The sequence below is a fragment of the Solanum verrucosum genome, unplaced genomic scaffold (assembly GCF_900185275.1).
Source record: "Solanum verrucosum unplaced genomic scaffold, falcon-dt-bn FXZP01000150.1, whole genome shotgun sequence".
Classification (NCBI taxonomy): domain Eukaryota; kingdom Viridiplantae; phylum Streptophyta; class Magnoliopsida; order Solanales; family Solanaceae; genus Solanum; species Solanum verrucosum.
Window position 1 is genome coordinate 822,152 of NW_026020371.1, and position 72,089 is coordinate 894,240.

Sequence of the window (72,089 nt, forward strand, 5' to 3'; positions counted from 1 at the left end):
CGAATGGGCACACACTCACATGTCAAAATTTTGGATTGAATGCCTGCGGGGAAACCAAGAACCACTGAGACCCTTCATCCATCCAAGAATGCTCTGCAAGATCCATCAGGCAATGAATAATGATTGTGGAACTGATGCTTAATGTACAAAAAAAAATGTTATCTCATGTTTACTGTGTCAATTTGCTGCCCCTGTACTTCCAGTTACCCGCCCACCCCCCTTATTACACTTTACATTCACATTGTTTTGGCAATGTGACTTTTGTCCGACTAGTTCACCGCCCATTTTATTTGTATTATGGTACAACTCGCTTTATAATGGTATATCCTTCTCTAGCTTTATTGCCCCTTCATTTACATGGTTTAAACACAACAAAGCTGGGCCAATGGTTATTAATCACTTGGTAGACAATCAAGCCTTCTGCATAGGAATAAGAACTAACGTTTTTCAATTGACCGTACTCGTGAAGGTTAATGAATTCATATGGGTTAAGGTGGTGTGATTGCTCTAATGGTAATATTATAGTCTCGGCTAGCCTCCACATTAACAATCTAAAACTGAAAATTATATAATGAAGTTCAACTTTCATGTTCTGTGAATTTTTCCTTCTTGACTCAATTGAGATGTATAGTCGAATTTCACGTCCAGTAAAAGTTCCCTTCTTGTCACGTAATGAATGGTGTTTCTACTTGATTATCTATACACTGTTTGGGAAGAAGTTCCCAAACGTAAAAAGACTCATGCTTTCGAGTCTAACATGCGGACAATGCAAAATGATAAGCCTTGATGGACTCAGATATTAGGTTGTGGCTGTTGGAATCTAATAATCATCATAACATCATTAGGAAGTGAAAAAGTAAATCGGTTAGTTAAGATATTTACATACATAAGAGTAAATCAGTTTCCAGCAAAATAACTTCAAAGATTATGAACATATAACAATCTGACGTATCTTAGCATTATGTGCATTACCACTTATAATGATAAGTGGAAAAAACATCTGCTAAAAAAAGTAAAAGATAATTGTATGGGCCTATTATCCACTCACAATCCTTCTCATCTAAAATCTAAATTCATCACATCCAAAACCCAAATTCATCATAAAAGAAATTTCAACAAGACCTCAGAAACAAGTATATTTCTCCAAGTAAACTCAAGAGGAAGTCGAAAATCATCATTTCATCATCATCTATACTAGTAAAGACAATACCAAAGCATTCATATGGAACTTCATTATATTTTTTTGATGACAAGGGAAACCCGCAGCCGCTATCCTTTGGGTGCGCACAGGGTAAAACCCCCGCTCATATGCAATAGCTCGCAAACCACATAGGAGAGGTAACCCGCACTAGGCAAGCCCAGTGCGACGAGCTCGACCCAGAAGGCAAACCCCTTACTTTCGCTGGCAAGGGGTTTCGAACTTGAGACCTCCAACATGGAAGTCCCAAGCCCAAACCACTAGGCCACCCCGAAGGGTCATATGGAACTTCATTATATAAAAGGATTTAAACTTTCCAACCAAAAAGATTGGCTGCCGGAAACTACCCATAGAAGAAGCAGGGAGAACAAATAGAGAACCAAGGCAAGGATGAGGGCGGAGGGAACAATTGGTGGTCACGACCAGTTTTATGAACCTTTAACCCAGCATAGAGAAGAGAAATAAAAATATTTTTATCTCTTAAGGCTTTTAGAATAGGGACTCATACCACCATGTGCATTAATATTTAATTTTAGTGGAAGCTCATATAGGATGATGGAGGGGAAAGCAACAGTTAACACAATTCTGAATGTCAATGGACTACACTTTGAGCAAAAACAATTAAGGCATGGTTTCACATGTATGCATCATTTCCCTCCAGAGGAAAGTGACATGAAGATAGACAAGCTTGTTTCGACTTTTGAGACAATAGTTTATTAAAATTATCTATTTATAAAAGCATTCTTTACCTCGTGATAATTTATGTTCTGGATCAAAAGATGTAAAGAAACAGCAGGAAAAGGGAAAATCTCCTTACCTCAAGTTCCATAATCTCACACACTAAGCTAAGATCTGCAATTGAAGGTTGGCCACTCCCAAGCAAAAACCGTCCTTTTCTCTGGAGCCAAACAGACTAGATATTTGCAAGAGATGCCAAAAGGACTTTCTCAGCTTCTGCTGCTGCTTGTGGATTCAAAGTCAACCCAAAAGCAGGAGCGAGAACAGTATCAAAGATATATCCAGCTGAAAACATAAGCACTGCTTCAGAAAACTGTTGGAAACAGCTAAAGAGCGGGATATCAAGTTATCAAGGACAAGTAGTAATTAGAGAACATTGGTGAAAAGACTACCTATCCTAGTGGTTTTAGTTACTGTCATTGTTGAAGAAAAAAAAAGTCACCATCATGCAGTAGCTAGACTCACAATTAGAGGTTTGAGAAAGGTCAGGTGTTTCAATTAGAGGAATCAAGTCCTAAAGATAGACTGAGAAACTTGTAGGCTTGCAGCAACTGTCTTGCATTAGGTTAGTAGCGAGTATCTTAGCAAAGAGCATCATGAAAAGCAGATGCTCTTTTTTTAAAACTGATCATACAAACAAATTTCCTTGATTAATCTCATTTGGGATAAAAAAAATATTCAGTCATTGCCTTAACTGTAGCCTGTAGGCATCTTTCTGCCCAAGTTCTCGCAAATCCCAGCATTCACCACTAAATTAACTCTCAAGTAAGGTCAAGGTAAAGTAATCATAATTCAACTGGAAACTGAAATAATCTCAATATCTGATATAAGCACCGGTACCCCGATGCAAGTTTGAGTGATGCCAATCCAACACAGAGTCTACCTTTGCTCTTTTGTATAAGTCAGCAGGGTACCTTCAATAGGACAGTGTAAGAAAGAGGAGTTAAAGCAAACACTAACCAGGATAAGCATTTATACAACCTAAGAGTGTGTACATTAGTCTATCACTAAGAATTAAGAGCAACACTGTTCATAGGCACCATAGATGTACTTTTTTTTCTTTTTCAGATAAGTTGGTACAGTACATAGATTCTGATTGACGACTTCTGTGTTTTCACATTCATCTCTTCTCAAATTTATATAGGGCTTGTTTATTATTCGGTGCTGTTGTTGAGCAGGTATTTTCCAATCTGCTAATGTGTTACTTGTTCTTCTTTTCTGTTGGAGTGCTTCTTTGGTTTGTTCGGGTAAAAACTTGCCCGCATCGATATTTACACCAAACAATGTACTTTACCATGGTGAAGTAACAAATGAGATGAAAATGCACATTAATTAACCATAGTTAGGTAATAAAAGAGTATGCAGAAGACATGTGTCATGTTTTTTTTTTATGAAGGAAGATGTATTAGAAAGGCATCAAGGAGATGCAAATACATACACAAAAATATGGTTAACTCCAGAGAACAAAAACACCTATTTAATCAGGGAGTTAACCACAAGCAAAAGAATGGTCGCTAAGCCATATTGAGAGAACTAATGAAATCTAAGAGGGGTAATGTATCATTTATAGGGGATAAGTTGCTCCAAGGAAGAGGTTAATAAGGCAAAAGGATTTCAAACTGCTAATTGGAGTTGAGATACCATCAAAACATCTGAGATTCCTTTCCTTCCAAATACACCAAAAAATAAATGATGGAATCATCTGCCAGGTCTTCTTGATGGGGCTATCAACTTCTCTAAGACTCCAACCAACTACTTCTTTGACACTTCGCCGGACAATCCAGTTGATACCAGCAATTGAAATAAACATATTCCAAAGAGCTGCTGCCACTGGACAGTGCAGAAACAAATGAACATGTTATTATTGGTTTGGTACAAATGACGGGTTTCTTAGCAAAACCAGATGTGTTTCTTAGCAAAACTCTACTACTCTACTCCCAGTTAGAAACACAACAAGCAATTAGCAACAAAATACCACGCACAAGTGGGATTAACATCACACAGATGCCAACTGCAGAATAGTTCCATTCGTAATGCCGATTTCCATGTTTAGAGGCAGATGCAATATGGGTTCCGCTAAACCCAACATTTTAACATGGAACTTAGATATATACATGATCATTAATTTTTTAATAACTATTAAATTCTTAACAATAATTTCAGAAGTGCAATGGGTCCAGCAGTGAGAATATATAAGTTGAACCCATCAAGTTTAAATCCCGAATCTGCCCTGGGTTGTATTCCATGTCAAGAAAGATTCAAAGAGTATTCATTTCCATGATACAAAGCATTTGACTAATACTCAAAATAAGTCGATGCACTTACCAATGATCTGCAATTCCTGGAAATGCACAAGCCAGATAGCTAAGAATTGCATGACTGGATTTCATCGTAAACAGTTCTGGAAATCAGACCTCTTTGCACCACATTACTCCAAAACATATCTAAAAGGGTATTCTCATCAGAGTAAGAAGCATTAAAACTTTTGTACATTTTTAGGGTTATCATTAGCCTTCTTTTGTACATGTCGTCTAACAAATATGACGCAGCATCAACCTTCCCTACCATAAAGTAAGCATATGCAAGAGTAGCATATATTAGACTGTCTCCAAGCACTCCATTTGTTTGCATAATGTGGAAAACTTTTTCAGCACCATCAATTTTACCTCTCCTGCACAACCTCCTTATAATTGCCCTATAAAAGGAAACATCAACAAGATGACCTCCTCTTGCAAACTCATCTGGCAATGAGACAACCGCTACCTCATTATTCAGATGGCAGTAAGCATCCACAAGCCACGAATATGAGCAGTAGCTAGGAAAAAGTCCAACCCTAACCATGTCAAATAATACTTCTTTGGCCCCATCTGTATCCTTTACTTTACAAAATCCATGAATCATAGCATTGTAAGTGAAGCGGTCAGGTTTTAGTCCACCTTCCAACATCTTATTTTTCACCTTAAGAGCAGATTTCATATCCCCGATCTTGCAGTAACCATTAATCAAAGTGTTGCAAGTCACATTATCAGGTATGACTTTCTTCTCATTCATTTCATTTAATAGTATATTTGCATCCTTCATCTGGCCTTGCTCACACAATTTCCGAAGAATTGAGTTGTAAGTAACAACCCCAGGATACAAACCCTTTGCCTCCATTGCGGCTTTCAATCTTAAAGCTTCAGCAACATTGTTGGCTCTGCAATATCCATCTATCAATGTGGTGTAAGTAACCAGGTTAGTGGTAGAACCTTTAATTTCCTTGAAAAGTCTCAAAGCCTCCCTCATCCTCCCTTCCCTGCAGTAACTGTAAATTAAGGAATTATAGGTTACAATATCAGGACATACTCCTGCTCTTTCCATCCTATCCTGCACGCACAAAGCTTCATAATGCATGCCTTTCTTGCAGTACAATGATATCAATGTGTTATAAGTGTAAAGGTCAGGCAGTGTAGCTTTAAACTCCATTTCTCTCAATAAATCATCAGCCCGCTCTACATCACTGGACTTACAACAGGCATGCATAAGCACGTTATAGATATAGATATTCGGAAGGACCCCTATTTTTTGCATCTTTTTGTAAATTTTCCACAAAGTATCAGTCAACCCATCCTTGACCAATGAATTCAGAAGGGTAGTACAAGCATGTGTATGGGGCATAAGCTTACAAACCCTCATATGCTCAAAAACTTGAATTGCATCATGGGGTAGTTTTGAATTAGCATAGAATATCACCAACCAACTTAAAAGATGTGAGTTCACATCATTATTCATATTAGATCTCACAAGCGCATTCAGAACTGTCGGTGATGATAAAAAGTTTTTGACCGCCACCTTCTGAAGCATGTCTTGTGCAGTTTTGAAGTGTTTTTGTTTGGTGAGTATGTAAATCATAGTCCAAGAGGATTGCAATGAATGCTTGTAATTGGGAACTGATTCAGCCCACTGAAAGAATGACCATGAGAGGGAGAAATAATATTGCGATATATGAAGAAGAGCTTGGCTAATAGTGGTGGAAGTCACAAATGAACCGATCTTAGGCTTCAAAAGATTGTCCCAGTGCCCCTTGAAGACAACTGCAGCAACAGCTTTGACCATTTCATTGTCCACATTTGCGCGAATCAGGTTGGCCATGGAAAAAGAAAGATAAGCAACCCACCCAAAGTTCAAACCACACTGGTTTTCAATATTTGTTGCAGCTTTTGCTCAAGTAGTTATGTGGTTCAAAGATATGGGGAAAAATTATTGAGAATCAGTTCTCGACTTTGGTGTATCTCATCAGTCATCAAACTCATCAATGCTGGCTGCAAAAGTAACACAAAGACCAAAGAGAAGATGATTTCAGAGTAAGAACTCAGATATAATAGAATAAATTTACTACCAACTACAAAAAAAGATAAAGAAAATGTAGAAATTATAATGAATTCAGTCCCTGCATCTACAGGCAGTTCATCCTTGGATGGATTGATGCAAAGTATAGTATTCTTGTACTTATTGATATTCTTTGTTATATAAAACTATTAATAGATAGAGCAGGAATCAGCAAGCTTTGATTGGGTAATCACCCAGATATGTATCCTAGAAGCTCAGCACAGCTATACTTGGCGGTGACAGGAAGCGAACTAGACACAAATCCGTCATAAGTACCTGCTATATTTCATCATCTTCTACTCTATCCATGTTTTGGTCAATTAATAACTTAAAGAAAAAATATCAGGTGTGCTATTTTAATATATAAGCAAGGGGCACATTTGAGAGTGTTCTACCAAACCTTACAACCACCCACCAACAAAACAAGGTTTCTTCTTTCTCATTTGGATATTTGACAAAAGATGAACTATCTTCAGAATTCTCTATTCACCATGACCAATCTCTCCCATTCTCAAGCAAAGCTCGGCGTCAGTATAATCACACAATCAGCATAAAACATGACTACTACAGCCCCCTCACCAATATCCCATTAATTCAATCGACAAAACATATTGTGAAACCAACATATAATAATTGTCCCTGGAACTCAGATAAAATTGTGAAAGGACTTTGGTTCCTTTTTATACATCATTTCAAGCAACAAAGACTGCAGGGCAGTGCATACTTGAGCAATTAATGGGCACAAATCTCTCACACTTTTTCTCATGTTCCACAAATTGATGTGAATACGAACGAAATACCACTCTTATCAAATGTAAAAGCACAAAAAAGAAAAGGGCAAAGTTCTCAAGCATAAGAATGAAAAGAAAGGCACAGTCCAAGGTTTTTGAATAATGATTAGTTAGAAGAAAACATATTAGTTATCTAAAACCAAACAATAGCTACTTTAGAATGGCTATCAACTTATGGCACATATGATAAAATCTTTTATCAAGTAAAATTTGTATCGGAAAAATTCAGGGAAGCTTTTCCGAAAAAGAAAAATTAGGGAAAGCTCACACAAGAATTAAGTTGTGTTAAAGGTATACAAAATTGCAATTGGAGTTGCCCACATAATCAAAGATGTAATAAAGAACTTATTAACAACTCCTGCCGTAGTTGCTGTCAACCTGTGAAATAATACTGAAAGAATGAAGTATAATCTGATAGAGGACAGACAAAAGAACCCAATTAGAATGAACCTGAATCATGCAAAAAAGGAAGTTCATAAGGTAAATCCTCTTTTTTTCCCTTCATACATCATTCTCATCATAGACATGGACAGAGTTTATGCAATAAGCATAATACAAATTTCTTTTGATTTATCATTCTGCTTTCAAGTTCATTGAAGATTCAATTTGAGCTCAACAAATGAACACTAAGCATATGAGAAATAAATTTCTGAAAATAAGGAGAAGGAATGAACCTCAGTGTCTATGGATTTGAAATTCAAAGCTAATGGACTGATGGAGTTGTGAACGGAAACTTAAGACAATCAGCAAAATTTCGCACAGTAACCGCCGCTAGTGCGACCAAACTCGGACCCAAAGAACAAAGGAACTTTTTAAACCTTAATGCCAGTTGAGAAATCATATGGGTTTTGGTAGATGACGAAAGCTGAGGTTTTATGGTGTATTCACTGTGTTCCAAGCAGTGGCGAAACATAAATTTTATGAAGTGGGTCCAAGAATTGCTTACAAAAAATTGACTAATGGATGGTAAAAAAAAAAAGTCAAACTACATAATATTTAGTTTTAATGTGTATATTAAGTTTAATATAACGTGATCGACACAAGAAAAAAAAAAAAGAGAAAAGAAAAAATTCAACTTAAAATTATATTATTTTTATGCTTTGAGCGAGGACAGCAACAACGAGACATGTAAAATAAGGAGTACAATCAAACAAGTTTTTTAAAAAGGAATTCTATATGGAGCATTTTTTGCTTTAAATTGTTTTATAAAAAAATCGAGGGTTGTTTATTAACTTAAATTAAATTTTAAGAAAATTAAGTTTTATTTTAAATTTTAATTTAAAAAAGAAAAAGTCAAAGTCAAATAAATTAAAATTCTGATTGGCTGCTAAATTTTTAATTTTTTTCTTAAATTTGTAAGTTGTATCTAATTAAGGATTATTTTATCAAATAATATTAATTTTGAATTATTTCTAACAATAGATTTATTAACTATTATTTAGATTTAGAAAGTAACTAAAAAAGCTCTTTTTTAGTAACGAAGAATTGTTAGTTGCGAATTATACAAATGTGGTGAATTATACAAACATGGCTAATTTACAAATTTGAAGTCAGCCCACATAATTAATGGTTTATGTTATTCGTGAGTGGTAATTATAGCAAAATGGCATGACTAATTAAGTAGTATAAGTTTGTTTAACCACGTAATTTTCCCATAATTATATTTATATCATTTGGTAGATAAAGTTCTTAACTTAGAGTTTAACTTCATACTTTTATTTGTGGCTCTCTCAAACTCTTGGTTATTTTACAATGTGAAGTGTTTGCTTTTGAGTCAGATGCAATCTGTCAACTCATGTGCATGATTCATTTAGTTTGTCACCTTATTTCTAAGTAATTTTCAATGATTATTTTTGTGTCAAATCTTAACGGTTTAATCAATAACCAAACCTATAACGATCAATAACTGATAAACCACTAATTGATAAGTCAATATCTTAATGGTATCATAACGGTTTAACATGTCTACAAATTGGTAACTGATAAGTCGAACCGATAAACTTCAAAATCAATTTGAATCAACCAATACACAGCCCTAGGTTTAGATATAGATAAAATCTCATTGAAGTATAATTAATTAAGTGATATTACAAAAATATACCCCAAAATTTTATATTATAAATCTTTAATTTAAATATAATTCGATATAAAATAAAATACTTTCAGTATATGACAATATCTAAAACTTTCATTTTTTTTATAAAAAATATTTAAAAACATGATATACAATACTCCCTCTGTTTACTTTTAATTGTCATGTTGTGTTTTTCAAAAGTCAATTTGACTATATATATATATATATATATATATATGCGGACCCACATATTGTTCTCCGGGTGCTCTAGCACCCATTAACCTAGTAGCAGATTATATATATCTCTATAGAAATTGAGAAGCATTGATATATATCTAACGTAGAGCATCCAGTAAACAAATGATTTATTGGTCCAACGGCTCATAATGGGTGCTTAAGATTGTTCTAGCCTATTGGGCTTGTGTTCGAATTTGACTCTCATCATGTTTTCTTTTTAATTTTCAAACCCATTTGTAATAGCCCTTTTGCAACTTTTCCTAAAGAGGGTATACAAAAAAATATTTTCCTTTCTTATTTATTCAAGATAATAAGTCCTACTCCCTAGTCCATTCAATCCTAAATAACTGTCTTGTTTTACTTTGCAAAAGTTCATTTATAATTTTCAAAGCTAAATTAGATTAAAATAGTTCAATATTTTAAAATTAAAATTTTGATATTCAAAAACTATACTAAAAGTTGAAATTCTCAAAGTTGAGAGTAAAGTATAAGTAAAATGTCAAAGATTGCCTCCTCTTCTAGGGTCACTCTCTTCATTTATTCAATGCCTTGGAAGAAGAGGAGCGGCTACTATAAGTTGTAATTTCTCTTATATCAATATGATAAAAATATATATCTTAGAATGTTGTTTAAAATTGATATTTTTTTACTCTAGAAAAAGGAGACTATATGACAAGTGAAAAGGAACAGAGTGAGTAGTTATTCTTATTGGTTGTTTTTGCTATTGATTTCCAATATGATCGCTCTTTTGTGACAAGAGTTAAATTTGTGCACTTATATTTTTGTGAATAGTAGCTAAGTGAGGGTGGGTCTAGGTAGGCACAAGGAGTTCATTTGAATCCTCAACGGCGAAAAATACACCATTTATACATAGTTAAAATTATATTTTGTGTATGTATAGTAAATGTTGGACACTCTTTGACTTCTTGTGTATTTATCTTTTTATATTTTGAATTCCCTTAGTGAAAATTTTGACTCCGTCACTACTAAGCTAAGAGAACACCCACAACCTTAAAATCCTAGATCCGCCACTATATATATAGAGTTACATAGAGAAGGTAATATGACACATCTCTATAAGACTCCAGTTGCATCTATCTTTTTTTCCTTTATTTGGTCTTTCTTTATATTTAAATTAATTATTAAAAAAAATTGCTTAATTTATTACAAATAAATATTTTATTAATGAACGAACATTCACAACAAAGACTCTTCATAATCCAATATTTACATTGAGTATTTATCCATAATTGACACCTCTTTAATTCAACTCTTAATAAGTTTCTTTTTTTTTCTTTGGTTAAAACACGACTTTACCGAATCACATGAAATTTTACCCAACTCCATATCTGGAATATATGAAATACGTATGAACGGAGGAAGAAAGAGAATTTTCTACTTAAATTGAATTGAAATTTTCACTGAAACATAATTAGAAGGGGCATTCCCCATATTAGAATGTTGGGCTGTGGTATGACCATTATTGATAAAATTACAAAAAGTGATGCTCCTAGTGAACGAAGTATTGTCGATGCTACATGTAGTGCTTCGATAGCACACATCGATGGAACTTCCAAAAAGGAAGGAGCATCAAGTTGTCCTTCTTTTGCAGCTTCTTTAGCTGACACATTTGTTACCTTGTTATGTTCCTTGTACATATGTATTGGTCTCTGACTCCTTAGCTATTTCATCAGTAATTTGCATTCAACAATGAGGTTAGAATAAGGTTAAATAATGACGGTGAAGTCAATATTAATCTCTAAAGGGGCTACCTTTTTATGCTACGCATGCAATTTTATTTGAGTCGTGTTTGTGTGAGAGCTACTTTTTTGTTGAATCACCATAGCTAATAATCTCCCTTATGGTCTCTTATTAATCCCCCTATGACCCCCATGCCTTTGAGTTGTACCAACATATCCATCTGTGTTCAGTTTGAAGGAACCTTGATTTAGGGGATTTTTATTTGACTTGGATGTTTGTCTTCTTCGATTCCTGACTTTCCGATTTCTGACTAACATATGGTACTCAGTGGCCATTACGATGACATAGTTTGCTTGAGTATGATATTTGTTTTTATTGAAAACATTGTCATTTCTATTGATTCAAATGTTTCAGAGGCCGAAAGGAATAAGGATTTTCCAGGGCAACCATTGATTAAAGTGTTTGTGGCTTAATGACTTTCAAGTTGTATGCCAGTTGTCGGCAGTCATGGAGGAGATATCAATGTTGACAATATGGTTGTTTTTCGAGGATAGCTGGTGCCAAAACATAATGGTCTTTTTGTTCCTTTTCTCGTCGTGCTTTAGGTGAAAATCGCGAAATATAGGCAAAAATTGTTTTGAGGATAGTTCTTTGATGAAAATTTCAAAGAAGAAGAAGAATAAAAAGAAGAAGATGAGGAAGAAAAAAATCACGAGTTTTGAGAAAAAAATGATAGATAAAAAGGGAAAGAGGTGACATATAAAGATAAAAACGAACCTTTTGAGATCACGGTGTAGACATTGAAATTTTGTGGGACCCTACAAGATGCGTTCAATTCGAGTTGGGGCTCTACAATGTGTGTTCAATTCATATTAGGATTTTTGTAGGCTACTCAACCCTAAACCCTAGTTTACTCCTATATAAAGGGTACAAAATTCCCTTAAAAGACATTTGAAAAAATCCCATAAACTCTAAGGTATTTTTAAAGATCAAGATCTCGAATATTCCACAAAGTCATGGAATATTCATAAATAGATCAAATTCAAATCATTTTAATTCGAGAAATACGCCACTAACGGCCCTCGAATTATGTAGATCAAGTCCAAATCATCCTAGTTTGAAAAATACGCCACTAACGATCCTCAAATTATGTAGATCAAGTCTAAATCATCCTAGGTCGAGAAATACGCCACAAACAACCCTCGAATTATGAATAAATATCTTATGAGAGAAGAATCAAGAATCAACAGAATTATACCCACATTGATTTATCAATAAAATATTCTTTTTTCTTCAGATTTTATATATGGTTGATTTATTTTCCATATGTTTAAAATTTATTGCGAACACACAATATAATTTTCAATTCTAAAAAATTACTATATTTAATTAGAAAAATTATATTGCCATAAATGGTGTAAATATGTTCTTAATATAGCATATTTAGATATTTTAACCCCCAAAATAAAAAAATTGAATGTAAACTTTGACCCGAAGTAGTCGGGCTGTAACGTCATTTCCCTCCATGTTAAACCCCTATTTCTCTTGCTCTTACAAAAAAGAAAAAAAAAAAGAAGCAAAAACCATCCAAAAGCCTTATCCCCTCATTCTCTCTCTCTTTTCCTCAATGAACTTTCACTTCTTACTATAATTTTTTTCAAATTTCACCTCCAATGGCTGGCCTTTCCATTCACCTGCCTTTCAATTCCAAATTCAATCTCCCAATTCCTTACACTTCAATTTCTCGGTCCATAGGCAGTGTAAAGGCGTCAGTTTCATCACAGCCGCGGAGAACCAGAAGGAAAAAACAGCAACAACATCAGCTGAAGACGGTCGACGATGACGGTTCTATGGCTTCTGGAACGGAAAAAGTGTTAAGGCTTGTTTTCATGGAGGAATTGATGGAGCGAGCTCGAAATGCTGATTCTGCAGGTGTATCTCAAGTCATTTATGATATGATTGCTGCGGGTCTCTCCCCTGGACCTCGTTCTTTCCATGGATTGGTTGTTTCTCATGTCCTTCACCGTGACAATGATGGCGCAGTAACTCCCCCACCCTCTCTTGTTTAAATGCTGAATGTCAACATCTGCCTACTTCCTACAAGCTTAATTTTGTTTAATTCTTAGGATATGTTATTTAGTTCTCTCATTCAACGCTATGCTACTATTAAGATACAATCCGATATCTGCTTGGTGAAACTTTTAGTGAAATACATATTGAATGCCTATGTTAAGTATAGGCCACTGGAATTACTCAGAATTGCGTCATCGTCATACTTAATAATTAGAGGCTTAGCGCAAGCAACTACTGATTGTTTCCTAGTGCTATGATTTAATTACAATTTTATTAGCGCCGTTGAGTACTTGATATTTTCAAGACAGACAAGCACACTGACATATGAGGACTAAATTTCACTGGTGATCATCCAACTTAGAGTTTATCACACAAAAGACATTTTTCATTACATAAAAAGTCATCTAACTTAAAGTTTATCATAGAAACATCATTTTTCTGTTTTTGTTTCATAAAAGTCATTCAAATTTGGCTTAGTTAACTAAACAGTAAATCATAGCTGAATTTTAATATTTTATATCAGAAAGATGGCACGAGATAGTCCAAAATAAGTTAAGTTACATCTAGGATAATTTTAGAAGCCTCCGTCCAAGTTTTGCTTTATAATTTTATCTCTGTTGTGGTTTACTATATTATGTTTACTTTCCTTATTTTAACTCATTATCATTAATTTAAACAGTACAATTTGACTATTTTTCTCTTTACTAATGTACTCATTTATATAGTGAATTTTATAAACACATTTTTAAAATTAAACAGAAGAGTCGTTGTTAGAGTATCTAACAATTCGATGACAAACACAATATCTTAGAGCTTGATATGTTTTGTGGCTTCAAATTGTTACAAAAATATCAATATAATGAGCTAAGTGTAATTTCAAAAACAACAAAGGGATTGGTGTTATGAAGAGAAACTTTGGAGAAGATCTCCGTAATTGGTCCATTACACTTAATATGTTTTATTAACTTGACTAGCTATTTGGATTGCCATGTCATATTTCCAGTACAAAATATAAAAGTTCCGGTGAGATTTACTTTATAATTAACTTGGCCAAAGATGGATGACTTTTATGACAAAAAATAGAAAAGTGATTTTGTGTTATAAGCTGTAAGTTAAATGATTTTCATGAGACAAAATAGAAGAGTGGATAAAGTTCCAGTACAAAATATAGTAATTCAGGTGATATTTACTTTATAATTAACTTGGCCAAAGTTGGATGACTTTTGTGACAAAAAAATAGAAAAGTGATTTTGTGTTATTAACGGTAAGTTAAATGATTATCATGAGACAAAAAATAGAAAAGTGACTTTTGTGTGATAAAGTTGTATGACCACCGGTGAAATTTACTATGTATATGAGCATGTTTTACTTTGTTTCCTTTTCTTCTGATTTTCCAATTAGAAAATTTGTCTTCTAATTAATTATTTAAGCTTGATTGCCACCCTTGTCTAGGAATTAAGCTCTCCTTTTTGGTATATCCTGTACGTGTAAACTCTTCTGCTAGTAAAGCTTCTTGTGTATTAATTTGTTTTATGCCAGCTGCATTTCATTTAAGCTAATATTACTGAATCTGACCATACAAATTTTAGTGAGACTAGAAAATGAATTTGGACACACTAAATGATAGGGTAACCATGGGATTGAACTCATCTGATATCCTGCAATGGCAGATGCATGCTCTTAGAAGGGAGTTGAGTGAAGGTCTTCGGCCTCTACACGAAACATTTTTGGCATTGGTTCGTTTGTTTGGTGCCAATGGTCTTGCTATGAGAGGCTTAGAGATTCTTGCAGCAATGGAGAAATTGAATTACGACATTCGCCAAGCTTGGCTAGTTCTTGTTGGTATAGTGAAAGCAAGCACCTAGCTTGATTTGTTGCATTAATTTTATTTACGTTCTCCATAAACCATTCTTTCGTTGAGTTTTAAGTTTGTATTATCCTTGGAGCAGAGGAGCTTGTACGGAGTAATCATCTAGAAGATGCCAACAAAGTGTTTCTCAAGGGTGCTGAGGGTGGACTCAGAGCAACTGATGAGATCTATGATCTCCTAATAGAAGAAGATTGCAAAGTAGGAGATCACTCAAATGCGTTAACTATTGCCTATGAAATGGAGGCTGCTGGCAGAATGGCTACTACCTCCCATTTCAATTGTCTTTTGAGTGTGCAGGTACTTCTAATACCACTGTATCTTAACTCAATGTATCTTTCTCTTTTACCGGATAAGAAGCTTAATTTTCAGTATATTGAAAAAAGAAAATCCCACTAGAAGTGTTATTGAGGAGAATATTCATTAATTGCAGAAAAAGGCTGCAGCATCTCTAAGATTTTTTTTTTTTAGATTTCTTTTTTTATGATGATAAAATCCTATTGCAACACATTCCGTACAATTATGATCTTCTATACAAACTCAAGTTGCACATCATATTGGGTGTGTTCGAGCTTGAAGCTTAAAAAGAGTATGGATCATGGGTTTTGATAAATTGGAATTTGGTCATTGGTAATTGCATTGGATTCTTTCATTACTAGAATAATATATTATAGTGCACATTTTCATGTTATATCAGCCTCTGAAAATGTAATTTTGCTAGCATTCTCATTGATGGAGAAACTTCTACTGAATGTTGGCTTTCAAAAGTCGCAAAGTGTGTAGGTATATTTGGAAATCTCTAGGTTTATAAATTTGAGTTAAGCAAGTTAATCGGGGGTGATTTGTTTAAGTTAGATGACAATAACTTACGACCCTTTTGCTCCTTCTTGTTTCAAGATTAGTGGAGCTTCTTTCTATTTAGGCGTTCTTGTTTAAATGATCTTCAATTTTTTCATGTTTTTTTTATCAACTATTGAAAGAATGTTAAAACCAAAAGAGGTAAACCGGCTGAACGTATGAAATCCTTGACTAATTTTAGTTACAGTAACAGTGGACTTGTTTATTTTATAGGTTTCTCTAATTCTTGTTTTTTATTTTCCAGGCTACCTGTGGGATACCTGAAGTTGCTTTTGCAACATTTGAGAACATGGAATATGGTGACGGTCTGTAGTTTCTTTCCCTTGTCAAGCTTGTAGTTGACCCACTTTGATTCCTTCATTTGTGCTTGAGCTAAATGCTTTCAGTATTTGCCTGGGTTGTGATTCTGGGCAGAAAATATGGCTTATTTGTTATATTTTGGATCAATAAGTGCATAAATGTTTTTAGGATGCATCTGAAGTTTAACCTTTAACTCATGTGAAGATTTTCATTATAGGTGACTAAAATGAGGTTGCTCTGAATTGGATCAAATAGGAGATTGAGTAATAATAATTCTGTTATTTCTGAACTATACAACAATGGGTTTGCCAGTTTTGGGTTGTAAAAAGAAGTGTGTATACATCGGCTAGGGAAGAGTCTTCAAGTTGTTAAAAGTGGACTGTTTGACTACAGAACTCCTTGTCTTCTCCCTTGTTGGCTTTGCTAAGGTCTTGTTTGGTAGTGCAGTATACTGTGGAAAAGTATTTCTTTCAATAGTACTTCCAGAGGAGATTAAGCACTTCATTAAATATTTGGTATGGTTATTTTTTAAAATACCTCTATTGTCCTGTAAAGATATGGCACCTGAGCCTAACTCAACCCAAAAGTTAGCTCATGAGGGGAGGTTTGTCCAAGTCCATATTTCCAATTTCTCATCCCTCTACCGATGTAGGACTTCTTAACACTCCCCCACACATCCAGACCTCAATTGGAGCATGGACACTTACAAATGGGGGCTCAACATCGGTGAGCAATAAATTGGGATGTGCTTGGCTGTGATACCACTTGTTAGGATTGAAGTAATTAGGTGTCATGTGGAAGCTAACAGAGCAAACCTTGATAGACTATGAGTAAGAAGACAAACGAGAAATATATCAAAAGAGATACAAATATTTAGAGGTCGTTTGGTAGAGTGTATAAAAATAATGCTAAATAAAGTGTATTAGTAATACTTGCATTAGCAATGCGCTTGTATTAGTTATGCTTGCATTAGTTATACATAGATTTTTTTATGCGTTGTTTGGTTTGATGTATTAAAAAGTAGCATGCATTGCATAAAAAAATTAATTTACAAAGATACCCTCCACTATTATAATAGAAAAGATGTAAAAAAGGTTTTGAGGGGCAATTGAGTCTTTAATTAAGTTAATGCATGCATTAAAACCATTGCATTGCTAATACCTAGAAATTCATGGTATTAGCAATACACAACTTAATACACAATAGAGTGTATAACTAATGCTTGCATTAGTTATACATAGGTTGGAAAAGAGTACCAAACAAGGTACTAGTAATACACAAGGTTAATGCATGCATTATTTTTCCTAATACACTCTACCAAACGACCCCTTAATGTGGTTCGGTCAACCGACCTACATCCACAAGAGGAGATGAGCAATTCACTATATAAAAGAGAGTACAAAATATCGAGAGAAATAACCTCATACAATTCACTCAGAATTAAAAGAAGTGCACACAAGTGTTAACACTTGTGTCTCACAAATTCTCCCCCTACACAAGACTTTCAAATCCCCTAGGATTACATTGTGAATGCTACCAAGATAGAAGGAATAAATTTATATTTTTAGAGTCATAAACCTTTTCCTACAAGAAAAAAGACTAGCCAAATATGGGACCTTTGTGTTTTCCTTTTAGGGAAAGGAAAATCCAATTATGCTAGGAAATCAGGGCAAATACCTAACAATTCTCCCCCTTGGCATGCATTTATGAAAAAATAAATTTGCTCCACCCTCTTCACATAATCTTCAATAGGTTGAATCTCCTCGGCAAAAACTATGTCTCGACACAGAAAACCTTTCTGAAGAAATTTCTCCAACAAAAATCTTCATTACTATCAAATAGGTTGCGGCTAGAACTGAAACTGCCACGATGAACACCCGTTTTTAACCTGGCTCAGATACCATGTAAAGATATGACATCTGGTTTAACTCAACCCCAAAAACTAGATCATGAGGAGAGATTTGTCCAAGTCCACATAAAGAGACCAATTTCCCATCCCTCTACTGATGTGGACTTCTTAACATGTCTCATATAATATTATAATTAAAAAAAATCTACACTTGGATTTGGCAGTGCACAAACTGTAATGCTGCCTATAATTTTAAAATTAAAAGTGGCTTGAAAAGGTGCATTTTGGCCAAAACCTCTAGAAACTAGAAATGCTTTTTAAAACAATTACAATGCGCTTGAGAAAATGCACTTTGTGCCAAAACACTTAATAACTTTAGAAACTACTGCCGTAAATAGCATTGACTTTATATAGGTTAAATGTCACAACCCAAAATCTAATGTAGCGTGATGCCACTTGTGCCCAATCTGGTAGGCGAACCAAATTTCATTTTCAATCAATTTTCGGTTAATAAGCGAAAAAGTATTTGTGGGAAACATTAACAAGTCATAAACAGTAGTTCCATAATCAATAAGCGCGGAAATAACAAGGACACCCCTAAACCTGGTGTCATGGACACGAGAGCGACTAGAACATGAATATAAGCCTGAGAGAAATCCAAATGTCTAGGAATAAGAAAAGACATAATAAGTAGGGATAGACGGGTCTGGTGCTGCGGATCACCCCGATAGCTCACCCGGGAATCTCCAAAAATCAACTATTGAATTAAGTGGGTCTGTGTGCTATGCAATCCCATTAATGAGGGAAAATTTCACTCTTGAGATGCAAAATCTAATCCAGTTAATCCACTTGTTGCCAAACCCCATGTCTTTTAGAATTTTTAGGAGGAAATTTCAATTGGCATGGTCATAGGCCTTCTCAGTATCTAGCTTGCACAGGATACACGGTTTCTTCTGTTTCACATTAGAGTCTACCAACTCATTGGCCAACAAAGCTGCACCCATTATCTGTCTGCCTTTCAAGAAGGCCATTTAATGTTCCACTAATTTGCCTATAACTGTTTTCAACCTATCAGTTATCAACTTAAATATGATTTTGTATACCCCTCCTATCAAGCTGATTGATCTAAAATCTTTCAACTCCATTGTTCAGGGGCTTCTATGGGTTTAGTGCTATGAATGTGGCATTGAAAGACTTTTCAAAAACACTCCTTTGGTTGGAAATTCTGATTGGTCCGCATCAGATCCTCTTTTAAGATATCCCAGAATGTCTTGAAGAAATTCATAGTAAATCCATCTTGCCCGGGGGCCTTATCTCCATCACTCTGCTTGATGATCTGTACCACCTCTGCTCTGTGAATGGTCTCTGGAGCCACTCTTTTTCTTCCATAGAGATTGTAGGACATCCTTCCAGGTCAAAGGAGGGTCTCCATAGTTCAGAATCTGAATACAAATTAGAATAGAAATCTATCATTGATTCTTTGATTTCTTTGGGTTCCTGAACTTCCTCATCCCTCACCATGAGTTTGTCAATTGTATTATATCTCCTGTGACATGTAGCCACTCTTTGGAAGAATCTAGTGTTCTTATCTCCTTGCTTTAGCCAAAGGGTTGTAGACTTTCTGTTGGCTAGTTCAGAAAAGGTCTTCTACTCCATTCTTTCAGCTTTTTCTTTAGCATTTTAAGCTTGAACCTCAACCTGAGTACCCTTCAACAACAAAGCTACTACTTTGACTTCTATTGAAACCAAGTTGGATGAGATGATTGTCCATCCTCTCGTACCATGCCTTTGCACTTGTTTTAGGCCATACAAGGCATTCGTTAGGAGATAAACTCAATCCTCTTTTTTAGAAATTGAGAAACCATCGGGTTGCTCTAGATAGATCTCTTCACCAAGCAAACCATTCAAAAAAGCTAATTTGACATCAAGCCGATGAATCTGCCAAGAATTATGAGATGCAAATGCAAAAAGAAGCTTGATTGTGTCAATACTTTGCTACTGCAACAAGTTTTTCTTGGTAATCCACACTATATTGTTGTGCATATCTCTTCACCACCAATTTAGCCTTGTTTGCTAATTAAGCCATCAGGATTGAGTTTTGTCTTGAAAATTCATTTTATGCCAATCACCTTGCGTTTTCTATGCCTATCTCCGAGTTGCCAGGTTCCTTTCTTCTTGATTATGTCTAGTTTAGCTTGGATAACTCTCCTCCATGCTTGAGTGTCTTGTGCTTCAATATAGCTTGTTGGTTCAAAAATCACCAAGTTACACCGCCGATAGACATCTTTTAAGATTCTGGTGCCTTGCATTGGTACGCCATCCACTAGTTCATTTTCCACAAGTTGGGACTGCTCTTTGAAAATATAAGAATAAGAAGTTTTCTGATTTTTCCAATCCCAAGCAGTTGCTTCATCAAACTTCACTTCTATGCTGAGAATTAGTTTTTCTGTTTTCAAGCAGAAAATCCTTTAGCCTTTGGATGATGAACCACAGCCCATTAATATGCCCTTCTGAGCCTTGTTGTCTTGTTTGCTCCTCTAAGGTTTTAGAACTTGACAATAACATATACACCCAAAGATTCTGAGATGGTGTACTGATGGTTTGTTGCCACATCAATCTTCATATGGAGTCAGGTCCTGCAAGGCCTTAATGGAAAATCTGTTCAGCAAATACACTCAGGTAGCTACCTCTGCCCAAAACTGATTTGGGATTTCTTTTTCAAGCAAAAGACACCTGGCGTTCTCCATTACAGTCCTGTTCTTCCTTTCAGACACGCCATTTTATTGTGGCATGTATGGTAATGTCAATTGGCGTTCTATACCTGTGCTATTACAAAACTCTACAAACTGAGTAGAAGTATATTCTTTCTCATTGTCAGACCTTAAAGCTTAAATATCGAGATCACATTGATTTTCTACTAAAGCTTTAAATTGTTTAAATGCATTAAAGACTTCACTCTTCAGTTTAATAAAATAGACCCAACACATCTGGGTGCAGTCATCAATAAAGAGGAGAAAATATTTGTTACCACTCCTGGAATCTGTTTCATTAGGCCACACACATCCGTATGAATGAGTTGAAGTTTCCGGTTATTTCTCCATACTTGATTTGCTTGAAATGACAATTTGTTTGCTTTCCCAGTTATCGGTTTCACTTTCTTTTTTTTTGAACTTGGTAACTTTAACTTGAGCATTAGAAAAAATTTCAGGCATATTTTCCACCAACTTCCTTATTTTTTTCATCCCTGCAATGCTTCTATGATTGAAGTGACCAAACCTTTTGTGCCATAGGTTTGTACATGTTTGTGAAGTATCAGTATAATCATGCTCAGTTTTTTTTCTCCCAATCAACTGAAAAAGTTATGTTGCTCATCTTGGCACAAAATAATTCTACTCCAGAAGCGTCAGAAACAACACATTTGCAATTCTTAAAATGCAGTGAGTAATTCTTTTCTGACATTTGTCCAATACTCTATGAATTTTTACTCATATGAAGTGTGTACAAAACACCAGGAATAGTTTTGATACCTGAGATTGTTAAGATAGTCACTGTACCTCTGTCTTTGACTTCTACAACAGTACAACCTTACCATTTCCCACTTTTACTTTGGATTTGTAAGTATCATCAAGGAACCTAAACATTTCAGCATCATTGCACAAGTGATGTATGCAACCACTATCCAGAAGCCTAGAATCGGAGGATTCATTTGTTGAAAAAGTATAAAACTGCAAACCGTTGCTCCTCATGTGCATCAATAACTTCTGCTAGTTGTGCTTGCAAAGCTCCAGGGGTCTTTGTTTTGGATTTGCAAACCTTGGATATGTGCCCCGTCTGCTTACAGCTGCCGCTAGGGGTGTTCACAGTTTGGATAAAAATCGATCCGAATCGAAAAATCGAACCAGACCGATCTAATTAACTGATTCTTATTTAATTTAGTTTGGTTTGGGTTTACATTCTTAAAAAGGAATAAAATTTGATTTGGTTTGTTCAAAATAACTGAACCGAACTGACAAATTATATAATAATATATACATTAACTCTAATGAAAAGAGTAAGGTATGATGCGTCTTTTATTTGTAAGGCATCTGAGAGCCATACTTACCATCTTTGAGGGCATTTCAGGACTACATGTTAATTGACAGAAAAGCTGCCTCTGCCCAGTTAACAATGTGCATAATATGCAGCTTCTAGCTAAGAATCTAGGGTGTCAAGTGGCATCACTGCCAACTAAATACCTAGGAATGCCTGTTGGAGCAAAAAACAAAGAGCTAGAAGTGTGGAGTGAGGTCCTGGAAAGAAGTGACAGGAAACTAGCAGGATGGAAGAGTCACTATCTGTCTTTGGGTGGTACATTTACTCTTATCAAATCAGTCATGAATGGCCGATCTACATGTATGATGAGTCTATTCCCCATACCAGAGATCATAGAGAAGAAATTAAACAAGGCAAGAAGAGTTTTCCTATGGCAGGGCAACAAGGAAAAGAAGGGGTACAAGCTTGTCAAATGGGATATGGTAACCCTTAGCAAACAACATGGTGGGCTGGGCATAAAGAAGTTAAGGACAACAGAATGAAAGTTTACTGAAGAAATGGTTATGGAAATTTTGTTGTGAAGATATGGCACTATGGAGGAGATTCATCTCACAAAAATACGGGCTTCAGAATAGCTGGATTACTGAGGAGGTGACTGGTACCTTTGAATGCTCTGTGTGGAAAACAATTAGAAGATTGTGGGTCTCTTTCAATAACAAACTGAAGTACAAAATAGGTGATGGGGAAATGACACTATGGATTGGGGAAGAGGATCTGAAGACTAAATTTCCAGACCTATTCATCTTGAGCTTGCAACAGATGGATAAGGTGGCACAAGTATGGAGTCCTCAAGGGTGGAACTTAATTTTTAAGAGGGCACTAAATGATTGGGAAATCAACAGAGTAGCATTCTTGCTCCATACCCTAAATGCCTTCCTAGGGACAGCTTTAGGCCCTGATTTGCCAATCTGGAAGCTGCATAGCAAGGGGTCCTATACTGTGAAATCATGTTACTGGAGTTTGAATTCTAGACAGACAATGACAACAAAATGCCCATGGAAATTGGTTTGGAAAGTTAAAATACAACATAAAGTCTCATGCTTCATCTGGTTGTTGATCAGGAGAGCTTGGTTAACCCACGAAGTACTACAGAGAAGAGGTATCCAGATTTGCTCAAGGTGTTTTATGTGTGAGCAAGAGGCAGAGATAAATAGTCATTTATTCATGCATTGCAAAACAACAGCAAATCTGTGGAACATGTTCTTTTGTATACTTGGGATAAGCTGGGTAATGCCAAGGACCTCATTCGATATGCTGCAAAGTTGGGAAGGAGTGGGGAGAAGAGGATCACAAAAAGATTGGTGGAGAAGTATCCCAACAAGTGTTTGATGGACATTATGGAAAGAAAGAAACGAAAGAAGCCATGATGGGAAAGCTAGCAGTCTTCAAAGATCAAGATGAAGAGTATAAGTTTTTTGTATTTTTGGTGTAAACAAGATATAGTGGGGGAGATAGATAGCTTGGTTAATTTCATAGAACAATTGTAAAGTTTCTATCTAGACTTCGTAATGAAGTATACTCTCTAGATTGTAAATCCCACCCCGTCAGCTTTTACCTGATGGGCCTTTTGGTGTGAATGTACAGTTACCATTATCAAAAGAAATGGTGCGTCTTTTATTTGAGCAGCAATATCAGTAGCTTGTGCATTATTCAGTAAGTTTATACTGTTTAGTACATTGGATAAGCTAACAATATATGCATGAAGTTAAACATAAGTTGAGTTATGGATTAAGAATTATAAGAACCAAATAGCATGAAGACAATTCATTTCCTTTTGAATGAATTGTTTTTTTCTCTTTTGAATGAATTTTCTTTTATTTTTGTGTAAGATTAATAATCGAACCAAACTGAACGGTACGGTAACAACCAAACTGATAAATGTATATTTGGTTTGGTTTGGTTTTGAATAATTTAAAAATCGATTAAATTGGTTTGAGTTTAACTAATAACCGACTCAAACCGACTCAAACCGACCCGTGAACACCCCTAGCTGCCGCATATAACATGAAGACAATTCATTTCCTTTTGAATGAATTGTTTTTCTCTCTTTTGAATGAATTGTTTCTTTTATTTTGTGTAATATTATTAACCAAACCAAATTGAACCGAATGGTAACAACCAAACTGATAAATGTATATTTGGTTTGGTTTTAATAATTTAAAAATCAATTAAATAGGTTTGGGTTTGGTTTTAACCAATAACCGACTCAAACTGACCCATGAACACCCTAGTTGTCGCATATAGCATCAACTCTCTGGTAAAACAAAAACTTGCCTAAAACTGAATTGACGTATAAAAGCACAAAAAACTCATTAAAATTCCAGCATATCATTAACATGGAGAACTACCGAATTTATACAAAAAAAAGATAAACATTTCCTATCTAGCAGCCACTTACAAAGTGGATAGAAAATTGAACAAGAAAATGTATCACTAACAGCCATAAAGGGCCACTAACTTAAGGAAATTAAGGAACTAAATTTGACCTAGTCTTTTGCAAGAAAATAGGAAGGTAGTAGACTGAAATAAGTAAAAAGCAGTAAAAACAATAAGATGGAAGTAAAAATGCCAATTGTCTAACATTACCATTGTTTTATTGAATCCTTTAGGTATTTTTTTGTGTCGCATAACTTCGGTAGCATCTAGAGCTGTCAATATGGGCTAGTGTTTTGGACGGCGAGAGGCGACAAAAGGCGACAAGGGCCTGCCTCGCCACTCGCCGCTCGCCTTTTTGAATTAAGGCGCCAATTAATACCAAAAATTAAAATTTTTAATTGCACATATAAATATCCAAAATCTTAATAACAATAACATATATAAGCAAATATTTAAATTTAATAACTAATAGTGAACAAGCACTGAGTGAGTGAACAACTATGTTCACTACCACACTGAAAACAGAGCACAGTAGTGAGTGAAAAACAGAGTAGTGAAGAAGAAGAAGAAGAAATGAAGAGAAGAATTAGAAGAGAAGAAGAGAAGAACTGAAGAAGAAGAAACGTACCTGGCAGCAGTCACGAAGCGGCGAAGGAGCAGTAGTTGCGAAGTCAGTTGAAGAAGAAGGTCGCGAAGTTGGTGTTTGCAAAAAGGAGGCAAACACGAAGGGAACGCGACTGAGGAGAAGAGGAGGCAATCGCAAATGTGGAGTGTTTGCAAAAATACCCCAAAAAAACCCTAATTTTGGCTTTTAATTATAAATCAGACCTTAAAAAAAAAAAAAAAAGGCGACGCCAGCCTTGTCGCAAAAGGTTGCCAAAGGGCGCCATTTTCAACTCGCCTCGCCTCGAGGCAAATAGGCGAAAGTGCCTCGCCTCGCCTCGCCTTATCGCCAAAGGCGAAAGGCGAGCGCCTTTCACAACACTGATATGGGCTAGGCCCGTTGGGTCAGCCTGGCCTAACCCGTGATTTGATAGGGTTGGGCTACGATTTTTGGAGCCCATTTAAGAAAAGGGCATTTTAGCCCGGCCTGAATAAGCCTGTCGATTTGTGGGGCTTGAGAAATATGGATAGGGCTGGCACGTGGGCCAAATAAAAATTAATAAAAAATAAAAATAAAATAGAGTATTAAAAATGACAGGAGTCTACACTCAAAATTTGTTTAAAGTTTGAAATATTACAATTTAAATACAAATTATATTTATAAAAATATGTATTGCATAAAATAAAGTTCCTAAAAATTCTAGGGAATCGCTACATATGTCATAGCCTATGGAATATTATCATAGTTTTTGTGTTTTATTATGATCATTGGAAAACAATTAGGTTAATATTACTATTTAACTATTTATGTTTTTACTTGAAATCCAATTTAATAAATATTATATAGATAATTTTATTTGTGTATTTGATTAACAAGTAGTAACACTAGTCGATATTTATGATGATATTTTTAAATTATAATTTAATTTAAAAAATTATAAAAAATATACTTTTAAGAAAAGAGGGCTGACCCGGCAATGCCCGTAGCCCACACACTTGTGGGCTGGGCCGACCATTTTCTGGCCCACATAAAACATGGGCTAGCCCAGCCTGGCCCGTCAAATTGCAAAGCTTGTATGGGTTAGTCCGGATGGGGTGGGCCAGCCCATATTGACAGCTCTAGTAGCATCCCTCGAATTCATCCATCCTATATTTATTTAACCCCTAGTATTGAGAATGGCTCACAAATGCCTTTCATTAGCCTTTTGGTTTATAAATACCTTTAACGTTGCTCAAATATACCCCTATAACTAACAGTTCTGACCTGGTCAATTTTGGCACTTCAAACAGCCATGTGGCATTTTTATAAGCTTGCCACATGTATTTTTTTGTTTTAAAATTAAACCTTCCCATTTTTTAAACCCAACCCACTTTGACAAATTAAGATTATGAATATGAATGATCACTACATTGATCACTGCCAGACAATGACCACATTAGACGTCCTTTCAATAATAACAGTTCACTCCTTCACTACCTACACCTGCAGTAATATTCAAGCTCTCATGCTACTGAAATATTTGAGGAGAATGCAGGATTTCACAGTTCCACAACCGTAACTTAATTACCAATATACCTCTTTCTTTTCTCCTTCTACTTCTCTTCTGCCTTCTTCTTCATCACTGTCATTTCTTTCTCCAACTCCAATTTGCCATCAGCCACCACTACTGGCTACTGCTCCCCAAAGCTACTTTGAAAATTTGAACTACTCGGTCAAGACTGAGGTTCCATCAGCTCCTCAAAGCAGGCTGGGCTTAAGAAATGGGTGGGGTCTGGGGAGTGTGGGGTGTGCGCAAACCTCACCCCTGCCTTGTGAAAGATCAGATTTTACCAAACTTCAATTATAGAGAGGTGCAAATGCCTAAGCCTATGGGGTCACTTTTGTAGTTGGATAACCAACACTGAAAAACGTCTTCACATTGGATGGTTTCCGGATATTCCTCAATCTGAATATTCATGGAACATGAGAAACAGATTAGTCATCATTTGTTTTTGGAAGATATCGAAGATTTTCTGGGGAATCCTACAAGTTCCATTCATCTTAAATATCTGAATCATCTTCATTTAGGCACCACAATCCTGTTTACTCTTTACTTTACTTTCATTCTTTCTATGGGGTCGAACTTACAATTGCCTATATTTGGTCTTTACTTTTGCTTATCCTAAAACCCTTATTCTTGTACTTCTCCATAGTTTCAATTTTTGGTTGACTCCATCACTAATTTCATCAATCAACATAGTATCTTTTGCAAGTAGCATGCATCATGAGAGCTCTTCATATTTATTTATTGGTTTGCTCATCTTTAAATAGGGTTGAAAAGTATGGAAAAATCCTCAATATCTAGTCTAACTGTTGCCACACTTGTGACCTTTCTTTTGTAAAGATATGGAAACAAAATGATTATTTTGGGTGTAATTCATATCTTTTGAGCAGGCTACCGTATATGCAATTGCGTGAAATATCTCCCTTCACTCTAGATAAAACATGTGAAACCCACTTACACCTCTAATTTCCTGGTCAGACTGAGCAATCAAAATGGACAGACGGAGCAAAACAACATGTGATATAGTTCCGAGGATGACCCTGCTTGTGGAGAAGACAAATATATATAGCAGAACTCTAATTCGTATCTGTGATTGATTGATTCGTCTACAAAATTACTTCTTTCTTTTTAAGCTCCTCGTGATCCTTCTTCTTTTGGAGCCACATTGTTAAAGTTCTCACATGACGTATACCCTATGCTAATTTATTTTCTAAATCCGTATCATGATCCATTTATCTATCATGCATCTGCTTTTGAAGCACTCGCATCCAGATACTGTTTTAAAATTTCAAGTACCTTGTTCATTAAAAATAGAAGACAAAGTTGCTTTTGCATCTTTAATTTTTATTATGCTGGAAGAATTGTTTGTTAGTTTTGTTTTCTTTCCTGGCAGTAGTTACTCACTGAGTGTTAGCGATAACGACCAATATTTCTATCAAATGAATAAGCTGATCATTAACTTTGTTTTGGCAGATCATATGAAACCTGATACGGAGACGTATAATTGGGTTATCCAAGCATATACAAGGGCTGAGTCCTATGATAGGTTAGTTTTGAATCATACCCATGTTTATTTGTTGTTTCATCTTCCCAACCATGCTATCAAAGTTAGCTGAAGCCTGCAGTGATTCAAGCTGCCGAATTATGTATACACAGACCTCCAGGTGATCTGGGTTTATGTTTCTATAGTTAAAGAGCTAAAATGATTTTTCAACTCTGCCCACACATGCTCATAAGATGTCTTTACCAGACATATATCAGTTACCATCTGTTTGAGTGCACCTTAGAATCTACCAATAACTGCCAGCTAAACTGAGTTTAATGTAGGATTTATAATTAAGGGTGTTTAATGAACAGGTAGGATCAAGATTGGACAGGTCAAAGTCAAAACAGGTTAAACAGAAGTAAAGGTCTTAGCCTAACCCATTTAAAGTTTGTTCATAGCAGTATAAGTTGGGTCAAATCAATGTTCTGTTGGGCATACCCAACTTTCCCAACTCAAGGCCACTTCTCAAACACATTTCTTGTTGCAGCTGAGACAATTTTTCTCTCTATCCACTTTTATTTTAATTTTTAGTTAGAGAGTTGAGTAATTTATTGAGTCCTATTAGCTAAGCCTTTGAATAGTGGCTTGAAAATTAAGTTTTTGGTTTTATTATTTTTCTTTTTACCAATTTTAGCCCAAAACTTTAATGGGTCAATTCGTGCCCAACCCATTATGATCCGTCCTTGAATTATCAAGCACCGACTTGTCAATCTTTCGGTTACATAAAATTGGGGTAATGACACTCCTAGTCATAGTTTGGAAGTCGGAGTATGTTTTTAAAATTTGTGACTTTTCAACCGCAAGAGAGGCCGAGTTTGTTGAGTAGGTGATCCCCCGAATTGGGGATTTCAGGTTTGAAACCCCCGGCATGATTTCTCGGTCGAGCTCATCGCATAGGATTTGTTAGTTTGGTTTACCTTTCCAGTGTGGTTTGCGGGCTATTATACTGGAGCTGGTTTTATCATGGGTGCACCAAAAGGGTAGCGGTTGTGGGTTGCCTTGTCAACATGTTTTTTTTTTGTGACTTCATCTATGCATTGGTTTTGTTCTTCACTGTTGATTAAAGTGTTATACATCTTTCTGACATGTTGTTCATGTGAACTTTGGTGGAGAAATGTTAAAATTTTGTACTTATAGCATGTCTCATCATACAATCTTTACTGAAGCTTTTTGTCTGACTGTTAGAGTGCAGGATGTTGCTGAGCTACTAGGGATGATGGTTGAGGACCACAAACGTTTGCAACCAAACGTGAGAACCTATGCGTAAGAAACTTTCTTTTATTCTATCTTCAATAAGTTTTCTGTAGCATGAACATTTCTCTGTTTTTAGAAAGTAATATTTTGATTATTCATCTTGAAATGTCTCATTTTCCCTGCTGCGGCAAGACTGTGGTATGAGCCAATAGGATCCAATCACATTTCTTGGATCTTTTTTCTCCAGTTTGTCCTTCTTTCATGACAAGCTCAAGTTCTACTTATTTTATTTTTTTGAACAGTGGGAGAACTTTTTATGAACTTTTTGTCGATTTGAGAAGTTCCCAACTTAAGAAACTGTAACCAGGACAAGCCCAAAGTTTGATCCTGGGGAATTAGGTTTACTGATAACTTTGGGCAGCTTTTCTAATTAAGAAAATATACTTAATTCTTGGAAACTCTCTTAACTGAGTGGAAATTTGTACTGAGCCTTCTCGTCAGCAAAGTTTTATTCCTATAGTTGATTCTGGGGAATATAAAATAAATAGCATGCTTCTGGTGCAAGCAAATGTATTTAGAGGACACTGAATCCATTATAGATATCCTAGGTTCCTGTTAGGATTCAGATTCAGTTTTCTTACTTTTTGACAAGCTGTAACTATGGTTTAGTGCAACCCAAGCACTGGTTCAATGAATATACACAATGTTACCTTCTCAAAAATAAAAATAAAATAAATAGCATGAGCTAGTTAAGCAAGGAGTAGTACTTTGTTCTTTTTGTGTACTCTGTTTAGTTGTTTCTAAAGTTCGGTTGCTAACCTTTTGGTTAGCCAACTGCGGAAATGGAAGCAAGGAAGTCACCATTGTATTAATTAGTGCATCACTATGCACCCACACTCAGCTTGTGTAGAAGTTGCCTCCCCCACCCCCACCCCCCCAAAAAAGGATTTGTATGATGACTTTTCGTGTACCTTTTTCAGTTTGTTGGTTGAATGCTTTACCAAGTATTGTGTGGTCCGTGAAGCTATCAGACATTTCCGTGGTCTAAAGAACTTTGAAGGTGGAACACAAGTGCTTTATAATGATGGAAAGTATGGGGACCCACTTTCATTGTATCTTCGTGCTCTATGTAGAGAAGGTAATAAATACTACGGACATTTCGAAACTGCTATTTTTAGGATCAAGTGGCTCTTGCCTGCCCCCCTAAAGGAACAATTCTCTCTGGTACTTCTTTGATTTGCTTGTTATCCGCTTGTGTCACCTATCACATGGATTTGTTAGGTTATAACTGATAATACAACTAAAAATATACTGATCTTTTTATATTGGAAATTGAAATGTGAACAAGCTAATGCATAATAGATGTGAAACGACACCATCAGCATCAACAGAACAATGATAGAGTTATATGAAAGAGACCCTTTTGTCTCATTAGACAGTACAGAATAATGAAGAATTATTCAGCTATTATTAAGTTCCCGTAAAATAAACATCAGTGAGCAATTCAAAATTGGGAAAGGAAAACATGTTACAACCATGCATATCTGATTTTCTTTTGGCTTGGCGGGGAGGGTCGGGAGGAGGGAGCACTGAATGTTGAACAACCTTTCAAATTGCTGGAGAGCATAGTCTCTATCATAAGAAATTTCACTCTTATATACATATATAATGGAAACTCTCACTGTGGAAGGGGATAGCCACGAGCCCTGTGCATTCCACCTTTCTTCTATTTCTATCTATATGAAAAGCCAGCACACTATATTCACCAATTTCAGGTATTTACTTAAAATCAGTATGCTTCAAGTGTAAATATCTGATTGCCGAGAATATTTATTTTCCTCCTTTGTACTTCAAAGCATCCTATTATGTTCTCTTCTGTTTTTTGGCATTAGTTGCCCCTGAGTATTCTTAAGCTCATTTAAGGTGACACTAATAGATAACCCCTTAAATTGGACACCAGTTGTGAGGGAGAAAGTCATTGGTAACCCCTTAAATTTGACACCAATTCACTTAAACTATGTCAATTACCATATAGATATCTCAACTTGGAAAACGTGTCTCTTGGACACCCAGGAACATTCAAACGAAGCAATCAAATAATGATACCTGTAATAAATGATACTCATAACTACAAAAATATATAATAGTACAAAGATCGAAAAAAGTAAACAAGCGCCCTCCAACACACCTCATCTTCACCCCACCCTCGTAGCCTCCATCCCCACACCCCTGCCTCCATCCTCACCTCCCGTAGTATTTATTTAGATTATATTTATACAAATGCTTTTAGAGTAATAATTTTCGCTTACGTACCAGACACAAGAAAATAAGTAAGAACCCACTTATTTTCCTTCAAACCGAACACACTTATAGTGATATGTGGATTGATCACACGTCACAAATTCAAACCCTGCCGTAGACAAGAGCCTGGTATTTAAATGGAGAAGGGTAGAAGAGTGGATTCATTATCTACCGAGTCTAGGACTGTGCACGAGCCCGCCTCCGAATCATCCGAAGCTTCCACCATCATAGGCGTTTCTGTGCTCCGTGTACCATTGTTTTGCCACTGGTTCCTCCCATGGAACTCGTTTCATTCAAAAGCACCAATATTCATTACTATTGAAGCAAAACTGGAAAATCGGTAATAAATAGAGAAAACAAGAAACTAAGAAAAAAATATGATTTGAAGGCACCTCTTCCCCAAGCTATATTCTTAAGTCTAGAGTTTTAACTACTCTCTGTAGCTGGAGCAATTTCCCCCTGTCTATTCCCCTGAAGCTTTTTTGGACTTTGTTAGCTCCTTAACCTTAGATTAGCCTTTCGTAATAGAGCTAACAATGTCTTGTACTTTTCTATGCTCTGTAATTTATGCATCTTCTTGATGCCTGCTATGAAATTCATTATCTTATCAAAATATAGAAACAAAGAAATATGCTTACTGATAATAGCTTTGTTTTTTATATTGGTTTCTTATCTGTAAATCTGGTCCTTTGATATGATGATTTGAGTTTATGTGAATTTAGAAAGTTAAGTTAATACCCTCCATTTATGTGATACTCTTTCCTTTTTAATAAGTCCCCAAAAAGAATGATATTTTTCTATATTTGAAATAATTTTAACTTTAAACTTCTCATTTTACTCTCAATGAGATGATTTATAGCCATGCAATTATCTATGTCTTGTTTACACCCCAACTTTCAAAAGTCGTTTTATTCCTCTTAAACTATGTGCCCAATCAAACATGTTCATATAAATTGGGAACGAAAGGAAGTGTCTTATATTGAGGAATTGAAGCATTTTTATATTGTTTTAAAGTGGTGCCAACTTAAATGCTGGTTGACTAACAAAAAAGATGAAGAAGAAGGGTGGCATTTGGGGAGAAATAGAGGTAGATAAAGTTTATAAAAGAATTTCACTATGCTTTTTGAGTTGGAAATGCATTAGAATAACCTCTAACACGCTCAAATATGAAGATAACAAACTCGTGGTGCCAGGTCAAACCCGGGCTTCCAAGCGACACACCTCTACCAAGTAGAGTTGTCTAAATGGCAACTCGGAAAGTTACGGTGTCTACATGGCAGTTGGTGCCAAGTTTTAGGGTCAATCTATGAATTTGAGCCTCATTTATTTTTAAAATTAGATAATGTGGTGTAATTTCTTTGAGGAGTCTTAACAAGATTATCAACAAAATGATCTTTTACTCCAGGGAGGATTGTTGAGTTGTTAGAAGCACTTGAAGCTATGGCTAAGGATAACCAGCCAATCCCACCAAGAGCAATGATCTTGAGCAGAAAATATCGTACATTAGTTAGTTCATGGATTGAACCTTTGCAGGAAGAAGCTGAACTTGGATATGAGATAGATTATATAGCCAGGTAAGCATTTTTATTCATGTTAGTATCATATCTTGTTGCATACTTATTGACTTTGACATCATTTGTTTATTTTCCTAATTAGTATTTGGGTACAAGCATCATGATGGAGGTATCAACTAATTATATGCCTAATTCTCGATCTTTGCTTGTGCATTGTGCAGTGATTAATTCAACAATCAGGAAAAAAGGCTGTTATTATAGCATCTTGGTTTCTATGTGTATTGCTCCATTGATACCCAGCACTTTAAAATTCATTATCAGGAATTTCCCACTTTGATGACTCTTTGCAAGCTTTCAGTTGGCTCTATTTGCTTAGTAAATTTATCTACTGATTGAGCTAAGATTGATGATGTAATATTGAAGTGTGATGCTGGGATAATAAAGCCACTCAGTTGTATGATGATTTATGTTGACACTTGAGAGTATATCATTTTGGAATTCGCTTGTACTAAAGATGCACATGATGTAACATTATCAAGCTGATAATTCCTTATTTTTTACAATTGAGGAAACTAACCATTTTTATGCAAATTAGACTTGCATGATATCCGGGTTGGTGGAATAGTCACGGGAAGATTATATAGCCTCTAATTCATGATTTTTTTTTCTCTCCAGGTGCTCATTACTGTCACATCTATTCTTTTCTGTTTTTAGCTGATAAGCTCACATTTTTGAGTTTTTCTAGATAGTGGGCATGGTAATTGTACTGTTAATAGACTGCCTTGCCCTAATTTCATGTTTAATGGTTGGCTGTTTTTCTAATTGTTTGTTTGTTTGTATATTCATTGTTTTTTCCGTAGGTTTATTGTGGTAATGTTCTGCTTCAATTTCTAGCTTTGATTTTTTACTATAAGATGTGATTTAGTTGGCCGTAACATTCAGGTATGTTGCTGAAGGTGGACTCACAGGTGACCGCAAACGATGGGTCCCAAGAAGGGGAAAAACTCCTTTAGATCCTGATGCCCAAGGGTTTATATATTCCAATCCTAGGGAAACCTCTTTTAAACAAAGATGCTTCGAAGAGTGGAGGTTGCACCACAGGAAGCTTTTGAAAACCTTACTCAATGAAGGACCTTCAATTCTGGGGAAAATATCCGAGTATGATTACATACGTATTGAGGAGAGACTGAGGAAAGTCATCAAAGGACCTGAACAGAGTGCCTTGAAACCAAAAGCTGCTAGTAAAATGATTGTATCAGAATTAAAGGAAGAACTAGAAGCACAAGGTCTACCAACAGATGGAACCAGAAATGTACTCTACCAACGAGTGCAGAAAGCAAGGAGAATAAATCGCTCTAGAGGCAGGCCACTTTGGGTTCCTCCAGTCGAGGAGGAAGAAGAAGAGGTAAATGTTATTCCAAGTGTATTAAATGTAACTAGTTGTCTTGAGATATCATGCAAATCCATGTCATTCCTCACAATCTATATTGTGTTATTTTTTCAGGTTGATGAAGAGCTTGATGAGTTGATCTCACGTATAAAGTTGCATGAAGGAAATACAGAATTCTGGAAACGCCGCTTTCTTGGGGAGGGATTAAGTGAAAATTATGGCCAGCAGTCAGAAATAATAGACTTAGAACCTACTGATGTGGTAGATGATAATGATGCTGTCGATGATATCGCCAAAGAGGCTGAAGATGATGAGGCAGAAGATGACGAGGCACAAGATGAGGAGGAAGAAGTGGAGCAAACTGAAAGCCAACCGGAAATAGGTGACAGGAAGGACAAGGAAGTTGAAGCTGCGAAACCTCTTCAAATGATTGGAGTGCAACTGCTAAAAGATTCTGATCTAACGGCTAGCTCTTCAAAAAAATCCAGGAGAAGGCTTTCTAGAGTAGCTGCAGTGGTATGACATTTTATGGTGTTCATCGATTGCTAATTATTTGTTATAGCATCTACATAGAAAGAAAAGTCAGAAGATACAAGCAAGTCATATGTTTGATATCTGCTCTCTCTATCTCATATGCACCCAAGTGGAATATCCACTATCATTCCTGTATCTTCCTGTGATATTTTAGTAAATCATTTGGAACAAGATGGACCTGAATTGAGCAAGACCGTATTTGAAAGATCTATTAAGCCAACCATAAATAGTTTAGGATTGAGGCATTGTTGGTTGATTGATTTAGTTGATATCTGTTCTCTCAATCCCAGTGGACTCTTTTTCTAATTTTCATCTGAATATCCACATCTCGTCTGGTTCTTCCCATGAAAATTTTCAATTGTGGACAAGGAAAGTCAAAATCGTCACCGAATTTCTGATGAGACACATGTCACTCTGAATTCACAATCTTTTCCTTTTTCACCCGATAGCTAAAATGTAAGTTTTGGTGCCTTCTTGTTTCTCATATACATTGCAGTGATGTGCTTCATAAATAATTTGTTTAATAGTTATGATTCAAAATAGAAAAACAATTTGGCGAGGAGGGAGAATCGTGTGGTTACAATTTCCATAGCTGTTGAGGGATTGACATTTATATCATGTTTTTCCTCTTCCCTCCCCAAGTTCCGACTTTACCTTTACTTTATCTGCTTTTGTATGTTTTATCTTCATAGTTCGTTCTTAAAACACATCTCCGATTCACCATTTTACGAATCTTATTACATTCTGTCTTATCTAGATCACAGAGACGGTGTGCTTTAGGTGACTAAAACTTGTGTCTTTGAATCTGTTGACAGGAATAAGTCATTGTCTGTGAGGTATTACGAAGCTTGACTGCTAATACAATAATTTCTGTGCTTCACATTTCATGTATGTACTACATGATTAGGTTTATAAGTGCTTCTCAGTAGTTGTAAACTTAGGCATTTGTGACTGAAGTAGGAAACGGCCAATCAGATCAGTTGGAACTGGAACACTTAAACCTGATGACAATTTGGTCCACTTACTTATCTTCTACATTTTCTGTTGCCTTAGAACATCTATATTTGTTTCATGGGCAAATGTTTAGCATACAAGCATAAATGAAAATAGTCATCCAGGTAATAACCCTAAGTTTTTCCTACAAATTACCCTTAAACTTACAAATTTTCGCATAATGACTTGTTTACTTCTGGAAACTGCATAAGATTTACAAAAATTGACGTTTAAGAGCATGGATATTTGATTGATATGTCTTTTCATATTTGCACAGGATGATGACGATGATGATTGGTTTCCACTGGACATTCATGAAGCATTTGTGGAGCTGAGGAAACGGAAAGTATTTGATGTATCAGATATGTATACAATCACTGATGCTTGGGGCTGGACATGGGAAAAAGAAATCAAGAACAAAGCTCCTCGAAGATGGTCACAGGAGTGGGAAGTTGAATTGGGGATCAAAGTGATGACAAAAGTATGCTATGATATCCTTATTAATCTCCTCACCATTTTCAACACCATTTACTGAATGTTACATGCAGTCTTTCCTCAATCTACAAGTTACCTCTTGCTAAATAGTATGCTGATATGTTGAATTTCTATGCAAGTATATGCCGTGACAGATTTTTGAGAGTCCGTGAAACAATGTTGTTGAGAATATCATTAACTAATAAAAGTTGAGTTCTCTCTCAAACTCTTGTCTTCTAACATGGTATCGTCCTGAAATCGAATCTGACCTCCCATTTAAAATGAAATTCCACGTGCTTGGCCCATGAAAAAGAATAGGCCCGCATGTGAGGGGGCGTGTTGAGAATGTTAGTAACTAATAAAGCTGAGTTCTCTTTCAAACTCCTGTCTTCTCACAAATGTATATTGTTAGACAAGTATAGCTAAATTGTCCCTGTTTTCTTACAGACTTGGTAATTAATATCTCTTTGCTCGGTGATTCTTCATAGCTCTATGCTAATTTGTGTTGAGAAAAAAATGAATTAGTGATATTGCATTTTTTGCTTTTAGTGGGGGAGACGGCCAACATGTGGGATATGACAGCTAGTTACATAAGGGAAGCTGCAAGAGAGGTGTTGGGGGTTTCTAGAGGCAACTCTAGTGGACGAGGAGATTAGTGGTAGAATGGTGAAGTCTAATGGAAAGTGGAAGCAAATAAGGCTGTTTATGCGAAGTTGGTGGAGAGTAAGAACGAGGATGATAAGCGGACTAAGAGGGAAATGTATAAAGTGGCGAGGGAGGAGGCAGCGTTGTCGGTTACACCGGCAAAACTGACAGTTTTCGAATGCTTGCATGATGAGTTATGGGACAAAGGCGGAGATAAGAAACTGAATAGGCTAGCCAAGGCAAGAGAGGAAGGCCTGAGACCTCGACCAAGTGAAGTGCATCAAAGACAAAGTAAACAAAGTTTTGGTGGAGTAGACACTCATTAGATGGAGGCGGCAGACATTCTTCCACAAGGTCTTGACTGATGAGAGGGACATGGACATTATGCTGGAGAGTTGGAGCACTCTGAGAGACGACAAGATTTCGAGTATTGTAAGTCTATAAAGGTTGATGAGATCAAGTGCTATTCGTAGGATGAGCTAGGGAAGAGTGACCAAGCCAGATGAAATTTCGGTGGAGTTTTGGAAGAACATAGGAGGGAAAGCTTGGAGGGGCTAACTGGTGTGTTTTCATTTTTAGGACAAAAGATGCTCGAAGAAGAAAGGCGGAGTATGATGATTCCATTGTATAAGAACAAGGGTGATATATAGAATTGCAACAACTATAGTGGTATTGAGCTGCTAAGCCATACAATGAAGATGTGAGAGAGGGTGGTGGAGATAAGGGTAAAGAGGGTTGTGTCTATTTCCGAGAATCAATTCGAATTCATGTCGGGGCGAACTACCACAGAAGCCATATACCTTATGAGGAGGCTGATGGAGCAGGATAGGGAGTGGAAGAGGGATTTACATATGGTGTTCCTCGACCTAGAGAAGGTTTATGACAAAGTCCCCAGGGAGGTCCCATGGATATGCTTAGAGGCTATAGGTGTAGTTGTGGCTTATACTAGGGTGATCGAGGACATGTACGATGGATCCAAGACCAGGGTGAGGGGGGTATACAAGATCATTGCAAAGCTTCTATCAGAGAGACTCAAGAGGGTGATACATTGCCTGGTGGATAGACATCAGATGGCTTTTATCAAGGGCAGGTAAATTATGGATGCCGTTTTGATAGCTAATGAATGCACAGAGACGAGACAGAGGAGCAATAAGCCAGGAATTGTATGCAAGCTGGACATACAAAAAGCTTATGACTTCTTAAACTAGGACTTTCTTATACAAATGCTGGAAAGAATGGGTTTTGGGGCCAGGTGGATAAGATGGATAAAACATTGTATTGGCACTGTCAGGTTCTCTATACTTGTGAATAGAGTACCCACTGGCTTTTTCTCTTCCCAGCGAGGCTTGAGACAGGGGGATCCTCTTTCCCCATTTTTATTCATCTTAGCTATGGAAGGAATGAGTAACCTTATTAAAACAACAAAGGGAAAGGGGTGGATCAAGGGGTTCCAAGCAGGAGAACTTTCTAGTTTGGAGATAACTCATCTACAATATGCAGATGACACATTGGTTTTCTGTGAAGATGAGACAAAACAAATCCTGATTTTGAGGGTTATTTTTGTCATTTTTGAAGCTGTCTCTGGTCTCCACATAAACTGGCGGAAAAGCTTCATCTATCCTATCAATAGTGTGCTTAATACAGAAGTTCTGGCCAGAACACTAGGAGGTAAGGTTGGGGAGCTTCCAACTACTTACCTAGGTATGTCTTTGGGAGCTAAAAGCAAGTCCAAAGGCATATGGAATGGGGTCCTGGAGAAATGTGAAAAGAGACTCACCAACTAGAAGAGTCAGTACCTGTCCTTGGGAGGAAGATTGACTTTAATTAACAGTGTGATGGATGCATTACCCTCTTATATGATGTCAGTCTTTCCTATGCCTGCCAATGTATCTAATAGCATTGATGCTATTAGAAGAAATTTCTTATGGAAGTTTCCTCTTGTTAAATGGAAGGAACTGATTGTGAGTTAAAATACAGGAGGCCTAGGCATAAGAAATCTGAGGAAACAAAACCAGAGTCTAATGATGAAGTGGTTATGGAAGTTTGCAAATGAAGATAACATGCTCTGGAAAGAGGTCATCACAGCAAAATATGGCATGGAAGATAAGTGGATGACTAAAATGATAAGTACTCCATATAAATGCACTGTATGGAGGGCAATCAGAAATCAATGGCCAGTGCTATATCACAGAACCAAGGTAGAAGTGGGAGATGGTTCAAAGACATCCTTCTGGGAGGATAAGTGGAATGGGTCTGTCCATATGAAACAGTTGCATCCTGAATTGTTCATTTTATGCCAACATCAACAGGCCACTGTGGCTACAATGTGGACTGGACAAGGATGGAATTTGTTCTTAAGGAGGAACCTTCAGGATTGGGAGATAGACGAAGTGGCAGAATTTCAAGATTCAGTAGGCTCTTTCAGCAACCTCACCGAAAAGAAGGACTTATTAGTTTGGCAGAATGACACCAAAGGTCAATTCTCAGTAAATTCAATTTATAAGGAGCTCAACAAGAATGCTGGACAGGAGACGGAATGGCCATGGAAGAGCATCTGGAAACCAAAAGTACCCTACAAAGTAAACTGCTTCATGTGGTTATTGACAAAAGAAGCGGTTTTGACTCATGAAAATCTAAAGAAAAGAGGCTATCAGTTGGCTTCTAGATGTACTTTATGTGAAGAACATGCTGAGACTATTAACCATCTTTTCTTGCATTGTACATGGACGGAACAATTATGGAGAATGTTCATCTGTCTAAAGGGGATAAGATGGGTGAAACCAGGGAGCATTAAAGGAGTCCTGAGCAGCTGGAATAGAGATGGCAATGCTTCTGACTAGGAGAAGAGATGGAAACTTGTCCCAGCATGTATTTGGTGGATAATCTGGAAAGAGAGAAACAACAGGAGTTTTGAAAATTGGTAGAATAGCTTACAGAAGATCAAGATGGACTGCTTAGCTCTTTTCTATTTTTGGTGTAAACAAAATATATTAACTAGGACTGAAGACATCTTTGATGTGCTAGATTGTTTATAGGCAGCAGTTTAGACTAAGACTATTTTATTCTGTAAGTTGTAACACTTTTGAAGGGGAACTTCACTTTTGTTGTAGTATACCTGTGGATATATAGACTAAAGTTACCCGTTTAAAAAAAAACAATAGTTGGAGACTAAAAACACTTTCCAGTCATGATGGGGTTACACCAAAGGTTGACTCTTAGTCCGTTTTGTTTTGCACTGGTTATGGATGAACCGACGCGGTATATCCAAGGTGAGATGCCATGGTGTATGTTTTTTTGCAGATAACATAGCATTGATTGACGAGACTTGCGGTGAAGTTGATGCTAGGCAAGAGATTTGGAGACAAATCCTGGAGCCTAAAGGGTTCAAGTTGACCAAGACCAAGACTGAATACTTAGAGTGTAAGTTCATTGATGCTACGCATTAGGTCCGCGCAAAAGTGAGGCTTGATGCTTAGGTCATCCCTATAAGAGGATGTTTCAAGTATGTGGGGTCTTCAATTCAAGGTAATGGTGAGATGAATTATGATGTCACATATCGTATTGGTGTTGGATGGGCAAAATGGAGGCTCGCTTCCAGAGTCTTGTGTGATAAGAAGATACTACCAAATCTTAAAGGTAAGTTCTACAGAGTGGTAGTTAGACCAAATATGTTGTATCGGGCAGACTGTTGGCCAGTCAAGAACTCTCACATTCAGAAGGTAAAAGTTGTGTTATGAGGATGTTGAGATGGATGTGTGAGCATAGTAAGAGAGATAAAATTATGAATGGAGATATCTGGGACAAGCAGGAGTGTCTTCCATGGTGGACAAGATGAAGGAATTGAGGTTAAGATGATTTTGGCATGTGAAGAGGAGAAGTGTAGTTGCCCTAGTGAGGTGTGAGAGGTTAGCAATGGCGGGTGATAGGTGAGGTAGATGCAAATCGAAGAAGCATTGTGGAAAGGTGATTAGACAAGACATTTGAGCTTACCGAGGACACGACCTTAGATAGGAGGGTTTGGAGGTTGCGGAATAGGGTAGAAGGTTAGTTGGTGGTTGAGCGTTCTCTCGCTTCGTGCAGGATAGGCATGGTGGTCGTACTTGTACCTACTTTCTTACCAATAATTTAACACTATTCTCGTAGTTTCTTGTTCTTAGATTTTGGTTATCACATGTGTTTTTTTGTGCTTCAGTTATCACATTATTTTGTTGTCGTTACTGCTCTTTCTTTTTTATGTTGTGTACTACTCTCCATTTTGTATTATTTTGTTGTTGTTACTGCTTTCGTTTCTGTATTCCCTTTTTCAATCTGCTTTGAAATGCTTTATTTAAGCTGAGGGTCTATCGGAAACAACCTCTATATTGCTAAGAGGTAGGGGTTAGATTTGCATACACTCTACCCTCCCCATACCCTACTTCTGGGATTACACTGGGTATGTTGTTGTTATTGCATTTTTTGCTTTTACCGTCCACCTATATCTTCTTATTTAATACACAGAAAGATAGTAGTCTAGAACACCCAACATATTCACATGAATGATGCCTACATTTAACACTTGCTCTTCCAGATTTTTCATTTTACCAATTCATGCTTCTTCCTAGAAACTTTCAGTATGGCAGTTATGGATTAGAATTTGGTATGATTGGTGACCAACTTCCTGATGACTGACTCTCATCTTTGGTTTGAGAAGGAGAATTAAATGAACCCAACATTGAAGATTTGGTTGAATAAAGTTTCATTTTTGCCAAGATTTTCCTACATAATCCAACATTAGTCTATTATGGTCTTATGAAGGAATCGCTAGCTGCTAAGGATACTCAAAACTCACTTTCATTTTCTTTGCTTCCTGTATCATTTTTATCAGCTGTTGCTGCATGTAATGAAGTCACTAGTGACTCCAAGCCACGGTAAAACCATGATTGGATCTAATGTTCTTACAACTTTCTTGGTTCTTCTTTCAGGAGTTTTTAGTTTTTATTTTGTAGCATTCTCCTGTAACGCTTTAGGAGTTACAGTCTTGCTTTTCTAGATTTCTTTAAATATTTAGTCTTTCTGGATTTTTTAAATGAAGATTCTCAGTATATCAATAAATTTTCAGTGAATGAAGGTTAGGGTTTTACAACTTTGTTTTCTAATATTGTTGTATAGTGAATTATGACATTCTAGCAGAACTGGTGCTATGCTGTTTCCTGTCCTTGTAGCTAGTGAACTTGGCTTCATGTATGGATTCTTCTGTTTTCCTGTTGTAAACGAAAAATGTTTCTATCTCAGGTAATAGAATTGGGTGGGACACCAACAATTGGTGATTGCGCTATGATATTGCGTGCTGCAGTACGAGCTCCTATGCCTTCTGCTTTCTTGAAAATTTTGCAGACAACGCATAGTCTTGGTTATGTATTTGGAAGGTAAGTCTGGTTTTACCTGAAATACTTCCTTCTTTATGAATTATGTTTTCGTGCTACTTGCATCAGACTTGCAACAAACAAATAAATGATATAACATCAGCAAAAAGAAGGTTTACACAAAGATTGGCTAAACAAATAGAGTTGCCTGTAGATATTCAAGCTGAGATTGTGTTTACTTTATATTGGTTCACTTCCAGCAAATCTTTCTGCTTTGCTGTGCTTTTACCATAATTTATCTTGTTTCACATATTATTTAAATTGATTATTGATCTTAACCCATTCGTTGCAGCCCTTTGTATGACGAAATCATCATATTATGCCTTGATCTTGGGGAGCTTGATGCTGCAATTGCCATAGTGGCAGATCTAGAGACTAGTGGAATCAAGGTCCCCGATGAAACCCTTGATAGAGTAATTTCTGCCAGGCAGGGTAGTGATACTCCTGCTAATGGTTCGCAATAGGGAATCTGCATATTGCAATTTTACTTGTAGGTTAGGAGGAATTTAGAATAGCATACCATAACTGTTGTAGCATATAGAGTCTCAAAACAGACAAGAGTTAGTTGTAAGCAGAAATAGATTTGGTTTATTCTTGAGTGTTGCTTCCAACCCCTTGTCATTGGTGTAAACAGTTGAAATTCACATACTTGTACTTGAGTAGAAGTTGTTAATACGTAAACAACTGTGTTTGATTTGCTGGTTCATTGTCAGCAGTTATAGAGAAATTGATTTGCTGGTTCATTGTCAGCAGTTATAGAGAAATTGATTTGCTGGTTCATTGTAAGAACTGTGTTTTATTCTGTATCCCCATAAAATGGCATGGTTTAGAAAACTGAGGTTATACAGTTTTTTCAAAAAAGATGGACAAAACTGATACATAGTAGTTCTTGCAACTTTTCAGTGTCCAGTTCAGAAACTCAGGACATTGTGTATTTAAATTCAACTTTTTAGTTCAAAATTTCAGGCCATTGTGCTTTTAAGTTCAGTTTTTAATCCAATCTTTTCGCTTGGTCTCTTGAATTTCTTTTGTTCAGTTTAAATGACAGTGACACTATATTCAAAAGTTTACATTGTCTAGTTGATACAAGAAAATAGGCAAACGCAAACCTACAAAAATAAGGAAAAATGTTCAAATATGTCATCGAACTTTGAGAAAAGATTTATTTATGCCATTCGTTAAAATATTGGTTTATCTATCCCATTATCTTTTAACTTCGGTTTTGCAAAATCATTTTTTTCCCGTGGTCAATTATAATTCTGCCACATCATGTCAAAATTCTAAAATCATTTTTGGAGTCAAAAATACCCACCCGTATTTTTTTTAAAAATATTCCCAAAAATATAATAATAATGAAAATCAGTTTAAAAATTCTGAAAAACTGCTTATTCATATTTTTGACGCTAGATCTTTGTTCCCTAGTGTTTTCTGGGTCTATGTTCAAAATTTCAAGTGATTCGGAGTTGTGGAGAAAATTCTATCATTAAAAGAGGTTGAAATTTTATAACTTTAAAGAAATTTCAAGTGGATTTTGTTGAATTAGGTTGAATTAGAGCTCAAAAGATTTTGAGTTTTGATATCTAGCTCAAAGGGAAGCTATTCTTAAAATTTAAGGTGATTTTGTGAAGAATCGAAGAAGTTGGAAAATTGGAATTCTTGGTGTTCTTCTTGTGTTCTTGAGGAACAAGAAGTAAAAATAATATATATTTGATCCAAAATCCTAATTGAAAAGTGTTAAAAGTTGTTTGGGGTCTTATTGATGTAAAAAATGATTATGCAAAGTTATAAAATAATGACATGGATGAGCCTTTTCTCAAACTGTAATGACATAGATGAACCAAACTTCTAACGGATAAAAAATAAATGAGGTTTTTTTTTTAGTTTGAAGGCATGTTTGAGCCTAATAAAGAAGACAAAACTAAAAAAGAGAGGCTCAAATTAGTTGTCCCAACTAGACTGCGCTAGATTCAGATAAAAAGAATCAAGAAATCAACAAAAATCAGGTCAATTTACATTTAGAAAGTTCTCAGTCTCCTTCCTCTTCATCTTCTCTACAGATGTAAATCACCGGTGAAATTGGAAACTTGTCGCTAATCAAATGATAAAAGCACCACCTGACAGACGTCTTATAGTACCGATTCAAGGTCTTCCTAGTGATTTTGTTGGTGTTAACAACTTAGAAACAGGAGCTCCGATAAGTACTTCTCATCAAAACTTTCTTCTAAAAATTTGAAACAAAAATCATACCCTATCTAACCTTGATTTGAATAGAAATCGGTGTCAATGAAGACCAGCTTCAAGTGTAGAGACGGTACTTCCCAAGATCTATGTTTGAGTGGGATAACTTTTTTTTAAACCCAAAGGGGTCGTTTGGTTACTGTATAAGAGACATCTTATTCATGTATAAAAAGTTGCATTAGCTTTACTGTGTTTGGTAGAAGTTTTATATTAGGTATAAAAGTCAGCATAACTTATACCACGTTTGGTTGGTAAGAATTTAAATGTTGTATAAAAGTTATTCATGTATTAATTTATACGGTGTTTGGTTGCATTTTTGTAGTCCTACATAATTAATACCAACATAACTTATGAGGGAATCTATGTATAAAGTTATGCAGGGTAGAAGGTGGAATAAGTTATGTGGGTATTAGTTATACATGTATTAAAATGATAGATTACATATTTACCCTATTAATTTATTTTTTATTTTTTAATTGGAAACTTTACTGTTTCCTATATACGTTTGTTGTTTTTATTTCTTTTTATATATAGATCATTTTCATTTCTTTTAATTTATTTTATTTTATTTAATTGGAAACTTTACTGTTTTCCTATCTACGTTTGTTATTTTTATTTCTTTTTATATATAGACTATTTTCATTTTTTTTTATATTTACCGTTTTTATTTATTTATGCAAATATAAATATTTTTTTAATATTAGAGATTTGATTGTATATTTTTTGACGGTACATATGCTAATCAAATATTAGCATTATGCTGGAGTTGTTCTATCAGTTTAGGATTTTTTTGTTTCCAAATTAGATTATTTCTAGTTGTTTTTGTTTTGTCTATTTTGTTGACCGACTTGGTCACTCTTGGACCTTGTTTGGACACATTTTTATTTGATGAATAAATAGACATGGTCCAATGTTGATTAAAAAAAAATAAAAATATTAGTATTGTATATTATTCAATATATTCCACATTTTATTAACATGTATTATTACTTTGTAAATAATATATATTAATAATTTACTACAAGTTTAATATAATAGTTAATAATTCATGTATTGTAATCTCTACATAACTAAATAATATCTACATAACTAATATCCACATAGCTAATACCCGTATAATTAAACCCTGCATAATTAATACCTGCATAACTAAACCCTGCATAACTAAACCCTACATAATTAATACCTGCATAACTAAACCCTGCATAACTAATACCTGCATAACTAAACCATGTATAACTAATACCTGCATAACTCTAACCAGTAACCAAACGGCCCCAAAGGGTTTATTCCATAACAAAATGGGAAAGTCTGTACATAGACATGACCCAAAAGTGGTCATGCCCCAAAATGAAAAGAGAAAACTAAAACAACAGAACTAGAAAGAAAACAAAACAAGACAAATAGTCAAGAATAGGAAAGCTCTAAGAGCTCCGACGAAGCTACTCTCTTTGTGGCGGCGACATCGAAATCGGAGCAACCTCTCTAGCCAACAAAACCATACATCCACACAAGAGGATCTACCCCTTATCGACTCTAGGAGTACACAATCATAGAGCTTGAGCGATTTTCATTTGGGTATCAAAAGATCTCACTGATACCATGAATTCGAACTCAGGGAAGACTTCTTTAGCTCACAATTAGGAGTGGCAAACGAGCGGGTCGAGTCGAATATGAGTCGATCAAAAACGAGTTTAATAGAAATGGGTAAAATACTCGACTCGACTCATATTTTAAATGGGTAAAAAACGAGTTACCCAATGGATAATATGGGTATCCATATTACCCATATTATTCCATGAGTCAAGCTTCTCGCATGCTCAATGAGCTCCAAAATGACCAAGTCATAAAGCATTTAAAGACATAAAATGATCAATTTGGATAATGCAGATAACTAAATCAAACAATTGTGACTAGAACACTTTTGTCAAATGACAATTAAGTCTGCCTAATCCACCAAAATTGTTATTGGAAAAAAGAGATACATTTGTGAACTTTACAGAAAGTTATTTTGTTTTCTACTCAATCAAACTCAATGGTTTGTCCAAGTATGTTAAATGTTGTTGCTGCAATATGAGATGGTGTTAATCCTGCTTCCGCCAACTGATCAACTGGAGATCCACAATTAATTGCTCGGCAGCATGTTAACTCTAAAAAGACGAAAATGCTGCACCTACAAGGCCACCAGTTCCAACAAAATTTTCACAAACTCTCAATGATTTCTGCTATTGTGGATTGTCCTTTGAGATATGATGATCTGACAGAAAAAGAAAACAAAAAAAATAAGATCGTAATTCGTAGGTATGCAGAAACTTTCATTACACATTCTAATAAATGTGAAGTTACTTTCATTACACATTCTAATAAATGTGAAGTTACTTTCATTATACATTTTAATAAATTTGAAGTTACATATCTAAGTTCAGAAAGATAAGAATAGTTGATCATAAACTGTTATTAACAACAGAAAGTACTAAGAACAATATAAAAGAAAGGCAGAAAAATATGAGTTGCTCTCAGGTCTTACCTCTAAGTTTATCAACATAAGGTTGAAGGTCAACAACAATCTCATCTTCATCAGAATCTGATTTGAATCCATCAAGATCTTCAACAATTTTTTAAAAAACAAGTCATTACAGTTCTAAATGCAAATTCACTATATTAAATGAAACAAATGAAACTAGAGAAGATAATTTTACCTTCTTGTCCACAAATCCAATCCCTAGTACATAGTTTCGCCTCAGCATTTGCAGGAAGAATAGAACTTTGAAACTTTCCAATGACACGACCTCCGGTGCTAAATGCAGATTCAGAGGCTACTGTAGTGATGGGCACACTCAAAACATCCCGTGCCATTAATGAAAGTTCTGGATACCTTAGTTTGTTATCCTTCCAAAATCCAAGTACATCTAGATTCGGATTTGTTTTACGATCAACATTAGCTTCTTCCAAATATAACTCTAATTGTGTTTTACTGGTACTCGACTCTAACTGACTTTGAAACATATCAAACTCCTCAAATGCTTCAGTCATTTGATTTCTACTACTACAAGCATGCTCCTCTGGTAATGAAGTTGACAACGAGGTTGTAGTAGATGGTATCAAGTACCCTTCGAATAATAACTTTAAATTATCTTCGATAACCTTCACTTTTTGATCAGCGCTATCAGAATTAAGCTTTGAAAAACAAAACTTAACAAAATTCAGTTTATATCGTGGGTCAAGAACCATTGCTATAGATAAAATGATGTTATATGACTCCCAATATTTTTTGAACTTCTTTAACATAGAAGTGGCCATCTCAGTCATCATTGGATCTTTACTTCTTTTGTGTTCTACCAATAGCATTTCAATTCTCCATATATTAGGAAGATACAAATTTGCTGTGGGGTACTTGCATCCAGAAAATAAAGTTGTGATATCATAGAATGGCCTCAAAAATGTAGCTACAATCTCAACCTTTTTCCACTCATCTTCAAAAAGGCCATGTCTAAAATCAGGATCAACCAAGTCATAATGAATATATGCCTGCTGATACAGAAGAGCACTTTCAATCATTTGATAGGTTGAATTCCATCGAATAGGCACATCTTGGCGTAGTTTTTTAGAACATGGTAGACCAAGGTTACTAAGGCACTCCGCAAATTTCTCTAGTCTTACTTCTGAATTCTTGATATACTTAACACCTTCTCTAATTTTTCCAATAGCTGCATCAACCTTCGCTAAACCCGCCTTAACAATTAAGTTAAGAATGTGATTTCCACAACGAACATGAAGAAACTTTCCCTCACAAACTAGTGAACGCATCAAAGACAAATGATTCTTCAAAACATCAACCACACCTTTATTGCAAGTAGCATTATCTAAAGTAAGGGCAAAGATTTTCTTTTCGATTCCCCACTCTTTAAGAAAATCAATCAAAAAATGACCTAAAACTACACCCGAATGTGGAGGAGGAACATGACGAAAAATCAAAACCCTTTTCTGAAGAACCCAATTTATGTTCACATAATGAGCTGTTACACACATATAGCCATTAGATACTAATGAAGTCCACATGTCAGATGTCAAACACACTCTACTAGAAATCAATGCAAGTTCAGCTTTTAAAAGTTCTTTTTCTCTAGCATACAAATTCAAGATATCCGACTTGGCTGTGTTTCTTGATATATGCCTCGCTATTGGATTTAAATACGAATGAATATCCCTGATGCCTTTGTGCTCTACAAAACTGAAAGCATAATTATGCCTACATATAGCCAATGACATCTTCTCTCGATAAGTTTTTTGATCTATTGGCTCATTTTGACCCTCTTTAGCCTTATCCGGGTTATGTTTCTCCAAATGACGCTTTAGATTTGTTGTTCCAAATGTAGGGCCCATTGCAAATTTTTTTTTACAGATCATGCATTGAACTTCATACTTTCCGTCAATAGAATTAGGCTTAAGTCTAATAAAATAATCCCAAACAACAGATGTTTTCCTTTTTGCTCGTATCAACGAAGTTGCAGTACTTCGTTCACAAGACTCTTCATTGCCTTCTATCGACATATCACCCTAATTTTACAAATCATAAACAATGAGCCATACATACAAATAACAAAATCAACTCATAGCAGCACAATCAATAAGGTAAGAATATGAAATGAACCAAAAGTTACTTTAGCTTTTCACAGACTATGTCTCTGTGGATCATCCATAGCTATTTCACACTATTGAGGGAACTACTTCTTTGGCCTTCAACCTACCATAGCCCTCTTTCTTCATTTGGGTTTGGAGCAGGTATGCTCAGATAGGCAGGGTTAAGAAGTAGTTGTACCCATGACTAGAAGTTGTATTTACACATGCATCACTAACTAGATCTAAAAGTTGAACTAAAAGAAACAGGTAGAAAGTCTACCATCAAATCAATCAAAACAGCAAAGCAGAGTACCACAGCAACAACAACAACAACAAAAATAGAAAAGGAGAAAATAGAGACGGAGATAGAAGTAAAGACGAAGGAGAGAGTCTCACCGGAGAAATCGCCGGAGCTGAGACAATGTTGGTTGATGGAAGACGATGAAAAGCTGAGGCAATTTTGGTTTGTGTGGGTTTCAAATTTCTGCCCTATTTTTTCTCTTACAGTGAATAGGCCTTTCTATTTACCCATTTTACCCATTTAAGTACCCATATTTTAAATGGGTATTATGAGTTGGACTCATATTTGACTCATTTTAAAAGTATTGGGTACCCAACCCATTTTAAATGGGTAAAAATGAATGGATACCCAGATTTATAACTCATTTTGCCAGCCCTACTCACAATTGGTATGTCTAAGAGCTGGAGAAAAGGTATGACCCAAAGAACTCCTATTTTGGTACTAATCCTAATTGACGGATTTCCCAGTTGTCCCTTCTCCTTTTTGCAGAATGAACAACGACGTGCTAATACCACTATAGAAGGATCCAGAACAACATGTACGTCCTCATCTTCAGCTTATCACCCGAAATGTGCGTTAGTTTTGGATTTGCAAATGTTGTCGGGGTTGCCCTTGAATGTGTGTTACCATTTGGTTTTGATTGTTGCTGCTATTTGACCTTGTCTTCCCAAATGTTCTTCGATTTTGACACTTCTTAAATCTCAAGTTTGAGACATTAGCCTTTTCCAATTGAATTATACTTTTTGCTTTATTTGGAATCCCCTGTGTTGAGTTGAATTGAAATCTATTAGTACCTGCAAAACTGAAAATATAGTTAGTGAAAAAATTCGCCAATTGATTTCCTTCTCTGGATGTGTGTGACACTATCGCAGAGTGGTTAGCCAACGGGAACTTGATTCTCTTAATCTCCTTCATGATTGCCCAAGGCACCTCCCATGTCCCTTCTACGATTTTCTAGAGGGTAAGAGAGTCAGTTTCCATCACTACTGGTACTAAATTACGGTTTATACAGTGTTCAAGTCCTAGTCTCATCGCCATAGCCTCAACTTTGAGGCTTGAGCTATCTCCAATTCTCTGAACTTCTGCAAAAACCAGTTCCCCTTCACAATTTCTGATACAAAATCCGCAAGCACTCGGCCCGGGGTTTCCTTTGCAGGCACCATCTGATTTACATTTTTAATATCCCCTCTCTGAAAACTTCCACCTGATAACTTGGTAAGATATACTAGGGGTGTATTCTTCAAACAATTTCACAATCATAGGCCACATACTTGGAATTTCCTGAATCCATGGGTATCTGAGTTTAGCCATCATCTGTAGATTTCTGTTAATCTTCATATCCATATCATGCCTAGACATTTTCCCACCATTTCTGATCCTGTTTCTCCTTTTCCATATTTGCCAGATGATAAAAGCTGGTACTGCCTTATACATTGGTTTCAGTTTAACCACACAATCAGCTTTCCACTATTTGATTATCGTGTCTTTGACTTGTAGAAATGGTCCTTCCACTCCCGCAACACCTGCAAACCAACTCCATATTCTGTTAGAGTCTGGACACTCCATGAATAAATGTTGAAAGGTTTCCTGTGCATTGCTGTTGCAACAACAACAAATAACCTCCTCTGCTACCTTAATCTTCACCAAGACTTCCCCATAGGAATTCGTAACTTCCATAATCTCCACAGAAGGAAAGATACTTTTAAAAGGAATACCCTTTTCCCATATGTTCATCATTAGCTCCTCAGTTTCTCTTCTTTCTCTCATGAGTTCCCAAGCACTGCCTACAGAAAACTTTCCTGTAGAGTTGGGTATCCACCAAGATTTATCCCAATCTTCAAGTTCATATACTGTCTCAATAGTTTGTTGCACATGACTACACACTTCTTCATTAAAGAGCTTCATCATTACTTCATTATTCCAGTTGCCTAGAATCAATAACTGGCTCACTTCATCAATAACTTTACTTTTCTAGTAGTAGTTTAATATTTTTAGAAAGAGCACTAGAGCTACGGTGGTATACCAATTGTTTTTTTGGTTGTAGGTTCCTCCTCCGTTTATATATATATATTTCTACTCATTTTTTTGAAAAATATCTGATTAGTTTCTTTAAATAACAATTTTAATGATTCTTATTCAATTTTGATTTTGATTAATGTTTTAAGATGAAGTTGTACATTTCCACTAATTTTATATCATTCTTGAAATTTCTATGTAATTTATTTTTTTATTATATTAATTTATATCATATAAGAAAAGATAGACTCATGAAGCTTAGGTTCGGTGCCTCAAGGCTTACGTCTTGCCATGTATTAGGTAAAACACCTTGCGTTATGTTCATGCCTTTAAAACATTGTAATTGTCGCTCAATATTTCTCAATAGTTGAATAGTATATCTCTTAATAATTTTTCTAAATACACGAGTTATAATAAAGAACGATCATTCAATGTCAAGTGAACTCAACTTATTCTAAGCGAATCTACTAAACGAGGGTTAACACCTCTTACAAATTTATTTTTTCAAACCCTACTTCACTTTTTTTAAATAAAATTAATGTAATTGGCCTAGGCAAATGTTTGCAACTACGAACCAACTATTAAAAATGAGAAATAAATAGATATTAAAAATTCATTATTCATACACTAACAAAAAAAATCACATGAACAAAATACTCATATTAAGTCCACAAGCTTAGTGTAAGATTTAGCTACTAATACTAAAGAAAAATAAAGCAATAAACAATTTACAAGTGCTTACAATGATGAAAATGATCACAAAAAAATAATTTTTCTCCTAAAAATAATAAAGGAAAAAGTGATGTTCAATATTCTAATTCGAGCGTACAAGTTCTGAAAAAGATATAGCACAAAAATCAACAAAAAATATTTATATCAACCCACAAATTCGAAATAAAAATCTGACTAAATACTAGTTGACATCACTTATGAACCATAAAGCTCATATAGAATATATGTCATCTTTTGCTCTCTATAAATGGTTCAACCCTTTTTTAGAAGTTCTACATACCACAGATTTATTCATGGTCCGTGAATGATATCTTCTCGATTCTATCATACTTTTATTTACGAACTGTAAATTGCACATATTATTTGTATTTTTTTTTACCGTACTTGAGTATCCTCAAAATTTCAGCTTTTAGATAGGGTCCCATTTTTCATGATCAGATATATGATTTGTGTGAGATTTGCGGTTGCATGTGGATCTGCGTCTGGTCCATAAGTTTACCACTTCAACTATAAGACATTGGGCTCATCTATGGGCTCATCTATGGTTGCATGGATGACCCGTATATGAAATGTATGATCCATAATATGCCTAAGTTTGGGTCATTTGCATTTTTATCCTTTTTGTCAAATTTTCCTCTGAGTACTTACTACAAAATATTTAACATTGAAATAACCTAAAACGAGCTAAAAACATTTAAAAATCATGTAAAAGGTATCAAATGTGTCGTAATTCCATGACACACTAGTAGTTCAAACTCTAGAAGTATGTCCTAAAGTTAAGTTATTATAATTAGGGAAAATGATTCAAAACACACTTCTACTATTGTCGAAATTGTTGTTACTCACTCCAACTTTGCAGGGGTCTATGACACACCTAAACTATTTTTAACAAGAATTACTATGTTCTTAACTGCTTAGGTGACAAAGAAAGTGTAATACACTCTCTTTGAGAGAGTAAGAACAGAAAAAAATGCTGAAATTTTATTTTCATAATAATTTTTCTGTTAAAATAGGTATTCTTTTGCTTTTATTTTTTTTTTCTTTTTCTTTCTATTTTTCCTATTTTTCATCTTTTCAATTGTATCATCGTTCTCACCAGAATCGGAATCGGCGCTGCTTCGACTCTGTCATAACCACTACAAGCTTCATTTCTTTCATCACATTTAACACACACTACAACAATGTTTGTCACTATACAAGGCTGTCTCGATCATAAGGCTACTAAAGTAAACGCTTGGGGCCCCAACTTTTTTGGGGCCCCCACTTTCTGCCAAATATATATAGTTAAAAAAATCTTATGTATTGATGAATTTGAGAAGAATTTTTTTGATAAAACATATAATAATTTTCTACCTCATATAATATAGGGATCAATAATTGAGAAATGGAATAGTGTTAGTTAATCGTAGCATCATTTCTATGTGACCATCTATATTGTTGCCTCATTTATATTCTGGCGATTATCATGAACCAACATTCTTATATTTACTTTTCTTATTCTCCTTTCACTATTTTTATTCTCTCATAATTGAATATTTTAAAACCTCTCAAACAGTCAAACCATCTACATTATGCAAAATCTATTGTTGTATGTTCATAAACAAATCAAATTTATTTTTTGGTGTCTTCTTCAAATTTCAAGCACTAAAACTAATCAATACTGTATTAATATCATTATATCAACCTATCAAATTCAACACAACACTATTTTGATATAATTATATAAATTTTTCAAAATTTGAGTCAGGTTTTATTATTGTAACCTTATATTATATATTTTTTGTTTGAAGCTTACATTGTTTACATTCTTAGTTCATAATTTTCGCGTACATCCAACCTCTCCAACCTCATGTATAGGATTAAACTGCGTATGTTATAAAGGCCTCTTTATGAAGTTTGGCTTTAGGCCCCCAAACTCGTTGAGACGACCCTGTCACTATAACCGTCATTTTTATCCTCCCAAAGCTCTACAAATCCTCCACCATTCAAAACTCATTTCACTTCTCTCTCATATCACTTTAATTAGAGCTACCTTTATCACATTTTCTATAATTATCACTGAGAAAATAACCTTTTCAACAATGATTGATAATAGAGATTACAATTGGAAATAAAAATTTTACCGAAAATTTTATCCAGTCATTAGTAATTTACCTTTTTCAATATGAAAATTGTATTTTCTAGTTATTCAAGAACATATTTTCTAATTTAACTCAAGAAAACGAAATTAAAAAGAAAAAAAATTGAATGGCAAATGAAATGAAGAAGAAAAAGGAGAAATAAGAGAAAGAGGTATGGCTGCCAAGCTTCTTGGCAGTAGCAAAATTGGGGAAAAATTAAAAAAATGTGAAATACAATATATACTAAAGAAAAGCAAAAGTTTAAAAGAATTTTGAAAAAGTTAAAATAAAAATATAAAAGAAATAGAACATAAGTGCCTCATTGGGCCTATAACTTGGATTAAAGGGTCCTTCTGAACCTCATATATGCAATAATTGCAAATTTATGGCATAAACACCTCTCTACCTATAAGCATTGTGAAGGGCTTGGAGAAAATAATGTAATGATCCGGTTGGTCATTTTTAGAGATTTTTGTAGGATTATGGTTTTGTCCCTCTCGGTTTTAACCTTGAGTCATTTCTGATTGAGTTTAGAAAGTTGATTTTGAGATTTGAGTAAAAAGTTGTGAATTTTGTAAGTTATGTGTTTGAAAGGCTAAAGTTGCTTAAAAGTGTTTTTTGGAGTCTTGAGTTTTGAGTGTCAGATTGAAATTTGATCAATTCCATCAGTTACCGAATGTGAATGTTGGTCTAGGAGAGTTGTTGGTTTCAAATTTAGAGTCTTTTTATGGATTTGAGGTCCTAAGTTGAAAATTTGTGGAATTCTACTCTTTGGGTTGACCATGGTCAATATTCAGGTTTGGATGCTCAGATTAGAATTCTGAGAGTTTCATTAGATTCAGGGGATGAATTTTGACATAGGTAAAGTCTTGGTTAATTTTTCAAAGCACCCGAGCTTATTTTGGCCTTTTTAGGCGTTATATTCATTTCTTGTGACTTTCACGAGTTTTGAGTCAAGAAAGTCTCAGATTCATATTTCAATGGTTTTATAATGTGCGAACATCGAGTTTAGTCCATTTTCATATATGGTTTGTGTGTACGGGGTTTCGAATGAATCCCGAGGGTCCATTCAATGATTTGTGTTTGGTTGTGTTTTGATGGTGTCTCCATGCTTCGCTTTTGCAAAGACTTGTTTGCTTAAGCGAACATCACAAAAGTGTAGGAGGCATTACTTTTTCGAGATGCGTTGATTGTGCTCGATTCGTGAAAGCGAACATGTGGTTCACTTTAGCGATATTCGCCTAAGCGAATCTGAGTCCGCTTTTGCGACATCTGAAAGGGGTTTTGAGCAGAATTTTCAGGGTCTAAGTCCCATTTTCCATGTTTGAGCTTTGTAAAACCCTAGAAGACGATTTTGAAGAGATTGTTTTGTGCGAAATCATTTGGGTAAGCTTTTGTGACCCTAAAACTTCATTTTCCATTAATAATTTGTGGATTTTAACATCAATACTTGAGATCTTGAGATTTTGATTGGTAAATGACAATCTTTTTCAAAAATTAAAATGTTGATTGTGATCTTATTTTAACTCCTTTTTTCAAAACAATTTTCACCAATGAGTTCCAAATACCTTGGGTAATGCTTCAAGTAAATATTTTTGGATTCAGACCTCATTTTTGGTATTGGGTTTTTGGAGTTGATTGATCCATTTATCAAAGAGTATGAATTATGTATTGTCATTTTCAAAATCTTATTGTGATTACTTGATTGAAATTGATTGTTGGCTTTGGACATGTTAAGAAGGGAAAAACTCAAGTCTTGGATTGACTATTTGATTGAATAGAGGCAAGTGATCTCTTAAACTTTGTAATCTAGTAGAATCATGTATTTCCTTTTATTATGTGTGTTAGGGAGTAATAGGAATGAGGTGATTAATCTTAATGAATAAAAATAGTATTAATAAAAAGGCTACTTGTTGATCATAATGCTTTGTGAATTGCCTTATTATGGCCCTTATTTGATTGATTTATGAAATGTTTTGATGGCATGAACATGGAGTTGAATTGCTTGAAATGTTATCTCTTCTTTATGGTGTGAAATTGCTTATGTGTATTGATTGTTGTAACTGTGATGAGACATGAGATATTATGCAGAAGGAAAATGGTTCTGACAATTGATGTGATATAAAGCCAAAGGAAAATAGTTCTGGCTAGTGATGTGATATAAAGCTGAAGAGAAATAGTTCTGGCTAGTGATGTGATATAAATTCGAAGAGAAACGATTTCGATTAGTGATACAATATAAACCTGAAGGAAAATGGTTTCGGCTAGTGATAATGTGCCGAAGGAAACTGATTCCGACAAGTGATATGATATAAACCGAAGGGAAATTGTTTTGGCTAGTGATATGTCACACCCCAAACTAGGGGAGGCATGGCTGACACTCAATTCCTTATGCGATCGGGCTAGCCATTGAAACATACCAACTGACTCAACTATGGGCCTAGAAGGTTGGACAACATAACATCTAAAATACTACGACTGGACCATCAAGGTCATAACCTGAATATCAACAAGTCACATAGACGAAGGTAGACAAGCCAAAGATAATAAAGTACTAGCTAGCCGACAAGGCTGCAAATGAAGATATACATACGTACATACATATATATATATATACACATGCCAAGCCTATGGGGCTGGAGACTAGAAGCTGCAGAGAAACCTAGAATATCGTGTCCACAATAGGCTCTAAGAGTGTCATAAGCTCTGGTCGGGACAGCGCCTCGATTATACCTAAACTGCACAATAAAAGTAACATCCTATGAAAGCTCCAAGAAGAGGTGTAGCTTACCAACTCGCAACTGAACCGTGAATCCTATCAGAGAGGTAGATCAGAATCCTTACCTGGACCTGCACGCACGAAACAAAGATGTAGTGTCCCCAGGCAATGGGACGTCAGTACGAATAAAAATGTACTGGTATGTATGGCAGAAAGTAAAATCATAAATAGTTGCTGTAAAAAGGGTAATAAAGATACCACCTGAAACAGAAACTCTGATAGCCTCCATGGCTGACATCCAACCTTATATAAATTATACATGCATGGTATGCTCGCATAATCGTATGTCGTGAATACATATATATAGATGCAAATGCATGTCATACCCAACCAAGTGCTAGTAATGGTGGTGCCTTCCGGTAGCGAACCAACATCATATTTGCCAACTTGTGGTAATCTGTGTCTCATACGTATAAATATAGGCAATAGGCCCCATACCTTTCGATTATAGCTCGGGAGTAGAATGGATAGCATGTCATGTCATGGATTCGTAATGCATTTGTGTTACCCGAATCATGTTGCCAATCTTGGCCCATTAAGACTCTTGTTCTCATAATCTCGTAATCACTTTTGTATCACATGTAAATGTCTCATAGAACCTCATATACTTGTAGATTAAACTGGAACACTTAACTTGGAATTAGAAAGGTAACTTAATCCTTTGAACTTAAAGTTCTTCATTTAGTATTTATATATGCTCCTTAGTAGTGCTGTAAAATAATTTATTTTAGAATAACACGTCCTTTAGTAGTTTAAACATACGATTTATATTTAAGAGTTCTGAAGATCGATGTATTATTTCAAAGTTTTTTTCAAAAATATAAATTTGCGAGGAAGGAGGACTGATTTCAAATTCATATTGTTCATCCCTAATCTTTTTAAGTTACTACATTTAAAGAAGAATAAGAATTTGTACACATGTATCTATAGTCAAGAGAATTAAAAAAATGACATAAAGACGCCGAATACCCTATCTAACCGAACGAATGGAATATCAACATAATGGAGTAACAAAAATACGCCAGCTGCAATCTCAATGCCTTTCACAAAAGGTCTTTCTAGCAATAGAGTAGTAAAACAATATTTGATGATTTAGGATTCCAAAATTTGTGCTCAAAGGAAGTACAGTGCTTAGCCTTAACATACCTCAATTCTGGGTCTTGTTGTATCAATATGGATTGTACCCCTTCCTTATAGTATGTAATCTACAGAAAATCATGTCACACAACCATTACAGGCAGAATATTAACACGTCAGGGTCAAAGTAGCAATTTAGAGCTTACTAGCAGAGTAATTAGCTCGCCAGACCATTTTTAAATGTATGCCTCATTACCTTTTCTTCTCCAAATTACAACCCCAAATTAATGACGTAACATACATTTTTTGCAGCAACTATTAACAAGTGGAGGCCTACACAATAGTCAACAATGAGCAAATAGAGTATGCCTGCACAGTAATAAAAACTCGGCGTATCGCCCCACCCCTCCTTTCCAACCACAAAATAACCATAACAAATCCAAACAATGAGTCTTCAAACCATTAAAGCTAGAAAAATATATGTAATACAGTCCCATAATTGTTCAATATAACCATAATAACTCGAACTTATGGCTTCCAATCACCATCCTTTGAGTTCGTCCAATAATTATGTTTGGAATCATGTCTTTATCTTCATAAGCAATACGAGAATAAAAGGGCAGAACCTTAACTTAAAATTGATGGAGCTTATAGTATTTTAGCATGTCTCCTCAATTACAAAGAGTCTCCTTAAACACAAGACGTTGAACCAAGAAGAAGTCATTTGAAAATTGCAATGCAATAATAGAACCAACGTTACAATTATTTATCTTATAATTAATTACCCATCCATACTTCTTTTTCTCTTCTAGACTCATATCAACAACAACCACACAACCAAATTATTTCCAAAAATTCCAGCAACAACAACATCAGAAAATACTTCAAAAACAACCCAACATCACATAACTATCAAAATACGTTTTTCTAGCCGTCGATTCGTGTTCTTTCTTATAACATAGCTATAACTTGGAATCACTCAATAAAATGAAGGGTGATAATTATTACCTCAAAACAACAGCAACACCACCTAAAAACGAGACTCCTTCACCACGAAGAATCCTTCAAATCACAACCAACGAGGAGGAAAGAAGTAACATAATCTCTATGAACATTCCGGGGGTGAAACCTTATTGAAATCTTGTAGATATTTGCTTGGATGATAGGGGAACATTTAGAGAGGATTTAGGACTGTTTTCTTATATTTTTTGGTCGAAAAAAATGAGTTAGAACGAAGGGAAACCAAATCTTATAGAGCTAAACCGACATAGGGACGAGGGACCCACTTTCACGTGCGTGCTTGTGCAGTCTCACTAAAATCTGAATATCTCTCAATTATGAAGTCGTATGGACAAATGGTCTAGTGAGTTGGAAAGTAGACTCGTAGACTTTCAATTTAGTTTATTGGGGTTCTTCTAAAGCTTTATAGAATGAGAGAAAATCTCCGAGACATTTTACTCAAATTTCAGAAAATTTATCAAAGAAACTTACTCTAACTTTTGTCAACTTTTATTTCCCAATTTGCTTGACTTCAAAACTTAATTCACGATCATTGGGTGACTATATCATCTTATAAAACCTCCATCTTATCATATAAAACACTCTTTGTCTTACCCTAAAGGTACTGGTTAACCTTCCGAACGGGCGGGGTGTTAGAAGAGACATTCTTTAACTCAAACTTGTTTAAGGGCATCCTTGACCCATAACATTAGCTTAATTCTTTTATTTTTACCACCCCTATGCAAACTTATTCTTCTAACATGATACACCTAGTCATATAAACCTCATACACTCATGCAATGATACACATATTATGCGAAAGAACCACGGGGTCTCACATGATATGATTTAAAGCCGAAGGGAAATGGTTCCATCTAGTTTTATTACTCGATGGGAAATGGTTCCAGCAAGAGTTTGAATATATTGAATTGATGCATTTTAATGCTTATGATTGATCTACTTTTTAGTTGTGATTGATACACTTGATATTTGTGATGATTTGGTTGACTCTTGTGATTGACATACTTGATATATGTTGATTGTTGTACTGTGACTATTGAACTGTGATTATTGAGCCTTGTGAGTTGTGTATTGTAGAACTGTTAGGTTGGATTGATTTTTATACAATTTATAGTTTGATGAAGTTTGGTTGGGATGAAAAGAGTACTCGTTTTCTAGCTAGTTTGCCTTATTTATTTGGTTACTTATTGAGTACCATGTTGGTTGGTACTTACTCCTTGCTTCTTCACTTGTGTAGGTTTCGAGCCCGATATCGTATGATTGTTTTTCTTCTTCTCCTATTTTTGAGGCTTGTCAAAGAATTTTTGAGAGGTAGTTGTTTGTCATCCCAACAAGCCCTCTTGTTTCTTATTTTATGTTTTGTTCTCCTTGAGAAACAAAGACACTGAGACTTGTAATTATCTTTCGTTTTCATACTTTATGTGCTAGTGGCCTTTACACGTGACAACCATATTTTGAGATTATAATAAAATGAATAAGTTTTTCGCTTTTATTTTATTCTTGCTTTGCTTTCTGTATTTCTTTTGTTTCGTTGGGTTGAGACTAACTTGTGTTGATGAGAATAGACAACTGCCATCACGTGCATTTTTGGGTCATGAAAAATGGTATCAGAGTCGAGGTTCATAGATCTCAAGTGTTTACAAGTCAAGTCTAAGTAGAGTCTCGAGGGTCGGTATAAAGACGTCTGTACTTATCTTTTAGAGGCAATGAAGACTATTAGGTAACTTCCTATTTTTACTCTTTCTTATTGTGCGTGGTTACCTTCGCTAGTGCTGAGTTGCCACGTATTCTTTTTTGGAGATGTCGAGGACCATAACTTCTGTTTGCGAAGGTAGAGGAGCGATATCCCCTAAGATAGTTGCTGGACCCTAGCTAGGGGTAAAGGTAGGGCCAAAGTTCAAGGTCGTGCTCGTGGAGTAGTATCGATTAGAGTCATACCCGTGGATCGAAACCAGCTAAAGTGTAACGCCCCATATCCGAAAGAGGGAACCTAGAAACTTTTAGAAATTTCAAGTGTCACCCACGAGGGGCCAACCAACCCTCGTAGGTGGGCCTCGTGGATGAAAACCCTGAAAATTTGCCTAGGGCAGTAACTACGCCAGGACCCCCGCCCCATGGATGGGTCCACAGCTCGTGGCTAGGGGGTTTCGTGGTTGTCCAAAAAGTATCTGACCAGACCACGATTGACCAGGGTATGGTCCATCCATGGCCCGTCAGCATGGTCTCATGGGTCAAGTTAGGGACAGTTAGTTGAAGGGAACTTTGGGACTTTCCAAATTGAATTAGAATTAAGTGGTGTCCTTTTACCCTAGTCTAAATGACCTATATAAGTATTTTAGACCCCTCATCTAAGGCATTCAAGTCATTACTTCAAAACCCCAAAATAAATCCCAAGCTCCTCTCCCAAATATTCTCTCTCTAGAAAGTTGAAGAAGAAAAAGAGGATTCAAGCTAGGTCAAGTCAAGTCTCTATTATTTCAAGATTTGTGGGCTTTATAATGAAGGTATGATGACTTATTTATCCATGTAATCCTTTCATCCATGGAGTCCCCTAAAATTCCACAATTTGAAGAAGAATTTCCCAATTCTAATTAGGGTTTCTTCCAATGTTGTGGGTTATGTTGAATGTTGATCCAATTTAGTGGATTATGATTGTTTATGATTGAATTTATAGAATTACATGTTTATAGGATGAATTTACATGTACCCATGCATAACCCTTGTTTCTAACCTAGAATTGATGAAATTGAGTTTTATGCCATGAAAGGGGAAATTGAGGATTTAGATGTAATCTTCTAGGATTGATGAAATACATGATAGATTACTTAAAATTGAAGCATATAGATATGAATTGCTTGGGAGTAGAGCATATAGGCAAGAATTGAATTAGATTGAAGTTTATATGATAAATCATGAATAGTAGTGCTTGCGATTGAGCCTATATGGTGATATATGATTAGAATTACTTAAGAAAGAAGCATGTGATTATAATGTCTTGAGATCTAGCCATATGTGATGATTATGAGAAGTAATGCTTTAAGAATAAGACTTGTAGTTAGGAATGTTGATTGCTAGGGCTTTGAGAGTAAAGCTAATATGATGAACTATGAATGCTAGGGCTTTGAGAGTGAAGCTTATATGATTGATAAATTGTAGATAGGATTGTTGTGGAAGGATTTACCTACATGACCTATATTATGAATGTATGAGATTATGCATGTCTTATAAAATCTATGCAAATACTTTAAGAATACTTTGAGAGTAAAGTGTCAATGATTATGATATTGATGTTGTGTTACTTGAAAAGACATTCTCATGAACACATATGAACATTAATGTGAAAGGTTTTCTCACATCGAATAATTCTAGGTTGAAAGGTTTTCTCACCTAAAATGAATCAAAGCATGTATGAACCATGCTAGCTTGAAGTATTGATATGTGATCCCTTCATGGTAGCTTGAGTTAGTAGATCTCGTGGATAGCCTTGGGTTGAGAAATTGCACCCTTTCAATAGTAGCTTGAACTAAGCACAATAGAGTGCTTTGCATGGTAGCTTAACTTGGTGAGGCCACATCATTTCATGATAGCTTGGATTGAGCAATTGTACCCTTCCTTAATTAGCTTGGACTTGCATGAGAGTATGTTTTCCATGATAGCTTGGTCTAGCATAGTAAGGTGTTTTTCCTTGGTAGCCTTGAATTGGTGAATCGTAACCATTCATGAGTAATGATGTGTCTTGGACTAGTAGAGAGATACTCTTCCATGAATAGTAAGAATGACTAAAGAGGGACAAGTCCCTAAATCAAAGTAGCATAGTTATGATGAAACAAGCTTTACTTTAAGGAGGTATTGTAAGTATGTTTATAAATGAGATTGATTGTATGATGATAGCTTAGCTTGGATTGTTAATTGAGTTTCTTTCCTTGACATATATAACTAGAGGTGATGACCTATGTAATGAGTAAGAACAAGTTGAGATTACTTGATAAGTATTCCTCTTTTTAGTATGTTGATTTATGTGCATTGAATATGCTTATGACTTATGTTGATGTCTCTTATGATTATGGTATATGTCTTATGTTGACTAATGCCTATCTTATTCTTATGTTGATGATTTATGCTAGCCATTATATTTAGTACATTTTTGTACTAACGCATACTCTTGCCTACATTCTTATCAAATGTTGGTCCGACGATATTGGCTTCCATCCTCGTGGTTAGGATCTTAGTAGAGCAAGCAAGTGAAGATTTGGTGAGTCCTCATAACATTGAGGATTTGATCACCTTTTCTTTATGTCTTTCATTTTATGTTTAGAACTTTTGTATGGGCTGTGTCCCCAAACTATTCAAGTATTAGATGTTTTGATGCAAATGTTAAAAGACTTTCGCTTTGTTTTATGAAACTTTGATTGAATTGGAAAATGTTCTAAATTCCCGCACCATTTCTATTATCTTGTGTTATGATATGCTAAGAGGCTTGTATGAGGTCTCTCGCGGTCTTGTATGCCTTGTTACATCTAGGGGGTACCCTTGGGTTGTGACATTAATGAAGAGCTAGAGAGGTTTCACACAAGCCACAAGTCGAGGTTGCTGAGGATCAGGTCTCTCCGAAGTTTGGAGATTCTTTGTTTCAGGAGATTTTGTTGAGGATGTTGGGTATGCTGGAGTACTTCTCTCAAGGTGGTGATACAGGTCCACCACATGGTTCTCAAACTAGATTGGAGGCTCAGATCCCAGGTCAGCAATAGGCTCCGAATATTCATAATTAGGTGGGTCAGCCACTAGTGGTTCCTGCACTAGCTATAGGTGCATAGATTGCTCCTGAGGTTATTCTGACGACAGTTGATCAACAATGTTATGAGAGGTTTCAGAAGATGAAACCACCCAGTTGTAGGGTGGTAAAAATGAGGATGCTCATGAGTTCTTGACCTTGTTCCGTGAGATGCTTGAGGCAGTGGGTATGGTAAATATTCATAGTGTTCATTTTGTTGCACTTCAGCTTTGTGGACCCACCAGTTGGATCTCCTGCGGTAGTATGGGATATATTCTCTAGTGCTTTTCAGGACTGTTCATTCCTTGGAGCATAAGAGGAGAGTCGACTGAGGTTTGAGGAATTGAGATAAGACATTTTGATTGTTACTGAGTATGAGGCTCGTTTCAGTGAGATATCTAGGCGTGACATGACTATTGTTCCAAATGAGGCAGAGAGAGTCTGCAAATTTGTGAGAGGGTTGATTTTCTTCATCGGGTCTTATTTCCGGTCGATTGTGAGTACCGCCAAAGAGGCACAGTTGATAGTTAGAGAGGAGTTTTGGGATTCCAAGAGGGCTTAATCGTTTAGAAAGTTTTGTAGCACCTCATTTGGAGATAAGGGTTCGCATAGAGGTAGTAGCTCCTGTTAAGGTCGTGGTCTAGTTCATGCATTGATGACAACAACTAGGGGTGAGAAGATAGCCTGATGATAGTATGGTTCTGATCGAGGTGGCCATGGTAGCTCATCTAATTCGTCACAACAATTATCCATGCTGATGTCTTACTAAAGGTGTGGGGATCCAGGTCATTTGATTCGGCAGTGTCCTTGCAGACTCACTCAGGACCCAACGTACTTATTCAGCTCTTCCAGCTAAAGATTCAGCAACTCTATTTAAGGGTCGAGGCAGAGGTCAGTCTGGTAGAGGCGACATGACTTTTGATAGAGGTTCTATATCTCCGCAGGGTAGAGGTTGGGGTACTACTTAGACTGTAGGGGGTCAAGCGGGACAATGTTATGTTTTTCTAAGGAGGCCGAGGCTCAGTCTTCTAATGTTGTGATTATATCTATCGTGTCAGTTTGTCGCCAACATGCAACTATATTATTTGATCCAACGTCTATTTTCTCATATGTGTCTACATTTTTAGCTGCTTGATTTGATATGATGTCTGATAGCGTGCATGTGTCTATTCATGTTTCTACACCAATATGTGAGTCCTTAGGTGGATCAAGTGTATTGATCTGGTCATGTTTCATTGGCCTGGTATAATACTTGGTAGACTTAATCATTCTAGGGATGGTAGACTTTGATATTATCTTGGGTATGTGTTGACTCTCCCTACATCTTGTTCTTTATTATTATGCTAAGACAATGACCTTAGCGATATCGGGTGTCCCTAGAGTTGAGTGGACGGGGGCTAATGGTTCTTCTCCTATCAAGGTTATCTCTTTTATTAGAGCTTAAAGATTATTTGACAGAGGGTGTTTGTTCTATTTGGATTTCATTAGGGATACCAGTGTTGAGCCACTTTCCATGGATTCTGTGCCCATGGTTCGAGAGTTTTTGGATGTTTTTCCTACTAATCTTCCAAGTGTTCCTCTGAACAGATATATTGATTTTCCTATTGAATTGAAGTTGGACACCAAACCCATCTCTATTCCTACTTATCGTATGGCTCAAACTGAGTTTAAGGAATAGAAGGATCAGTTACAAAACTTGTTGAGCAAGAGATTCATTTGCCCTAGTGTTTCTCGGTGGGGTGCTCTTATTTTGTTTGTGAGGAAGAAAGATGGTGCCATGAGAATGTGTATTGACTACTAACAGTTGAAAAAGGTGACAGTGAAGAACAAGTATCCTCTTCCCCGTATTGATGACTTATTTGATCAACTTCAGGGGGCTTCTTTATTTTCCAAGATTGATTTGAGGTCTGACTATCATCAGTTGGCATCGGATTTCCCTAAGACAACTTTTAGGACTTGTTATGGGCACTATGAATTCCTTGTGATGTCTTTTAGTTTGACTAATGCCCCTGCAACATTAATGGAGTTGATGAACATGATGTTCTGACCTTATCTTGATTCTTTTGTGATAATGTTCGTTGATGACATCTTGGTGTACTCCAAGACTGAGGACGATCATGATATAACATTTGAGGATTGTGCTCTAGAGATTGTCGGAGGAGAAGTTATATGCCATGTTCTCAAAGTGTGAGTTTTGTCTTGATTCTATTGCCTTTCTAGGACACGTGGTGTCCAAGAAGTGTAGTCAGGTGGATCAAGCCAAGATTGAGGCAGTTAGAGGTTGGACTAGGCCTACTTTAGTTACCGAAATTCGGAGCTTTGTAGGACTTGCATGCTATTACAAATGATTTGTTCAAAGCTTTTCCACTATTGTATCTCCTTTGACTAGATTGATTTGACAGAGTGTGAGCTACTAGTAGTCTGATGAGTGTGAGGAGAGCTTCCAAAATCTCAAGACCCTATTGACTTCGACTCATATTTTGGCTTTACCCGAGAAGGGTGTAGACTTCACGGTTTTTTGTGATGTAGCTAGAGTCAGGTTGGGTAGTGTTTTGATGCAGAAGGGAAAAGTCAGTGGAATACCCATGAGAAGAACTTCCCTAATCATGATTTAGAGTTGGCAACAGTAGTGTTCATGCGTAAGCTATAACGACATTATCTATATGGGGTGTATTGTGAGGTCTTCATTGACTATCAAAGTCTTTAGTAAATCTTCAATCAAAGGGATCTGAATTTGAGGTAGCGAAAATGGCTTGAGCTACTGAAGGACTATGACATCACCATTTTGTACCATCTGGGGAAGGCCAATATGGTGGTTGATGCTTCGAGTATGATGATTTGAGTCTTGCTGCTATTAGTGTAGAAGAGAGATTATTGGCTACAGATGTCAGAGATTAGCCAATAGTCTCGTCTAGTTGTAGATTTTTGAGGAGAACGATGGTTTGATTTCTTTCATAAAGGCTCAGTCTTCCTTAGTTGAGCAGATCCATAAGTTTTAGTTTGATGATGAGAAGTGTTGTCTCATTCGAGACAGTGTTGAGACGGGAAGCTAAGGAGGCTATCATTGATTTTGATGGTATCTTGAAGATTGGAGGCAGGATTTGTGTGCGTTAGACAAGCGAGTTGATTAGATTAGTTCTTAAGGGGCCTATGGTTCTTGATAGTCCATCCATCTGGGAGCAACGAAGAGGTATCACGATCTGATCCAACATTACTAGTAGTATGGAATGAAGAGGGATATTGTAGACTTCTTTAGGTGTTTGACTTGCCAAAAAGTCAAGTGTCAGTACCAGCGACCCAAAAGTGTATCTCAGAGGATGTCTATTCCTACTTGGAAGTAGGAACATATCACTATGGCCTTTGTTGTGGGTTTTCCTACTACAATGGGTGATTATGACTCCATTTGGGTGGTTGTTGACAGGTTGACCAAGTCTGCCCATTTCATTCTAGTTTGGTTTAAGTATACGACGTAGAAGTTAGCCTAACTTTATATCAGTCAGATTGTGCGACTACATGGAGTTGCTGTTTCTATTGTCTCTGATTGAGGTTCATTGTTTATTTCCCATTTCTGGAAGGCGTTACCACATGGTTCGGGTATTTGGTTAGATATAAGTACAACCTTCTACCCTCAGATAGATGATCATTCTGAGCGGACGATACAAGTGTTGGAGGACATGCTCCGAGCTTGTGTAATTAATTTTGGTGCTAGATGGGATCAACATTTCCCCTTAGCAGAGTTTTCCTACAAAAATGGTTATCATTCCAATATTAAAATGTCCACATTTGAGGCGTTTTATGAAAAATGGTGTAGATCTCCAATCAGTTGGTTTGATTGGGTTGAGATGGACTCTTTGAATACAAACTTGCTTAGAGATTCTATGGAGCAAGTCCGTATGATTCAAGATAGACTATTGACACCCCATATTTGACATAAGAGTTATGTAGACTGGAGAGTTAGAGCCCTAGTATGTATAGAGAACATGTTTTGCTTCGAGTGTCACCCATGAAGGGTGTGATACAGTTTGGAAAGAAGAGCAAGCTTAGTCATATTCTTTGGACCTTTTGAGATTTTGAGCCGAGGGGAAGAGGTGGCCTATAAGTTGGCCTTGCCACCTAGCTTGTCAGTTGTATATCCTGTGTTTCATATCCCTATTTTTTGAAAATACCTGTCGAATGAGTTCCATGTGATTTCTGTTGATTTAGTTGTGTTGGGTCCATACTTGTCCTTTGAGGATGAGCATATAACCATCTTGGATAGGTAGGTCCGAAAGCTTAGGACCAAGAATATTGCTTCACTAAAGATATAATGAAGAAACATTCAGTTGGTGAGACGACTTGGAAGCCAAAGTCCGACATGTGTGCCACATATTCTCATACTTTTGAAAATTTTCATATAATCATCATTTGCCCCTCTTGATTTTAATCCCGAGTCTTTTCTAATCGAGTTTGGAAAGTTGGTATCGAGATTTGAGTATAAAATGTAAATTTTCTAAGGTTTGTGTTTAAAAGGATAAAGTTACTTTTAGATAGTTTTTGGAGTCTTTTAGAGTTTTGAGTGTCGGAATAGAATTTCATTCAGTTTCGAAATATGGAAATTGTTCTAGGAGAGTTGTCGGTTTCAAATTATGAGTCTTTTTAAGGATGTGAGATCATAAGTTGGAAATTTATGAAATTTTAGCATTTGAGTTGACCTTTGTCAACATTAGGGGTTTTAATGCTCATATCAGAATTTTGAGAATTCTGTTAGATTCGGGAGATGATTTTAGGCTTAAATGAGGTCTTGGTTAATTGTTCAGAGGTCCTGAGCTTGTTTAGAATTTTTTAGGCGTTATTTTTATTTCTTGTAACCTTCACGAGTTTTAGATTAAGAAAGCCTCAAATTTGTGTTTCAATGATCCATTTTGTCTGGAACGTCGTGTTTTTGTCAATTTGCATAAATGGTTTATGTGTATGGAGTTCTGAAAAAATCTTGAGGGTCCATTCGATGATTTATGTTTGGACGTATTTTGTTGGTGTATCCATTCTTCGATTTTGTGAAGACTTGTTTGCTTAACCGAACTTCGCAAAAGTGAAAGAGGCATTGCTTTTCGAGAGGCACCACTTTTTTAGGGTTCGCAAAAGGAAACATGTGGTTCGCTTTATTGATGTCTTCTTAAGTAAACTTGAGTCCAGTTTTGCGACATCTTAGAGGGATTTTGAGTAGAAATTTCAGGGTTTAAATTTTTGAGATCTATAAAATTTTTGAAGGCAATTTTGAAGAGATTTCTTTTGCTAAATAATTTGGTTAATCTTTTGTGACCCTAAAACTTCATTTTCCATTGATCATTTATGGATTTTAACATCAAAACTTGAGATTTGATTGGTAAAGGGCAAGGATTTTCGAGAAGCTGAGTTCTAAACTAAATTTTTGATTGTAAACTGATTTTAACTCCTTTTTCGAAATGATTTTCACCAATAAGTTCTAAATGTCGTGGGTAATGTTTTCACGTAAAGATTTTCCAATTCAAACTTTATTTTTTGAATTGGGTTCTTGGAGTTGATTGGTTGAGTATAAATTGGGTATTGTCATATCCAAAATATTATTATGATTACTTGATTGAGATATATTGTGTGGCTTTGGACGTTGTTCAGAAGGGAAAGACTCAAGTCTTCGATTGACTATTTGATTGAATTGAGACAAGTGATCTCTTAAACTTTGTAATCTAGTATAATCGTGTATTTCCCTTCATTGTGTGTGTGAGGGAGTTATGGGAATGAGGTGATGATTCATTGTTCTACTTGATTAATCTTAGTAAATAAAAAGGGGATTGATGAAAAGGTTACGTGTTGATCATAATGCTTTGGGAATTGCCTTGTTGTGACCCGTATTTGATTGATTAATGAAATACGTTGATGACATGAACATGGACTTGAATTGCTTGAATTGTTGTCTCTTTTTAGTGGTGTGAAATTACTTATGTGCATTTATTGTTGTACATTGTGATGAGACATATGCTATTATGGTGAAGGAAAATGGTTCCAACAAGTGATGTGATATAAAGTTAAAGGCAAATGGTTCCGACTAATGATGTGATATAAAGCCGAAGGGAAATAGTTTCGACTAGTGATGTGATATAAAATCGAAGGGAAATGGTTCAAACAAGTGATACAATATAATATCGAAGGAAAATGGTTCCGACAAGTGATATGGTATAAAGCTGAAGGGAAATGGTTTCGAATAGTGATGTGATATAAAGCCGAAAGGAAATAGTTTTGGCTAGTGTTATTGTGCCAAAGGGAAATGATTCCGGCAAGATCTTAACTATTGTGATTTGATGCATTTTGATGTTTATGATTTGCCTACTTGTTAATTGTGATTGATGCACTTGATACTTGTGATTGATCTATTGGACTCTTGTGATTAACATACTTGATATGTGTTGGTTGATGTACTGTGACTATTGAACTGTGATTACTGAGCCTTGTGAGTTGTGTATTATAGAAATATTACATTGAGTTGATTTCTATGCAGGTTGTAGTTTGAGGAGGTTCGGTTGGGACGAAAGGAGTACTCATTTTTTAGCTAGTTTGCCTTGTTTGTTTGGTTACTTAATGAGTACTATGTTGGTTGGTACTCACTCCTTGCTTCTATACTTGTGTAGGTACCGAGCCCGATATCGTGTGATTGTTCTTCTTTTACTACTATTTAAAAGGCTTGTCAAAGGGCTTTTGAGAGGTAGCTATTTGACATCTCAATGGGCCCTCTTGTTCCTTATTTTATGTTTTTTTCTACTTGAGAAACAAATACATTGAGACTTGTAATTATCTTTCAGTTTCATACTTTATTTATTAGTAGCTTGTACACGTGACAACAAGGTATTTGGGTTATTATAGAATGAGAAGGTTTTCCACTTTTATTTATTCTTGCTTTACTTTCCACATTTCTTTGGTTTTGTTGGGTTGAGACTGACTTGTTTTTGTGGGAAATATACAAGTGATATCCCGTTCATCTTTGGGTCGTGACAAATAAATTGAGATCGTCAAGTATCCGCATATGATATGACAAATAGACATCATTTAAGGCTCGTAAATATAACGCAATAAGAGCCCATCATCAAAAGCATGTATATACTATATTGAATGGGCATCATTAATGGCCCCCCAATCATAGAATTTAGCTTCTTATTTACCTAACTTATTTGTATACTTTGTAAAGGATAACTCGAACTCTTCTAACTTGAGCATAATATATATTCAACTCAGGTACTACATGTAGACTCAAAGACGATCATGATTAGAGACTTATCGACTCTTAATATACCTCCTCAATAATCTTTAAGACTCGAGCACAATTGGAGACTCAACTCGGCATCATATTTGATATTACCTTTTTAGCTTACTTTGAATTTTGATTCCAAATTATTACTAAACTCTTGCTTGATCTAACTCTTTTGATTACTATCAAGAATCAAATATGAGTAAGAAATCGACATTACTCTCAACACTACTCCATTAGTTATCTTCAAGAATGAAATATAAATAGAACTTCAATTCGTCTTTAGTTATAATTTCCTCAAATTGCCCTTTTAGTTTAAACGAACATTTTAGAAAAATTAACTCTTAATATGAATTCAAGGATATGTACTAATTATCTATATAAAATAAAACTTAAACAAGCAAGATGTAAGTTAACTAAAAAATTCTCAAAGAATAAAGTAAATACAACAATGTGTCTTTTAAGCTCTCTCTATACATGTTAAGAAAAAAGATTCAC

At 35.8% G+C, this 72,089-nt stretch overlaps 2 protein-coding genes across 5 annotated transcripts in view; one reads left to right on the forward strand and one right to left on the reverse strand.

Moving 5' to 3' along the window:
• LOC125838338 (pentatricopeptide repeat-containing protein At5g38730) overlaps nucleotides 1-7,904 on the reverse strand; it is a 14,395-nt gene extending 6,491 nt beyond the window's left edge. For 2 of the 4 annotated variants that reach the window (XM_049517400.1, XM_049517399.1), the window contains exons 1-4: nucleotides 7,770-7,904; nucleotides 4,262-6,237; nucleotides 2,771-3,224; nucleotides 2,016-2,221 (exon numbers count right to left, since the gene is read on the reverse strand). In XM_049517400.1, the coding sequence (XP_049373357.1) occupies nucleotides 4,301-6,067 (1,767 nt within the window). In that variant the 5' untranslated portion in view covers nucleotides 6,068-6,237; nucleotides 7,770-7,904 and the 3' untranslated portion in view covers nucleotides 2,016-2,221; nucleotides 2,771-3,224; nucleotides 4,262-4,300. Of the gene's footprint in view, nucleotides 1-1,947; nucleotides 2,222-2,770; nucleotides 3,225-4,261; nucleotides 6,238-7,769 lie in introns of all 4 variants that reach the window. The other 2 variants (XM_049517401.1, XM_049517397.1) reach the window with 2 other exon arrangements.
• A 4,847-nt stretch (nucleotides 7,905-12,751) lies between these two features.
• LOC125838337 (uncharacterized) lies at nucleotides 12,752-43,409 on the forward strand. Its single transcript, XM_049517396.1, has 13 exons — nucleotides 12,752-13,149; nucleotides 14,851-15,022; nucleotides 15,130-15,347; nucleotides 16,150-16,210; nucleotides 28,143-28,215; nucleotides 29,401-29,478; nucleotides 30,390-30,547; nucleotides 33,116-33,284; nucleotides 34,167-34,629; nucleotides 34,729-35,130; nucleotides 36,419-36,622; nucleotides 42,532-42,665; nucleotides 42,955-43,409. Exons 1-13 carry the CDS (start codon nucleotides 12,781-12,783, stop codon nucleotides 43,124-43,126), a joined length of 2,673 nt encoding a protein of 890 aa, XP_049373353.1. The 5' UTR covers nucleotides 12,752-12,780; the 3' UTR covers nucleotides 43,127-43,409.
• Nucleotides 43,410-72,089: the final 28,680 nt, after the last annotated feature.

Excerpts from the sequence above, each read along its gene's own strand:
- LOC125838337 (XM_049517396.1), top strand. The coding sequence starts at position 12,781 with ATGGCTGGCCTTTCCATTCACCTGCCTTTCAATTCCAAATTCAATCTC. Across the intron at positions 15,023-15,129 it reads AGCTTGGCTAGTTCTTGTTG|AGGAGCTTGTACGGAGTAAT; the intron begins GTATAGTGAAAG and ends TCCTTGGAGCAG. Across the intron at positions 42,666-42,954 it reads CTTGGTTATGTATTTGGAAG|CCCTTTGTATGACGAAATCA; the intron begins GTAAGTCTGGTT and ends CATTCGTTGCAG.